Below are 60,948 nucleotides of genomic sequence, written 5' to 3'. Positions count from 1 at the left end.
TCTTTGTTTTGCCTTTATGGCCTGCAGCTTCTGCTGTTTTGGTTGATTATCTTTGTTCTCTGTCCAGTTTTTACAACCACCACACAGCTGTTTGTGCTACCTGCCCAACACCAAACAGCAGACAGAGAAGGTGAGGAACTAGCAGATGAACGTTGTGGAGCCATCGAGCCATTTTCCCCACAGGACAAAACAGAGCTTAAAAGGTGAATATAGGATGGTGAGAAACGTCACCTGAAATTAATGTTGCTTATGCAGCTGGATGTGCAACTATCTGCAAATGTTTGATAATATTATTGCGTTACAGCTTGTCGATTTGCTCCAAAGTGGCAAAAAAGAATAAATAATAATACAATACAACAACACCCATGTGATTGAAATCAGTATTTTAAATCAGTATTTTATGCCTTCCATCAATATGTCCTGCTAAAGTAACCATAAGAAAGACATGGAGTCTCTATGAGCAGCAGGGAGCTGTGCAGACTGTGGTGAGTGCTGCATTGAGTTTAGTGGCACCTCATCATGCGCTGTGAAAAACTCGCCACAGCTCCCAGGCTCTCAGTTGTAGGATACAGTGTGATGTAACAGGAAGTAGTGGGTTGCCTTCCAACGTCAACCTGACAGCCACTTCAGTTGCGCTCACTGAGCGCCGGAGATCCACTGTGTCTGCTGCTCTGCGACGAAGCCGAAGACAGAAGACGCTCCGGGGATTGCCTTGAGAGTTTATTCCCGCTCAGCCCTGCTTCGCTTTTGGATATAACTCTCCGGTAGGACGCCCTGAAAAAAAGGAGTGCAAATCGTGCTCCACGCTGCTGTGTTTTCTGAGTCATTTGAGTTGCAGTCACGTCGAACAGCGTTAATGCACAGCTGACAATGCGATTTCATCGTTATGTCTCCATCGGGGTCATTTAAACTGTATCTAGATGGATTACAGAGCAGAGGCATGTGCATTAAGAGAGTGTTGTTCAATCCAGAACAGTGCGAACAGCATCCATAGCCTGGTCCAGTTAATCTGCCTGTAAAATATGGATGTGATGTCGTGAAATGTCAGTGTTTGTGGGGTTTAGACTAGTGTGCCATCCAAGCGCATCAATTAGGTCCATCTGGCTCACCTTTATCTGCTTTATGTAGGTTTTATACATCACTGTGTGTTACATTTCATGCCGAGTAATGAGATGGTTGTGTGCGGTTTCAGTCAGTCGTGTATTCCAGTTTTGAGGTAATGCGTAAAAACGTTTTTAATGGAGCAACATTACGCAGTTTACTCTTAAAACGCACACTGCGAGTTATACAGTTCTCACATCGGCGTGCATGCGGGTGACTCAGTTATGGTTGACTACAGCCACGGTTTGCTCATGTGTACAGTGTAGCTACTAGACTGGGCATCCATGCCAACGATTAAAGAATCACCATTCAAGTATATGGAGGAATGCGATGCATGCAGGGTTTTCAGACTGATTGAACTGGAAAGCAACAGTGATTCTGCTCCATTCAGCACGGAGGCATTGATGTAAGCCATGGTCATGGTTGCTAAATCATCTGCATGGTTACATAAGCAGCAGATTTGGACATGCTGGATGTTTGTGGGCTGGACAGTGGAGGGAAGAGATGATGATGATGATGATGATGATGATGATGATGAATGATGGTGGTTGATGAGGATGATGATGTGTAGGAGGAGGAGGATATGATGACGGTGTTCACCATTGGCAGAGTTTACTGTGCTGAGAAAAGATGCACTGGAGTCATGATCAGGGAGGTGGCAGAGCAGAGGCAACTCCCAAGCTAAAGCCGATTGGTTAGTCACAGCCTAGTTTCATGACATGTGTAAACTCTTTTGTGTCAACACTTCAGATGTGATACAGTACTGCTGCATGCTGCACACTTCTCACGGTTGTGCAATGATGAAACCGAGCACTCCAAGATAACCTTATCATGCACCATGGATCAAATGTTTACATACACTTGTAAAGGGTTTTCATGGCATGGACATTTGGAGATATTAATAATGTGTGCAACTTTTTTACTGTGACTGCATGATTGGGGAAATGTACATTTTTGTCACTAAAAACCCAAATGTGCTTATTTTAAATGTGTTGTGGGTCTTCTGTCAATATAAAAAAATAGATGGATCAGTATAACACACGCGGAAACTTAGGATATTATAAATGCTTGTGGCACAGAAGAGGAAGTTCTAAAATTGCATTTAATTAATGAGATTGTCTCCCAACTTCCTGCCAGTGATTGTGATCTACTACTCTTAGTCTGTATAAATAGGGTTTGTTTGATCACACAAATACAAACCACAAATAAAATGATGGGAAAGTCCAAAGAGACCAGTACAGGGCCATCTTGACCTTAACAGACAAAAAAAAAGGTCAAGTTCTGGAAATTACAGTAAAAGCACTCAGTTAAGGAAAAATCATGGTTCTAGTTTAACCTTAAAACCTTTTAAAAGGCAGCAGATTAAAGCCCTTGAAAAGCTGATATAAAGTACTTTTTTGATAATATTAAATATTTATGACCAAATAAGCACTAAATGGGGGGAAAAACAGCTAGGAGTTATTTCCCCATTTTAAAAAAAATAAAATAAATAAATAAAAATCTAATAATCTCCTCCATCAGGACTGCGTGGGTGTGGTTTGACCAGATTTGATTCAGTGGATATATGAGGCAACGAGCTATATAAACAAGCAACCCATTGTCATCACATCGCATCAATTCAAATCTTCCTTAATTTAAATTGGTGCACAGACATGTGTGACATCACCTCCCACTTCAAATAATTGAAGAGAAAACTGAAACAAATCTGTCTAAGTAATTTGTGTTCATGTCTCCATTTCTCACACTGAAGCTGGTTGAGAAAACATGTTTTCAGGGTTTTTAAAACTCAGTCACGTCTACTTCTAGACTCCGTCACTAGTTGCATACAGCTCAACTAAAGTGATTTTCTTAAAAAAAAATAATAATAATAATTTTAAGATTCTTGAAGGGGTAAATTAATCCACTAAAAAATATTTTAGAAGACAGAAACAGAATTTTGTGTGGGAGAAATATGTTTTTGTCTGCTTTTCCAATCTGTTAATCATCACTCAACCCTTCAGATTTATTTGTGTATACTTGTGGAAGTCCTGCCCCCACATTAGGAACCACTGCCCTACAGCATTACTGTCCATATGCCCCATAAAAAATTGTAAATGATTTAATATGAATTGCTATTACGCATGATCATGATCTGTAAAGTTCCATGACACAACTACCAAAAACGTAAGCCTGGAAAAAATTAATTGAGATATCAGGACCATTTCCACTGCAAATGTGTCAAAGCTGTCAGTTGTCAGCACTGTCAATTGAGCCTGTGAGGCCTTTTCTTTTTTGCTCTGACATCTACAAATGACCAACATTAAATACATGAGCATGATTGTGCAGTGGGAATGTCACGCCACTCATCAGATTCAACCCCCGAACTATCATGCTGAGTGTTTACTGCCTGAGTCCAAAAACCAGCTATTAAATATGGGCGAGACAAAAGTCTTGGCAGCATAGCTTCCCAAACCCTTGCGATCTCCATGGTGTGGTGACTGTAATACTGAAGCGATGGCATTTACAAGCTGTGCCAGTGGAATCTCATTCACACTGTAGCTGAAGATTATACATCAGCTCTGCGGTGTATAAAGGTTGAATTAAGGATAATTTTCTTTTGCACTCAAAGGAACAATTGTTATTCTGTCTTTTAACTTAGAAGCTACTGTTATACCAACATATCTGTGGTGAAACTGTGTGACAATTTTCAGGCTGATTAATCCTCTTCTTTTGTGTGTATCTGTGAATCAATCTACATTATGTGTGTGCTCTTGCAAACTGTCTCCTCATCAGATGGGTGCAAAGGCCGCCCCATTCACAATCACTAGAGTGATGACAAGTCTAAGGAAACATAACCCTTTATAAATCATCCAGGCGCAGAGGTCTCCTGCAGCCTGCTTTTTATTGATTCCTCTTCTGTGTTCCTTATCCTCCTGTGGACACTACAGCCCTCACACACAGCATGTTTAATAAGGGATCTTCAAACACATTCAAGTTGAACCATTATTGTGTTACAGCTTGGATCAAATCAGCAACCCTTTTATACATTATATGTCTTTTTCTGTCTGCTTACCCCAGCCTTAAGTTATCATATTACAAGCACAATGTACATATGCATCAGTCTCACAGTTCTCCCCTGAGGTTCTGGATTCAGTTTCAGGGATGTGATAACCTTTTGAGGTAATTTTTCCCCTCATACATTATGGAGGGTAATTTTTTCCTAACCAGTTTAATTTCAGTGCTCAAGGTGCCTGACAAGACCTGTCACACATTGATGTCTTCTGAATGCAGCATCTGGGCAGCTTTGTCTGTACGCAGTGGTTGGCAGCGCAATGCTTTATGGAGGAGAGAGGACAGTGGAAAAGAGGCTGTTTCTAAGGGTGTTCCATGTTTGTGTGAGCTAAACAAACTGTCAGTGACACAGGCTTCCTGATTTACTGTGTGGGAGGGGGCCTCTGGCATACAAAATAGAGGAAATGGTCCCTGTGAAGCTCAGCGTGTCTGTCGTCCGAAGATGAACCTGTAGTACTCTATTTGACACTTGTTTTCAGGAACTGTAACCATTACTTTCCCATAACACAAAATGACCATATTGTATTTTTGTGGAATTTGATGAAACTTTGCATTTAAGAATTATTACAAAGGGTAGAAATTTCTGGTTTTAAAGCAACCTTTCCAGTCAGTATTCACCACTTTAGACCCCTCTTCCTCCCTGCATTTTCTGCTGCTATAAGCAAATGTCTTCAGCAGGCATTTCTGTTGGATCTCCAATTAGTTAAGTTACTCTACTGTGAAAATGTGACTGTTATTATTGTTCAAGTCAGGCTGCCGTAAGCTGTGCCAAAGACCTCTTTATATTATTGTAGTTAATTGGTTTCCAAGATTTAAAAAAACAAACTTCCAAATGACTTTGTTCCCCTTTAAGAAAGGAGTAGTTTTGTCCATATTCTTTATGGTGGTCATTATCACAACGTATAGTGTGACCTGAAGAAAACTCCATGTTGGACTGGCTTGAGGGTCTTTCTTTTGTTCTTTTTTTTTCATTAAAACAAAATCCTTGAATAGATGATTATTTTTTGCAGACTGATGAGCTTTCAACACATAATATCTAGTTTAATATGTTTAATTTCATCACACTCATTACACTGTAATATTATCTCGTAGGGAGACAGAGTAATTCAATTTTTTTACAAAATCCCAAATATTGCATGCTATGTACTCTGTTTCCATAGTAGCTCACTCATGTAAGCAGCTAATTGTTTTTGTTACACAAACTCACAGGATACAGAGCAACTTGAGCCTGTTAGTAATGACGTGAATAGCTCCCTTGGAGGTCAAGTGTAGGGCCTGCAGCAAGCACACGGAGGATACTCCTTGGCTTCCTTGGCTGTCTTAAAACAGCAGTGAATTTGACCAAGCTCCAGAGTTATTTTTGTAGTGGCAATACCAGTGGGGAATCTCTCATACCAGTCCTAGAAGACCCTGTATTCACTGAACACTACACTATATAGCGTATACTACACTATATAGTATGCGGCATATACAGTCACATATTTGTCTGATCAGTATCTGTGTGAAAGTATGTCATGTAGTTTACCTTGGGGAATTTGAGAATCCCTTTTACTAACATAGGATGTGAGTGCATTATGGCGCTTTGGGAAATGTCTAGATGGATTGATGGACATTTAACTTTGGGAAGATTAGTAAAGGATGCTTGACCTTCTTGCAGACAAATCTCAAAGGGAATCTTCCTGGGATTTATAATGTTTCCATGGCCAGGAGAAAAATAGCTGACAATTGAACTAAAGTATCCTCGATGAAACCCACAGATATGAACAACCATTTATTTAACACCCCCCCCAAAAAAAAAAAAAAAAAATCAGAGAGAATGTGTAAACACTCATTTGAACTCTCAGAGCAGTTTTCTGCCTGTAAATCCTCTTCCGGCTGTATGCCAGTGTAATGACTACTAATCACTGCAACAAACAGCCAGTAAACCTGTGAACACCCACAGCCTAGATACAAAAATATCCACCAGAAAGGGGGAAAAAAACTGTTAAGAAATTGTGTAAGCCATTGTGTAAAGCTGTCAACCTGTCTCTAGCCAGCGCACATAAAGAACCTGACAAAGAAAAACAAGTGACCTGTAAAAATGTGGCTCCATGTAGTGGAAAGAATTGGTGGAATTAGCCTCACTTTCCCACCAGACTCACTGTACTTTATGCCCCAGGTCAAGCAGTGAACACTCAGGTTTGGCTATTTTTAACACAGCTTAGAAGCCCTATAGTCACATCAAAACATTTATATTAACACCAAGGAGAACCACCAGCAGCTATGCAGGTGCAATGTACCATGGTGCCCGGTTTATTTTTAACCAGTGTATTTTTATCTAGGTATTTGTACTATTTTTTCATTTGCGTAGACGAGAGGCCCCTGGAATAAGATCTCTTTTCTTTGATACTTAGTACTCTTCGCCCCCTTTTAAAAGGTAACATAAGACAACCCCAGTGTTTGTTATGTTTTACTCATTTTTTTCATGTCACGCTTAAATAATGACAACATAATATTAAAAAAAATTAGATTTAAGATGCAGAAGGAAAATTTAAGCTACTGGTAGCATACCTTTTGTCAAACAGCAGCAGGCTCGGCATTGTTTAGTGTCTTCTTTTAATCAAATGGTTCGACGTCTTTGGAAAACACTTATTCGATTTCATGCCGAGAGTTAGATGAAAAGATTGGCACCGGTCTCGTGTTTGATGGGTAAAAATGTAGCTCGAGTCAGCAGCTAAGTTAGAGGTAATGAAATCTCCTCTTTCAACGTCTGAGGCTTTGTTCATATTTGTTTCTCAAAACAGATCTTGAAGACAAACTGTCCACGTTTGCAAGTGATCAGATTAGATTTGTGTGTCCAGACTCACTAACATATCTGCACGGCTTGTTGTGGTAATGACGAAAGTGTCAGTAACTACATACGCTGCAACGCTGGTGACGCGGCTTTCCAACGCAGAAGCAAGAGAAATAGAGATCCATCATCCCCCCAAAGTGCCAGCAGACAATTTTATATCCAAAAAAACACATTTGATCTGGCATACTGAACAAGGCCTAAAGCTCAGTAAGTGTAAACATGTAAAGTTGTAGTGTCCACAGGGTTTTTTACACTTTTTTATTTATCTGTTATCAGTTATGTTTTTTCACCCAGGGACTCCTGTTGGTTTGAGTTTTTGGATGATGGAACAATCCTAAGGGAACTGTACTCTCAGCAGTTGTTCACTTTTGGAAACATTGTTTTCGTGATGTTGAGCAGTCGATGTTACAATAACACTGCCTCTATCTCTAATTGGTGCCCACTGTTCCTCTTTGATAATGCCGCTGTGTTTGGCAGTTGTTCAGGTTCTGCTCTCCTTTCTACACGAGTTAGCTCTGGACTTTCGTGACTCATGTACCTGCTGTTGAGTTCAGACACTGATTATCTGACATTGATTGGGCCCTGTTATCAGCTTTCTAATGTTTTTAAAGCTCACTTTAAACTGTCAGTCCTTTTTTTTTAAACAATACGTATTATTCATCTCAGTGTGACTCACCTGAGTTACTGCCTTTCTTATGGATGCCTAAAAGTGCAGTTTAATGATAGTTGTTCATCTCATGTATATTGTAGAAATGTGAGATATACATGAAACATTACACTCTCGTTCATCTATAGAATGTCTACTGTGTTTTCCAGCTGTGTGTTCGTAACATTTTCAAAACACCTTTTCCTCCTACAGTGTTGCCCTAATTGCTACCAAACTTGGCAGGAACCCTTCATGGTCTAAAACTCTCATTGAAAATCGTTGCCCTCGGCGCCGCAGTGTGTTTTAGTGTCTTTTCACTCCTTGTTTTATTTTTCTGGCACTAAATTTGGCTTTCATCAACCTTGTTTCTAGCTAAAGCAGGCAACACTTTTCAGCAAAAAGAAACTCCAATGAACCCACAGTTAGCAAATAACTGGAGCACATGGCATGTTTAACAGCTAAGTAGATGGGAATTTGTCTCAGGAGTTAGTCAGAGATCAAAACAGCATCAAAGGGAAAATATTGGACTCAGATTCATCAGAAAAAATTAATGTCAGTTGTACCCCGTTTCTCTTTGATGTGGAAGCTGTTTGCGAACATGTTAATCTTAACAACACCTTAAGGTGATAATGTGTCAGTGTTATGTTTTCAACTTGTTTCACTGCCCTCAAGTGGACAAAAAAAATAAATGTTGTTTTAAATATTAGAGCCAAAGGCATTGACGCTGGTCTGAAGTCAGATGAATATACTGACTGTCACAATATTTTACGATTAATGTCCAAGCCATAAAAAAAAAGCTATAGCAGCGACAGTCAGACTCTTTTACCAGACAGAACAACCCCAGAGAGCTTTCATTATGCATGTAAATTATTATCTCTACAATAGCTGCTCATAGCTACTACTACAGTGTGGTTAAAGATAAGGAGATGGCAAAAAAATATGTTTAAACCTGCATTAACAGATTGTTTTGGCCACTTGGGGACAGCGGAAACAAGTTGTTAACACAACATGACATTATCATTCATTAATATTTAAGCTAACGTGTTGCACTTGTTTATAAACAGTTGCTTATGTATGCATCCAGCAGTCACGGAGCAACATTATTATTCATTTGGAGTCATGTTTCTGTCCACGTGGTGAGTCTATGTTCAATATTCAGAATCTCTTAGCCTGTTTTTGCTCTCTACAGAACTCCTAAGGGAAATATCTGGCTCGTTAGCTGCTAAATGCTTCACTATGTTCACCAGCTGGTCGCTAACTGTCTCTGTCTGGTGTTTGGTGCTGGGCAGGTAGTGTATCGCCGGGATTTTTAGAGCTTTTCTTCTAGAAACAGCTGCCCAAAGAAGTTGTAGCTGGACGGATGAACAACAGTCGCTATAAAGCTCCATAAACCTGAGGTGAGCTGTAGAATCAGGAGATAATGCTCTGTAGGTTCATCAATATGAATTACGGCTCTTATTTAAAGGATTGTTATAGTTATGGCAAGGCAACAGGAACGCTTGGCTTAGGTTACAGAAAGGCTACTGGTACTGTTAAACCAAGCAACCAATCAAGCCAACATTTCAATGTCCTCAATCGATCCAGCCTCCACACACTTACTGTCCACCTTGTTATAAAAAGAGCTCACACATTATGTTCTGCTTTGGCACTGAACTTTGAAATGGGATGTAAATCACGTACGACCAAATCTTTTAAGTTTGTAAATCCTCAGGATACTGGGCTTCATCATCTGCTCTTTGACCATACAGCCTCAAGCGGCCTGAATGACGATGGTGACTGACTGTGTCACTTTACATCTGACATCATCTACAGTAACAATATTCAGCACCAGTGTGTGTGTGTCACTTTTCTAATTTCCCCATGAGCTAGACTAGTATCAGAATACAGTCTTTTCTTCTTTTCAGCACCACAGTTATGAGTAGATCCATGTGCTTGCCTGGAGAACATTGGCATGCTGGCAATGAGGGCGTGAATGCGATGACATGAATACTCAGGCATCTGGGTTCTTGTCTGCAGTAAGACCACTGGACCACTGGAACCTCCCTCTTGCCATGTAAATGCACAAAATATTGCGTGCATCGGGTGAAGTAGGTTGATCGAGAGTTGAGGAGGTCTTTTCACGCAACAAAGACGACTCCTCCCTCACAGCTGTGTGGGATTCTTATTGTTTTCCGTGACATCTGGTGGTGCCCCTGGCAACTTGGAAACTCACATGAGGTCTGCTCCCATGTCCTGGGCTCTGTAACATCAGCGCTTGAGATGTTCAAGACTGATTCAGGCATTATTCCAGTAATATGCAAGCGATTAGCCAAATGTACAGCTGATCCCAGGGGGGGAATGTCCACTAGCTATATTTGGTCATGTTGATTGAGAGAGGAAACTCTCAGGGGGGTGAGATTATCCAAATGTGCAGCTGATCCCAGGGCAAATGTCCACTAGCTATATTGATTCAGTTATGTTGATTGAGAGATGAGGCCCTCAGAGAAAGTGTGTTACCATGCCCTTTTTGGAAAGCTTTTCCTCCTGTGCCATTCACATACCTGCCATCTCGTTAAGAAATGTTAGAATATCCTGCTTTGTAGACCCTCCGTCCAATCATCAGCTCTCATTGTGCCCACAAGATGACAGAAAACAGTGGGAGGCCAAGGTGGCTTGAAGCTGAGCCCATTCCTCCCTCCTTGTCCACATCAGAACTTTCAAAGAGATTTTTTACAGGTGGAGATGAGATGATGATATACAGGTGGATGTTTTGTATCAGGCTATTAGTACACATGCAAAATGATATGAGTAAAAAGATCATGGGAAGCCATGTTAACATTTTGCAGCCATTGGTGGAATCAAAGAGAGGCTATAAATAGTTTAAAATGATCTCATTTGCATTGTTGTGACTTTTAAAAGCAAATGTTTGTATGCACAGACAATTCAATCTGGATGCAGAGGATCATCTTGCTCATTAGTCTGGGCTGATGTACTTTGCTAACACCTGCACTCCTCAAGCTGTATCTCCACAAGCGTGTTTGATCTTAATGTAACCTAATCCTGCCTGATAAACACTGCGCCTTGAGCCATGTGTCGCACGTGGTGCGTGTAAAGAGAAACTGAGCTTGTCAACGTCTGAGGAAACAAGTCTGCAGTCTGTCTGTAGCCGACATCAGGCTGACAGTGAATTTCAAAAGCTAACACTTAGAAGAGCTTTCCACGAGCGTCGGCCGGCGGCCAAACAGACGACTACTCATTGAAGTCCAGCCGTCTTCTTTATTATATTGAGACTAATAAAATAGTTTTGAATAACAAGTTGCGATTAGCTACGCGTCTACATTTACGACCGCTTAACTCCACTTCAAAACAATGCGAGTATGATGATAGAGAAACGTGCCTGCCTGTCTGTCTATCCGTATCAGTCCCACCCCCACACGCTCTGATGAGTGTGTGTCAGAGAGAGGTTGTGTCCTGCCAAGTAGACTGCAGAGAGTAATCTCCAGTGTTTGGACAAATATTAGCAAAATAATGGATTGCTTTGAAAAGCACTTCTTGCACGATTGTGCATTAACTATTAAAAAAGGGTTAGGGTTAGGTTAAATATGCCACACATACGTTTATGGGTTTAATTAATTAATTAAAAACATGTTTTCATTGCGTTTTTTACATATGTTTTTTCACATGGTACGTTTTTTGTTATCCTGTCATTGAGTAATTTTCTCCTTATTTATGGAAGATAAAGATGACTAGAAGTTGATTCAGTAGATTCACAGGAGTTATTTTGGGCATAGGCTTACTTTATATATAATTGAATTTAAACTAATATGTAGGCTAGATAAGTCATCAGATTAAAATCACGTTTCCTCCATAACATACATATCCTTGTTTACTTTAGTTGAGCAAAAGTGCATTCATGTTTCCAGTAAAACAACAAATTAACTATCATTGTGGCATGTTTTGATAAGCCTTACAGCGAAGATGCTAACAAATAAATAATAAAGTCTGATGTTTCTTAATTGTAAAAGTTCTGATCAGTCAGGAATACAGACTGTGTGACAGTACTTCACTATGTTTACACGGGTAGGCAAACTCATTAAATTTGCAAGAATTAAGATCAGTGTGTGTGTAATGGGATAGTGTCATTAGAACGTGCCAGAGGCCACCAAATTTGGGCTTTTACAGCCATCCCCCTGGACCTGGACTGTTTTTTCCCCCACTGGCTGGCTTCTCAATATCCTTCTGGAAAGCCCTGCTTAGAGATCTTTATGATGAGATGCAGCACACACATGCAGATGATGTTGAAATCTCTTAGTGGGAGCGTATAGTGATACTGCTTACATCAGTACATTTTATTGAGTTTATCTTCTTCTTCTTCCATACATTTTGTTCAATATGTCACAGCTGTTTGTTGTTATGAAAGAGTGACATCCATCATCAACACATGCTTCAGCTGAACTTGTCAATAGTTTTATTCCATTGATCCATGAGCTGTAGCTTCAACCATTTGAACATGACAAAAAAACAAAAACAAAGACTTGTAATTATCTGTTTAGAATTTGAAATGTTCAGTGTATGAGTGCACATGCCGTGTCACGAACTCCAGTGAGATGGTGTTTGTCTGAGCCCATTGCATTCCCCTTTTTGCCCCATCAGTAAACTAGGCTATTGTTCTCTTTGCTACCGTTAAATGGATTAAACTAGTCAGCCATGTTGAACACATAACGTGGCATCACATCACTGAGAGATACTGTGAGGCAGCATTAGATATCTACACTGTGGATGGGAAATCATTTGCTGACTTAAACGTTTTTTACTCAAGTGAGGCAGAGGCATTGTGAAAGAATGAAGCATCAATTCTTTAACATAGCTTCGTATTAGGTGAAATGTGTTGAAATGAATCAGACACTGACCAAATACAGTAAACAGATGGTTTTAACGGATGCTCGTGACATGACTCTAGGGATGGAAATGTCCGTCTGTTGGTCAGTTGGTTGGTCGGATCATTTCACCACTTTTATGCAGACTGAAATAGGCTTGGTCGATTGGACTGACCACAGTGTTATACAAGTAGAATGGCCTCTTTAAGGGATAGTCCAGCATGTACATGGTTTGTGTAGCGATAGTGTAGCTGTGGTCAAGAGAGAAAGAGCGAGTGTGTGACATTTAGGCAGTATAGCTATGAACGTAGCAATGCAATGTATCAGCAATTGCCTGTTGTTGGGCTGACAGTGGTCAGTAGATACATTTTGAAAGCTGAATTTGTCATGACATTTTGTACAGCCGTTCCTCAGAGGATAAATCCTACTGACTACTGACTACTCTACCACTACCAGCAGGTTGATGTTTTATTTGTTTTGTGGGTGAAATGTCTTGAGAGCTATTAGTTGGATTGTGGTAGAATTTATTTAATTTTTCCTTATGTCTTACTGAAGGTATTTAGATATGAATTGAAGCTACAGTCCATTCTGGACATTGAGTATACTGTAAATGCTATATGGTATAATTATAAGCTTATGTAAATCTAACTGGGCTTGAAACTCAACCCTGCACCAAAGATTCCCTGACTCCCACAGTTTATTAAAATGATACAAGACTGCAGGTCATTTGAAATTCGACACAGAAAGCACAACTGGGCTTTTTCTCTCTTTGGCTGTTTTCTTTTCTCTTGTTTATAAAGCAAGCACAAGATATTTACCAGTGGCCAGCTGTGTGTTGGCCTTTCAAAGACTGATAACAGATTCAAGCAAACATTACAAAATGATAGTGCGGTATTTATGTTTGCATCAGAAAGCATACATTATCAATCGCCTTTAGTACTCTTGAGCCTTGAGTCTAATAATAAAACGCCTTTAATATTACATGGCTGGCACTAATGTGTTTCAGCTGGAAGCCTTCGTCAGGGGGGTTGACATAAAGTACAAACACAGAAGTAGCACAGGACATGACGCAAATGACTTGCAGGTGTAAGACACAAGCTACAGAAATCACACCAGAAATCAATGAAGAAACTGGTTTATTCCACCGAATATTTATTTTCTTGTTGCAGAACTAATGTTCTTTCAATAATCAGGTTATCTTTATTTGGCTCACATAGTAAATGTGCAGTCTTGGTGGCATTAGTAAGGACAACAACTGTCAACATAGTTAATAGTACATAGTTCACATATTGATTGTTAGTGCTTATGCTTGTAGGGACTTGATTAATTGTCATGGCTTCACCCTCCGCTCTTGTTAAACCTGTATCCTGCTATAGAATCAGGCAGTAATGATGTTAGAGGTCCTCACCAGCCTAATGGACATCCGAATGCCACTCAACAGAAACTCGGAGTGTGGGGCGCCAAACATCCTGTGAGGGCAGAAGGATGTTTACAGCACAGCACAACATCTCTGCAGACACAGTGGGAGTAGAAAAGTACAGGCTGAGCTCTGGCTCTGGGCGACAAGACAACAGATGTTATGTATAGGCTGTTTTCCAGGTATCTTTTCGCAATGCTGGCGGATGCAATAGGTGATCAGCTCTTGTGCAAAGTGCACATGACTAACCACTTCTGGGAAACACTGCAGATAATAGTGGACCACCCACAGTTTGCACTGGTTTGTAGTTTGATTAAATGATCATACAATAATCAATAATGAAGTGTAATGCCTCCATGAAGGTTGCTCTCTTAGCTTTGAGCTGCAATTAGCCAGGTTTAAACAATATGTATTATGTGTAAGATGTTTGAATTGCCAACTCTTTTTTATTCATCTTTTATTTCATTCTTCCACTTTAGGCTTTGTGTTCTTTATCCCATTGCTGCTGTTGCTACAGTACATTGCTGCCTCTATAGTAGGAAAAACTAATTATGGGGAACATTATGATTATTATGAGTTTGTGGTTATTGATTTATGAGGTTTTTCATGACTGCTGTCACTGTGCTGCAGTACTACTGATGAGTTATGATGAATATCGCATTAAATAAGACTAAATTGAGAACTCTCAGATTGTTCCACAGCCGTGTACACTAACAGAAACAGGTGTGAAGATAACAATTTTGTTTCCAGAAAGTATTTCTAACCTTATTTACTAAAATGTCACTGGTCAGGCTTGTCCTTTAGATTTTTTAATCACAAAAGTAATCCGGCTTGATTCCTATTTTTGCTACTTAATTTTTCACTTTCATCGGCAAAATGAACACCGTTTGTTACCCAGATTTTCATGGAAACCTGACCAGAGCTAAAATGCCAGTGAATCACGGACATTTTATCCACTTATCCTCATGTGCACGCATAAGTGATTGTTTGTAAACAGGAAACCTGTCTGTACTTAACCATCATCATCATTAAATTACCACGTGTCTTTTGTGGCTTGCCACTTGCCAGTGACACTACATATACAAAACATTTGTTTCCGTCATAAATAAGGTATTTATGGTAGAGAAACTAACAAAATATAATGCAAGGAATTCTCACCATGACAAATGGTTTATATTCAGATGAGAGTGGCCAGTTTTTTTTTTTTCATTATCACGTTGAGGATCATTTTTGTCAGTTTTTTCATATGATACAATGGCACCACTAACACAAGCTACATCAAAGAAAACAGGATGCAAAATGCACCACAAGTTTTAAGAAAACAAGCTGTGAGTTGCATTCAAAAAGCTATTGCGAAATGACTCTGTGACGCGTGTTCTAGGTTGCCATCCGACGAGATATGTCCTCTGTATCAGTCTGCTAATGTATGAAAAATAGCCCTTGCCAAGAAACAGCTGGGGAACTTGGCAACGCGGTGGGCCGTGTGTGCATCTGTGTATGTGTCTGTGTGCATTTTTGTGTGTTTGCATGCACGCATGGGTGACAGAGCAGCTGATCTTTTCCTGGCTGTTTCTAATTTGCACATCACCATAATGTTTTACAATCCCACTTTCAGTAAAGCCCTCCCCCTCCTCTTCTCTCCCCGGTGCGGTGCTTTTTTAATTCTGAGCAGACTTCAGGAGGCATGGGGCCAGTCCCTCTGGTGATTGAACTGCAGGGAGACTTGTAAGAATCAACTGGGTCAAATCCCTCAGTGATGTACTGACTAATAGCCCTCTGTTTTACCTCCTTGTTTATTTATCAGTGTGTCGTAAGACTGTAAGATTAGGTCTGTGAAAATGGGCTTTTTTCAGCAACTACACAATGAATATTCAACTTGCTTGTTGGCTAATAATTTATATAATCTGTAGCACTAAAAGTATGTTATTCAAATTTCAAAAAGTAATCTAATAATAGTCTATTTCCACTCACTATCTTGAATTATTTGAGTATTTAATTGCAATTTTTTTCAACTAGTATTGCAACTACAATATGAATGTTCTATAAACAACAGGCAATTGTGTTCGACATAGTTTAAAAATATGTTTTATTCCAAGCATAACCACAAATATGTGTTAACAGAATCTGATAAAATAACACAGGTTTATTGTTTTGGTCCTCCAAGGGTTTTTTTTACCCCTCAAATTCTAATTAAACTTGGTTACTTATTGTACTTGACATTACTCAATAATGTTGAGTAATGATATTCATGATGTTCAAATGTGGTATTATATTTGTTTATAGCAGCTACATTGTATTGATAATGACTGGTTAGCCATGTTTGGCAGTGTTTTTTTTATTGGATTGATAACATTTAATTGTGCTGATTAGCCTCACAGACTGCTCCACAGCTCTGAATCCTGCAGGTCCTGATGGATTTAAAATCAGTGTCAGTGCTCTTTGTGTACACTTGACAACAACTACCTACTTAATAGTAACGTCTGAAATTGACATGAAGCAATAATCTATATCATTACCTTGATTAACAACATATAAAGCCTACTTTTCAAACTTAAAATGCAGCATTTCTACTTCCACAAAAACATCTTTGATCAGTAAACTGTAAAAGAAACTGCAGTTCACCAGCCAAGAGTTCTAATTGTTTTACCAACTCACACATTCATTAGTAACAGCCAAGTATTTGCCAGCAGAAGCTTAAACTTTTTCAAACAGTTCTCTCTCTGCAGTTAAGAGATTGTTTTTGTTATGTAAGTGATAATTAAAACTGGGTTTTTTTCTTATCGCACTTTCGATATAAAAACAATTAATATTTTTTCTGCCCTATTCTATAAGCAGAATCATATTTTAAGCTGTCCCAAGCTGTTAAAAATTGACCCCGTTTCTTGTAAGCTGTAATTTATCAGTGTAAAGTCCTTTGTTTAAAATCTTTTTGATGTTAATGGTAAGAAGATAGTTTTGGGTTTATAGGCCCTGCATCTTGTGGATGCTCACTTCTTAAAGGCTTCTGTTTCACATGTTGTAGTGTTGGTGTAATTATTCCATCAAATTGAATTAGACTTCAGATGCTGTGAATATCAGTGATGATCTGTTCTTGTGGGGTTTGAAAGATTTTATTACATTTAGCTTCTGAATGAGCTGTAATCTAATCCTGCATGTAATGTGCCTACATGTCATCCTGGGTTCAGGCTCTCTGCTACACCCCCCCCCATTGAAAGCAATGCTGCCACCACAACGTGTTTTGTGTGAGGTATTGTAAAACGCTAACAACTTGCTCCTGGTTATCTTGGGTGTCATTATACAGAGAAACCCTTGATTTAGGCTGATATACATTTATGGAAAAAATAACAGACAAAAAAATAAAGGAAAACAAAAGAAGACATTTTAGTACAAGCTAGAGAGCAGCCAGACAAAAAGCCACAACATGGGCTTCAAAGACAAACCAAGAAAAAACACTAAATGCTTTACTTTAAGTGGCAGCCTCTGGAGTCTGAACAAAAGGAACTAGAGCACTCGCTGACCTGCTAACTTTGATAGTGAAACAAAAGCGGTACCGGAGTACCCAGGATTTAGTACACCCACTGTTTTTCAAAGCAGATTTGTACAACCTGAGGGATATGTTTCCATTTGAATTTCATCTCATCTGCTGTGCAGCAGCCATGACGTGGAATCCCAGTGGCCTGCAGCAATGTTTCAAACAGTTTTCCGTGATTCTGCTTTGATGAGATGCCAGCATCACCTTCAATAATTGTGCAAAGCAGACATGGCTCACAAAACACATATTGCAATAAGGGCACGGGATTTAAAGTCAGTTGTACTTACATTACTTTTATCAAGGAACCTGAACTTTCTCATGATCTAAGAGGGTTCCTTGGGCTGGACCCAACTGCTTATTTTGTCAGCTGTGGTGTTCTTTGATCACCAAGCCAAACTACTAACATTATGGGTACATTTAAGTCCGAATTGACCTACATGTACAGTCAGTGTTAGATTTTTGAGCCTGTTATAGTTACAGGTTGGGATTTCGACAGATCATATCTGGTTGAGTTAGACCCATATCCTGTCTACCCTGAACCATATGGTGTGTTGTGCTTAAAGGGGACATGTGCTTTTTGTGATTTTCTGTTATGTTTTACACAGTTTTGAGGTCAGATGCCTGCGTTAAATGAGGTCATAGGTACAAAACTTGAGGTTATTGTGATTTAAAAATAATCACGAAAGCCAGCCAGCTTACTCTGAACGCTTCATTTGCAATGTTACTTCTACTTCCCCCTTGTGAAGACATCAGATTGTTCGAGCATGCCCAGAAAGGTTGTTCACATTGTCCATTTAACAATAAGAAAAAAAAGTAAAATCCTACTACTACTGCTTGTTTACATAGCCTCCAGACCTGCCCAAAGTCCGAGATGCAGCACCTTGAAGCTGGCCAATCAGAATAGAAAAGAGCTCATGACGAGGGGGGCCTTATAGAGGCAGGAATTAAAAGGGCTTGCTTCACCTACATCATGCAAAGATATACCAATACAGCCTCAGACTATACATATTGATCTGGAAAAGTGCACATTACATGCCCTTAAAAGACACTAATTCATTGTTCACATTCTGATCCAGTTGCTTATTGATTATTGTGAACATGTTAGATCCTTTGCAGCTGTAAACGAGAACATTGACGTCACAGTTGTGAGTGCAAGAAAAAACCCTCCACTATAGAATGTATTATTTGGTAATCCAGACATTAATGCAGAGGCACACCTCAGATAAAGGTCATTTCACTCCTTCACCATGTTATCGCTTCCACCATGATTACAAATCACTAACCAATAAGGACTTGGTTGTCCTCATTGCTCTATCTGCCACTTTTTGTCCATCCTGGGTGTGTATTTCCACTGTAGTACAGTCTCATGTGATTTCAGGGGTTGCCTGGCAACATGACTTTAAAGTTAGTCTTCATGACAATCAGTGTGTTGTCCACTGCATTTACTCAGTCATTGAGTATGAGGTTATATCTGACTGTCATGATGGAAATAAAACCAAAAGGATCTCCACACTGTCAACTATTCACTCACCTGTACTCACTTTATTAAAGGATAGGTTCTTCAAATCTGTCTTAAAACAGCAGTCACACTGAAATATGTTTCATTTGTACAAGTGACTCTTTTCTGACTCCTTGCAAGTGAAAGGTTTTTAATCCTACACACTTGTCAATTAGACTGAACAAATAAATCTGTGAAATAAGTTTTTATGTAGACTGTTATATGAAGGTTTCAATAATCTTACAGTCTGTCCTCGGGTTAAGTGACTGTGACAGTAACAATTTCTCACACGATTGAAGCCACTAATACTTTCATCAATGTTATTTGTTCCATCTGAGAGAAATTATTTCACTTAATCGACACATAATTTATTCTCCATTCCAGATCTGCAGCTGGTAAGCCGTCATCCAGCTTTGAACATGGCCAAAAGGAAGATGGATAGCATCGGGCGGAACGGGATGGTGGCACTTATGCTGCTGTGTAATCTAACAAAGGTAGGACAGCTTGTGGAGACCAAAAGGCACACAAGCAAAAATTGAAAACACACAAATGCCGCAGTCTAACCACTCAGCTTTGACTTTTTTTGACCCACTTAGAATCATTCACTGTATGTCAGTTTCAGTTTTTGTTGGACAGCTTGAAAAGGCTGTTTTAGGTTGGTATTAGATCTGTTAAAAAAAGAACTAAAAACATTTGGTTGGCAATATTTCTTCATAGATGTCATGTTTTCCATTGAACGCAAATAGGTTTTTATGGAAATCTGTTCATGTTCGACTCCCTTTCCTGCCATTATGAATAGCATATGGTGACTATTCTGTTTTAATCCCTATAGAGTCAGAATACACAGACTAAATTGGGTACAGACAAAAACTTGCATGTTTTTTTTTTTCTCAAGTGAAGCTAAGGATTGCTCCAGGAAACACAGCCTGTCAACCTGTAAAACAAATATTACAAGAGTAAGATGTAAAACATGAAAAAAATAAGGTGGGAAAAAAGGAAACATTTCCATATAAGGCTGCAATAAGACTTTCTCATAGGCAAGTCATCTGGAATTCAGATTTTAGGGTTGTCTTAGGTTACTTGTTTTTAAATAGAAATGACACCACAATTACACATTTCCAAACCTTTATTAAACATAAGCATCTAATGTGAAGCAATAATGCTCATGTCCAATGTGGCCTCTGTGCGATATTGTCCAGAACTCCCGTTCGCTAATCGGCCTTGGCTTAAAAAAAACAAAGAGCTGAATATATTTACCATGTGTCTTTTCTCTCCTTCTCTGCAGATGTTTGTGAAGGCAAGCCTAGAGGTCAATGAAACCCAGCAGCAGCATCCCACCAACGTCTACCATGACATCGGACTCACCAGGAACAAGATAGTTACAGCACAGTTTGAGTGCTATCAAAAGATAATGAAGGACAATACCAACAACAAACAAGGTAGTTTTTTAGTCGCACATTTCTGAACTTCAAAGTAATCTAGGTCGAATGGCAGAAAGCAAACACTAGCTTTAGATCTTAAGCTAATTATGGGCTTAGTGGTAATTTAATGATGCATATGTTGTCCAAATAGCATAGATATTTATAGCATTGTTACAGTGATACTTAATGTGTCTTCATGGAAACTTCCTACTGATTAAATCATAAGATCATTGTAAATTTTAAGTAATTACATTTTCTCTGTGGTTTCAGAGCCCATGTGTAATCGCACGTGGGATGGCTGGCTGTGTTGGGACGACACCAAGGCAGGTGTCTCCTCAGACCAGCACTGCCCAGACTACTTCCAGGATTTTGATCCTTCAGGTGAGATCCACGACTTACAGCAGATATAAAAATGCATTTACACCAGTCATTTTTTACAGGGGTTCTCCATGAGAAGTATAGGTCAAGCACTGCACATGCAATTATTGAACTGACCGCAATGTGAAAATTGGTCCCTGTATCTTTGAGAGTCTCCAACCTTTATTTGGATTCTGGTCAAGAGTCAACAATGACATTTACATTGAAATACAGCAAAGTCTTTGCTTGACCCTTTTCTACAGTAAATCGAACTGTAGTGCAGTCTGTTAAGAATCGAGCATAATGAAAAGCATGGCTGTGAAACATAAGACGTCATGGTTATGAGGAAGTGCTGACAGGAGCATTTCTATGCACTGTATTTATGAATGTTGTTTGAAGCGTCATAAACTGGCTCTGATGCAGGTTTCTCAGGCTTTTATGAGCATTCATTTAATTGTATTCCCATGTGTTTCCATGTGTGCAGGGATGTTTACCCATCAGTTTGTTTATTACATTAAATATGTTTTAATTTCTAGAAGACTCTGAGCTGAAACTTAAGAACAGCACATCCCTCAACAGGATGTTCAGATGTTTAATTAGATTCAGCCCCTCTACTCACTGCTTACAGTAGTGTCATGCATATTGATGTGTTTGTTTAATGGAGTTTTGTAACATAACTGAACTTTATTGGGCTCCAGGTAATAACCATCCGGTCGACTTTTTAAAAGTCTTGGTGTGTGTCAAAGGGGAACCTTTTCTTGACTTTAAGATTAAATGGACTTTCAGATTTGATCTTTTACCTATATAGCTCCTAGTTTTCCAGTGGACTTGCTGTAAATGACACGGTAAATACCAAAACACATCCTGCAAGATTCACCCTACAGGATAATCCTTATAAATCAGTGTTCCAAAGCAACCAGTGTACATATGTAGTGTGTTGACTTTTTTCATATCATTTTCACCTGCAGAGATGGTTACGAAGATTTGCACTGACACTGGTCATTGGTTCCAGCATCCTGAGAGCAACAGAACATGGACCAACTACACCCGCTGCAATGAACACACCAATGAAGGCAGAGTGGTAGGACACTTTCTTGCAGTATATTTGCAGTGATAGTAAAATATCACTATTGTGCATATTACATGCTTCATTTTTTGTTGCTCATACTGTTATTTTGTATATATAGTATGTTTAACCATGTCAAGTTTGTCCTGAGTGTGGCACGATAGAAGAGGCAGTGGAGTCAGGGTTAGGGTCAGAGGATGAAATCAGATCAAAATGGCTTGTCCTCCAGGGAGCGTGCTCAGGCAATTTACCCACATTTAGTAGACCTATGTCATGTGTGTGTACATTTTGGCCTTACGATGGTGCTAACAGAGAGGTCAAGAGGTCACAGCAAACTTCATCATTTGGGGAATAATTATCCAAAACAGGTGGAAGTTTGTCCATTATAGTGTGCTGTACCTTTAAATGGATCTATTGATGGAGAAGTGCTTATCAGTGAGACAGTGCTGAAAAGGCTAAGTGGTCCCCAAAATCATTACACAACCCTCTCTGGGGACCAAGAATAAACAATCCCAAACCATTGCTCACACATTTCCTATTCAGAGCAACTATTTAACATTTAATCAAGTTAAAATAAAATAAATTCATGATGTACTGTAGGAGGGAAGGATACATGTTCTGTTTGACAGTGTTTTTTATTGAAACATTAAGCTGTACCCTGATAACAGATTGTTCACAATATGCATGTTCAGTTGGAGATCCAGATAATCTAATTTGTTTCTTTTGTTTCCTTCCAGACTGCAATGAATCTCTTCTACTTAGCCCTCATCGGACATGGACTGTCATTGACCTCCCTCTTCATCTCTCTCGGAATATTCTTCCATTTCAAGTGTGTCCACTCAAATCATTTGAGCATGCTTTATAAACAGATGTTCGTCAGTCCATTCATGAATTAATCGACCCTGATGTAATCTATACTTTCTCTTCCCGCAGGAGTTTAAGTTGCCAAAGGATCACTCTTCATAAAAACCTCTTCTTCTCTTTTGTCCTGAACTCTGTGATCACCATTATTTGGTTGACAGCAGTGGCAAACAACCAGGAACTGGTGCAGAGGAATCCAGTGAGTTTATTTATTGTTTTTTACAATAATAACAGTCATTCCTTTTTACATTTATAGAATAGATTTCTCTACAGGTCCAATTTCAGTTATTCCCTTTCTTTTCCTAAATTCAGTCCTTAAACATAAATGAGACTAAAAGCTGCTCTAACAGCTGCACTCCTGGGGACGGGGGATTTAATTAATTTTTCAACACTATAATAGCTACATCGCTTTATTCATTGCGCAGAAATGTGAGAATACTGCACAAGAAAAATAACAGAAGCGGAGTAAAATATGCCACCATTCCCATTTATTATTCATGTTTTTTCTTCCTCAGACAAGCTGTAAAGTGTCCCAGTTCATTCATCTCTACCTGTTTGGCTGCAATTATTTCTGGATGTTGTGCGAGGGAATATATCTGCACACTCTCATCGTGGTGGCTGTGTTTGCTGAGAAGCAGCACCTGATGTGGTACTATCTTCTCGGCTGGGGTACGTGAGGAATAATCCCTGTCAACACAGCATCAATAAAACACAGTCGCATGTGTGTGTGTGTGTGTGTAGGGATTTAAACTGTGATACCTTACAGCTTAAGCTACAAGTGTAACTAATTAACTGTTGTTTTTGAAGGTTTCCCTCTTATTCCTGCTACCATACACGCCGTTGCTCGAAGTTACTACTACAATGACAAGTAAGCACTGAATTGAAAGGCACACAACAACTATAATAAATAATAAAAGTACATAAATACAATGCAGAATATTTGGCTTGTGTAATATTCTGTAAATATCCAAAATATTGTTATAAATGATCAGCATCTCACACATTTTTTAACAAAGCGTTCAACCTAATGAATTCCTCAGGAAACCTATTGATTTGTATCTTGGGTCATGTAATGCATTAATACTGTAGTAAACGTTTCTCTGTTGTTCTCCCCTGTACTTTAGCTGTTGGATTAGCTCCAAAACATCGCTACTCTACATCATCCACGGTCCCATCTGTGCTGCTCTCTTGGTAAGAGGCTTCAGTTGTTTTTCCCTGACACCAATCAATTACAGCAAAGTGAATCACATTTCTGTCCATGTTTCTATTTGTGGACTGATTTTATTGCGCAACGAGCAACAATAAGCTGCCTTTGTGGGGGGCCCTGCAGCAGGACACAGTTTCATAGCATGCATAATTATGTTTGTCTTGTGAAATCAATGCATCTGCCCCTCTAAAGATCCACCCACTGGTCCCCAGGCCCTTGTTGCATTGTAGGAATTCACCTAATCAGCACACAGAAAACTGGTGCCTTCAAGACTCTCCAAGGACTAAATGTTCTGCCTCAAACAACCTTTACTATGATTTGTTAAGTTTTCAGGACCCAAAAAAAGTCCTCGGTGTTGTTTCTCATAATGGAGTCTTTGTTTAAATCTTACTCATAGTGTAGGGAAGAAATTATAAGGCAATTAACTTCTTTGTTTTCCTCCAACACTCTCTGGGTCTGTCACATTTAATAAATTTAACTGAAATGTTTGAACAGAGCATGTGGCTGAAACATTTACAGTGTTTATAGGGAATGTCATAAATATGATTTCCTGATTGCACCCATAATGAAAAACCTTACTAATAATGCCTTTGTATGGTTTTTACTGCCTGCCTGAGGTTTATTTCTGCAGTGAGCTCATTGGCACATATTTTTAAGGTTTGAATAAGGCAGATTTACACAGAGTAATTATAGTGAAATAAGTCTTTAATCAAATAATACACAAAATTATTTACAGATTTTCTTTCTGTGCTTTTCCCGCTCAGGTCAACTTGTTCTTTTTACTCAACATCGTGCGAGTGCTTATCACCAAACTGAAGGTGACCCACCAAGCAGAGTCGAGTCTCTATATGAAGGCAGTGAGAGCCACCCTCATCCTGGTGCCTCTTCTAGGAATTCAGTATGTCCTGCTTCCCTACAAGCCGGAGGGACGGGTTTCCTCTGAAATATACGACTACATCATGCACATACTAATGCATTACCAGGTGAGACATGTGGTCTGCATGTGGTAGAATTTGTGTTTTAAACTGTAGAGTTGATGGTCAATGTGAAAATTGTACATTGACAGCTTTAGGTCATACCATTCTGTCTAAATGCATTCCTGAAATATATATTTTAGAAAGGTATTCAAGGTCTACTGTCTGTTGCATGCACTACACTATCCCCGAGCACTGTTTGTGAAGTCTCGTTGTCCTTGCAATATGCATATCATTTTAAAAGAAACTCAATTACATGTAAGTTGCTCTGTCCTCAAATGCCAGTGAGCCCATTTACTGAACATGACAAATTCTGACATGAACTCTAACCGGGGCACAGACCTCATTATTGTTCTTAACTTTCCGTAAAAGCCAAGCATTCCCATCAGCCTTTGAGAAACCTTTGTTTATGTTATAACTATGGGAAGAACAGCAGGAAGGAAAGCATGAGTTATCTAAGCTGAAAGGGGCTGAAATCGGTCGGCTGTTTGCTAGGTGTTATCTGATCATCCTGAGCTGTCCCGGCTTGGGCAGTGCAAGGTGACCACCTCTTGAGCAACAGGCTCTAATCAGCTCACAAAACAGTTTGAACTCTGTGGTTCAGCACCTCAGGATGTCTGCTGCAGATAATTGATTGTTGATGCTTAGGACTAATTAGGAAGGTGTGTCTCATCCTTCTTTTTCATGTGTTTCAATTTATGTGAATTTCAGGGTTTGCTGGTGGCCACCATCTTCTGCTTTTTCAACGGAGAAGTAGGATACTCTTTTTTTTAAAGTTTTTATATAGATCTGCATGCACACACACGCAAACACACACATCGACACACACACACACACACACACACACTCATCCATACTTACCCTTTGAGATCAGGTATAGACAAGGCTCGTGGCAGGGTTAGTCCTCCCGGGATTTGCTGGAGACTAAAGGTTATTTACATTTGGCAAGTAGCCATGGACCGTGCACTGATTACTATAAATTATTCAGGTGATTGATCTGTATACAAAGCAGCCTGAACTGAGTGTTTTATAAGAGCCACTTAATAACTCCTTTAAGCTTTTCTAGCTTGAAGTGGAGACATACTGCTATTGTCTGCAATGGATCTTTTTATAATGATCTCAAGTTCATTACACTTACAGAAGACAGTTAATGTAATGTTGTGTCTATACAATGGAATATAATTTATATTTATTCATTTAGAGCTTTGATCTAAATCTGTGTGTTGAGTAGCCAAAGTTAGCATAAAAATAGAAGCATTGGAAACATCTGGCCTGCATCTGTCAAAAATGTTAAAATGATGCCTACCGGCACTTCTAAAGCTCATCCTACTTACACAAAGTGTGTGTATATCTAAAGTGTGATATATCTTATTCCTCTGTACTCTGTGACCTTCATTTTTTCCTTAAAAAACTTTTTTTCAGCGATCCAAACCATTGCACCAGGGTGCTAGATATCCTTGGTACTAGATTGATGTTACTGCATCCATACTGTGACAACATGACACTGGCAAGCTGCTGACAGTCACTTTACTTGTTGTTTGCAGAGAAATGGTTGCAGCACATAACTCCCTCTAAAAGCCAAAATATATATATTTTTTTACTTTTCTGTTCCTGTTGGAAATAAACAAACGTGATGTATGATGTTAATTATTGAGCTTTAGAGGTGTTGGGAGGCTTTTTTTTGTCTTAGAACTGTTAGAACTAGCTATTTCTCCCTCTTTTCAGTCATTATGCTAAATTAAATTAACCACATCCTGACTTCAGCTCCATAGTTAGTACACAGACATGAAAATGGTATCATTTATATCAGGTATCATGTAATTTAATAATGATATAATAATACAATAAAGCTTTTTTGTAATCAATTTTCCTATAAATTGTGATATAGTACCAGCTAATGCTTCGTGAGCAGTCCCATAAATATCTGAAATGTGGTTTCTTTGCTCAGGTCCAAGCGGTTCTGAGGAGGCACTGGAACCAGTATAATATCCAGTACGGCAGCAGCGTTGGGACCCACTCAGACGCCATGCGCTCCGCCTCCTACACAGCTACCTCCATCACTGAGGTACAGGGCTGCTACAGCATCGACAGCCACTCAGAACACATGAATGGCAAAGGCTGCCACGACGCAGATGCCTCTATCTTCAAATCAGACAACCCCTTCGCCTGAGGACAGCACTCTTTCCAAGCTCTGTCCAGCCCCCACACCCCCCTTACCCCAACCCCCCTTTTCCAAACTGCAGCATGTTTGGAGCTCCGTGGCAACCAGGACACCAGGGACTGAGAACTCATCCCCTCTTATAGATACGATGTGGGAAGCAAAACTTAAGGAAAAGGATTGTTTACCCACCCGAAGGAAACTGACACCTCTCTGTCACACGACATAGGCCCTTTAACAGTACTGTGAGGTGAGCTCGATACAACTATTCCTGCGCTGTTTCTTCTACAATTTAAAAACTGAACTGCTTCACGCGGACTGAGATGCATTCTGATAATCACAATATTGTTGCGATCTCTCTGCCTGGCAAAATTGTTTTTAAATGGATGAATATTAACTGTTTGACTGTCCTTCTGGGATCATGTCGTGCACAAAAAGCCTTTGGTTACACTGTAAATTCTTTTGACAATGGTTAGTGCCAAACCAAGAAATCCTTGCCTGCCTCATTTATCATTATTATTATTATGATTATTATTATGATTATTATTATTATTTCTTCATTACATGGCGGAGATAGGAAATAGGCGCATTTATAATATATTAAAACTATGTTATATCTTTCAAATATTAAACTTAATTTATCTGAACATATTATTGTTGATAAAATGAACATTAGATAAATACCATACAGTATTTATTAAAGTTGACATGCTACATTTATTTTTTTTCAACGTTAGCTAATTAATTACTTTATTACTCATTGCCAGCTTCACATAAACTTTCAAAGCATTTATTGTTTGTTTCAGTATGTGTCTTTGTGTGCAGTTAGTTCTACCATTAGCCCACAGGCTACTTTTTTTTTTTTTTTTTTTTACATGATTTCAATGTTTGAGTGTTTGAGTTTGAATGTTTAAGTGACAACAAAATAATCTTATCACCGAGTAGCCATCATGAAATCACATGTTCCCTGATATCTGCTCATTACACTTGAATGTAAGTTTAAAAACCTGGTCCTGCTCAATATGAATACATCACATTCCCATTCACTGCTGTCTTTAGCCTTACTCCTCTCTAATGATTTAAATATAATCCATACACCCATTCCCAGGTGTTCAGACCATCAGCACTGCATTAAAAAGACCCTCAGGGCTGCGTTTGTGGGGACATGTTGCTATAGATTGATGGCCAGTTTTAGTGATACGACTTTCAGCTTTAAAGGATAGCGTCAAGTTTTATCAACATGCTACCGTATATGTACGGTTGGTCGTTGCCATCATTCGTTCTGTTCATACTGGCCATGAAGCCCTTCCCTTGTAGAGTGTGATGCTAATTTGAAGCTAATTACAGCTTCAGCATTTCTGAGTCATCCAAGTCCAGCTTGTAACTTCATGCTAGCACTTAAAATAAACCTGTTTGCTTGTAGTTATTTTTCCACTGTTTTGTCCAGGTGGCAAACAAACCGACATGCAGCTCACACAACTCAGCAAAGAAACACAGTCCAGGGAGACAAATAAAAGGAATTTTGTGCAACAAAGACGCTAACATTAGTAGGTGCCAACCCATTCGGAGAACTCAGAATGCGTCGTAAGCTTCAGCTAAAATTAAGGAGCACTTTTGCACTGAACGACACATTATGTTACGTTAGCGTTAGCGTTAAGAGATAGCTTCACATTTCTAAAGGAGAGGGAGAATTATAACAGCAACCAATAACTCTCTTAACATACATGGCATGTGAGTATTGTATTAAGATAAAATGTGAACCTATTCTTCACAGTTATTAGACACCAAAACACCATAAACATCAGGGATTTATAATACTGTGAGGACACATTTCACAACTTTGAAATTAGTTAAAAATGAAAACATATTAAAATGTATGTATATAGCCTAAAAAATCACAATAAAACAGGAGAACATTTAAACACAGTGGCCTCTTAAGAATAACAACCGCATGCCTCCATCACCACATTTCTGTGTTGTCAGATGGCAGGAAAAGGTTGAGGCAGATTTAACCTTTTTTTTTTTTCTTTCCAGATGATTCTGCATTTTTTTCCCCCTCCGCAACAACAACAAATGTAGTCAGGGCTGCCCTTTTTCATACAGTGCCAATGTCAGTCTGAACACAACCTTATTCAGAAGTACATGAGATAACAATTTTCCCATCTCATAATAAACTGTGCAAAAAATACAGAAAAATAACATAATTTGTAAAGCATTTAGAGGCTTTATCCAGACCTTATCAATAATAATTGCACTTTTTTAAAGTGATGCTGTCAATTCAACGACCCAAGTCCTTTTCGTCATTTTCAAACATTTTTACCACATTGGTCCATAATGCTGGGAACATTACTCACTTTCAGCCGATGTAAATATTTTTTGTAAATCTAGCATTTCTGAAAAGAGGACTAGTTGAACGTCTGAGTGTGTGAGTGAGTGCATGATTTATATATACAGTATTTATGAGTACCTTATACTCAGAGGCATTCAACCATGAAGCGACCGTCTTATGTGACAGTGTGTGGGAAGTTGATAAAGAAGTTGTTTGTTCTAGTTCTGTGTTTTTAGAAAGGGAGGGCTGGGAAATTGGGCTGCAGTTACTAACTAGAGCTTTCAACAAGCTAGGTGATCTGTCTGCCTGTGTTATTTGCCATTGTGCTTGTTAGTTTCTGTCACCTTTCTATTTTGCCTGTGTTTTAGAAGTGAAGAAAGAAAAGTACCATCATCTGTGTAAGTTACTCATGCCATATCAATCATCGGACAGACATTAATATGTTTTCTCTAACCTTCCAAAGCGAGTGCATGTTTCTTTTACTATTTTAAAGAAGAGTATGAAAAACAAAAGTGTACATTATGTGTCACATTTTTCCCTGTGTGTCTTCATATACAGTAATTATGTGTATGAAGTGGTTAACATATGTGTGCAGATTTTTAGATACGTGGTCCAAAATTACCACGTTCCAACAAAAAAGTAAAACATTTATTTTCGGTGTAGGAGTCACTTCTTACACTACTGATTATTTATTTTTCGTTATAACTTCTGAATGTCTCCATTTATCTTCAATACAAATCTGGTAACCGTAGTGACAAGCACTTAATTTAAACACAACAGGGAAAGTGACATATATTTTAAGAAACTATGTAAAGATAATCTTTGGCTGCCAGTGTTTGAGTGAAAGGGTTCGTTTCAGACAAAGGGATATATTCACTGTTATTCTAAGCAACAGGTACCATATGAGATCACATGTCAGATGAGCATGACGGTTTTTCCATTTAACCATAAACTATACAGCCTACATTCATGGCTGTCAGAGTACTTCTTTTTACAGCGAGTGATTTATGTACAATGACACCACTATGAAGTCTTCATAAATCAAGTCATTTACTGTGTAGTGATGCATCATAATCATTTATTAAGATAATTTAATCACATGTGGTAAAGCCAGAGGCGTTTGGCAAGTGTAGTAACTCCTGTGTACCATTTAAGTTGTGTATTTATGTGTGAGTTATTTTCATATGACTCTCCAATGGGTTTGTGAAGTCCCCAGTGACACTTTGGTATCATTGTTGTAAAGTAGTATGACAAAGCATTGAGGACGATGTCTGTAGTTTTTTTGTTTTTTTTTGTTTATACTGTACTGTATTTAACTTTGATAGTCTTGACACATTGACTCCACACTGCTGTTTGAATGTAACTGGTTGTGTTTTATTCTCTGGATGTGAAAAACATATATATTTACGTACAATGTCTCTTTTTTTTTATTATGATTATTATTATTATTATTATTATTTCACTGAATTAGAAAATGTTGCTATTGTGTGTGTATCTGCATACTAATACAGTATAGCACAGCACAAGCCCTCAGCTGTGGTTGTTTTTATTTTTATATTCCAGTTATGGTTTTATTTTTTTAAATTTATTTGTGTTTGGTCTCTGTGAAAAAAAAAATCTTACATTAGTGGCATCAATGTGCACAACTGCTTTATTACACTTTTAGTATTAAAGCAACAGGAACAGCACAATTTAAAATTTCACTTGATTTCAAAATGTTATTTCCAGTGCTGATTAACTTATTAACGGGCTTATGCCTCCTCAGTCTTCAACCACACAAGTAGAGCTGCAACAATTAGTCAATTAATTGACAAAAAATAAAACAAATCTTCAAATATTTTGATAAACAATGAAGCCATTTAAGTCATTTTTCAGGCAAGAATACTAAATGTTTGACTTTTCTTGCCTCTGAAATGGGAGAATTGGCTGCTTTTCCTTTTGGCTGACTGACGTTATTGGTAAATTAAGTAATTTGGGTTTGGGACTGTTGCTCTGACAAAACCAAGACATTTGATGACATTATTTTCTAATGTTTTATGGACTTAACATGTTATAAATCAATCAAGGAAAAAATGGAAAGGATTAATCCGTAATGAAAAATAAAGTAAATCATGTTTTATATGGTTTATATTTCTCACACCTGTAAGTGTACAGATAAAGTCAAGCCAAATCTTTAAAAGCACTATGTAACTGATTTGACACCTCTGTGGCTCCATGGTGGGCCGTTAATGAGAAACATCTGCTCTAAACATTGGCAAAGAGCTCCAACAGTAATTCTCCAAAAGAACACAACTTTCTTTTCAGGCTTTTATTCAAGGCCACAAAAAGCTTTTATTGTAAACAGTTTGAGAAAAGTCACATCATTGTTAATAAAATGCTGTCTAATCTAAGAACAGGGGGTTATGAATCATACCAAATTAATACTACATTACAATCCAACCCCACTTGTCAGCAGCCTGCATTTATGTGGATAATGATCAGCTGATTAAACTGCTACATTTAGGTAATTTAACATTTAGTGTACTGTACATAACTCCTTAAAGAGTTTCAAAACGTCCGAACAAACATTTTACTACAGAGGTTGATGTCAAAGTCTTTATATTAATGTAATATTCCATGTGCTTTTAAGCCAGCAGAAGGATGGAGCACTTAAGAAACATCAATCAATACAATAATACTGTAGTAAATCATATACTGCTCTGAAATTATTAATTATCTATAGATTTGAAATGAGAGTGGCCCTGATGGAATATTTACCAGTGAAATATTATTCATGAGATTATGAAATGCACTGATGTAGAAGTACCCGACCATGCACCCATAGCGGAGTTTGTCACTGTGTTCATAACCAACACAATCCATCAAAGAGCTCCATGAAGCTCTGCTTTAGCACATGTGTTTTAAAGTAAAAACTGGGGGAGGGGGGGAACAAAGAAATCCACCAGTACAGAGACAGCCGAGCTCCAATTTAATGTTGTCTCCCTCTCAAAGGCTGTGTTTGTACTGTTATTACACCGGCTGCTCTCTTGAGTTCAATAGTTCATTAACAACTCTAACTATTGTCTGTACTATAACACAAAGCTAAAGACATATTTCCACTGCCAGCACCCTCTGTATCTCACTTTGTCCAATTATAACTCCCTGCACCTCTCGTTTACTACCGCTCCACTGCCTCCAACCAGTCTGAGCTGACATACGGAATTTCTTATGACCCCTACCTAGTTTTTCAGCATGTGGCAATGACGGGGCGGTTAGATCTAAGTTACAACATGTCACCTTAGACAAAGTTTTAAAAAATGTAAGATTTTCACTCAGTGATGAAAATGGTTGAGGCATACATTTCCTTTAGTTCTATGTGAACAGGCATTTCATGTCTTTTCTCCTGCTGCTGGTGGCTTGTCTCCCTCTTGCATGACCTGAATAAGTAAAGGCCGCACACCACTAGCTGGTAAATAGTGAGGAGAGGCTGCTGCAGGGCGCTGTCGCTTGCACTTAGCCTCAAAAGCAGTGATACATTTGTACGGTGCACAACATGCAACGTGGGGGCTATTCCATTGTTCTCACATTTACACTTTTTGACTGGGGTGAAATTGTATTTTTTTCCAAGGAGAGACATACAGTAAATACAGTTTGGATGTGGATACAAGCTGAATAAATTATTGGCATACATACAAATAAAAACATAAAACACACTGTGCTACTTCAGGCGGTTTTTGGCCATGTACTTCAAAGGCATTTCAGTTATTTTAACTCTCAAGGTGTTTTTCAGCCAGAACAAAATGCAAATTTGTTCTGTTTATTCACCCCAAAAAGCTCATATTCAATCTGTACAGATGTTAGCTGTACAGATGGAACATCTTTACAGTTATTAAAATTGAATTTATCCATGTATTCCACAATATTAACTGTCAAACAAAAATGTTTCTCCACCTTTTGGCTGATTTTTGACGCCTCAGGGCGGCCAAAGACTGGCTCTCAAATATGTTATTACTGCTGTGCTGAGCTTCATCTCTGTTACATTTGAAACTTGTTTTATTTGGTCCTCCATCAATGAATCAGGGGAGACTCAGCCAAGATAAGTGGATTTCCACGACCTGTTTTCTTCACTGCCAGTGGGCCAAGTGTGAAGCATTTCTTAAATCCAGAACCCCTCGAGACAGGCTTTTAATTCATAATCCAGTCCTGATTTTACAGTCTTTATATCTCCCACAGTACTAGACACTTCCACCTGCATGGACGCTTATCGGCTTAAACCGAACTCTGCTGAAATCATCAATGAGTCAAGCAGATGCAGACTGAGAAATGAATGCAGCGACTGGCTCGAGGAGTTGGAATTCCATTTCAGATAAAGAAAAGATCATATTTTTGCAACTGCCAGTATCTCAATGCAGTGCAGCACCACTCTGCAGTGCCTGGTTACAGTATTACTGCAACAGCTTCCTTTGAGGTAGAAAACCCCCCTCCCCCCTTACTCAGGAATTCAAATGTTTAATTCATTTCAACACAACAATGTAGTCTTAACCCAAACTGCACCACACCAAAAAATCTCCCCAGGACGAGAAGGCGCCAACGCGGGTGCGTGTAGCTATCTAATCACCCCCATCCTGCACCCCTCCATGACAGAAGAGGAAATGGGGACGAAGGAAGGTCTCCAGAGTAATGAAAAGATTTACCCTGCCTCGTACTGATAGCTGCTGTTGTGTATATCTAGGAGAAGAGCCAACTTTACTGGAAATACACTGAGCATGATTGTTTACCTTGTGGGAAATTACCATCTACAGGTCAGACAAGCAGGCTTTTAAAAAATGTAGCCTGAGCTCAGGGCAGAAATGTGTCAGGAAATGAAGTTTAATTGTTACTCCATTTCTTTTTATCAGTTATCTTGTCATACGAATGTTTCAGTGGCTATTGTGTCAATGTCAAACTTGCCTTTTTCCATGTTGATAGGCACAAATTAAGAGTTATTTTGAGATTCATTACTTTCCAAAAATGAGCAGAACCACTCCTACATTGATCTTAAATTCAGTTTATTGTGTTTTTCTACATCATGATGTAGCAAATTAAACACAATTAATGGAAAAAATATGAAATACAAATTTTCGATCCATCCACTCCAGTACACCGAAACGCTGTTCATCATTTTTTGCTCCCATGTTTTGGTTTGGATTCAGTATTACGTCTTTCTTTCCATCTCTTTCTCCATTTGGCTCCATCGCTCTGTTGCTTCCTTTTAGCGTTATTCTTATCATCCATTCCATCTATCTTTCCATCCATGTGTTTGTCAGCTAATCCAGATTTTTTGAATCACTATCTCAGGTCAGGGTCACAGTGAAGACAGACCACTAAAGCAGACCAAACATTCTTTTCCCCAGCAGCTTCCTCTATCTCTGTCTGTGGGATAAGCTGCTTTTCATATATTTTTTTAAATCTACGTCTGACATGGTTCATTAATCATGTTTGAAAAGCAAAAAAAGGCATGCATATTCACATCAGTTACTATACTATGTCCTACTTTAATTACTTAATGCTGAATTTGGTAAATGGACACATGACACAAACATATCACTTTACAACTCAACACTTTTTTTTTTGTAACTTCACCATCTTGAGCTGTCTGGTCTGATGGTGTAAATTTATGTTGTAACTCAGGGGAATCTTTTCCTTTGTGCTGGGAAATGGGTATTATCCTCTGTTTAATGGCCGTTCTGGGACATCTTCAGACTTAACGAAGCGTCAAGTGTTTGTCAGCCTGAGTCAGAGGTTCAGCTGTGTTTTAGGCTGGGGCTTTTATCATTACCATGTTACCATGCAAACATGTTTTTCTTGCTTATACATTTCAAAAAATCTAACTCTGTTAGATGTTTGTTTTTGCATTTTAGCCTTGCTAGTAATGGGCCTCAAGGGATGTAAACATTGAATGGTTGTTTTTTAAATATACATTCTATTTCTATTAGATGGATTTCCATGACATTTGGTAGAGACATAAATCCTCCCCAGAGGATGGACCCTAATGACTCTGGTGAACCCTTGACTTTCCTTCTAGCACTCCCATGCTGATTTTTTTTTTTTTTTTTTTTTTTTGGTGCAGATTACAATGACTCAACTCCATATCTGTCTCTAACTATTGGATGGATTCCCAACAGGATGTATTGTAATAGCTTGGTGATGCCCTGACTTACTGGTCACAATTTTAGTCAGGTACTTTGGTATTCATTTTTAATTTCTCTTAGATATTTTGGATTAGTAGGACATAATAAGTATGATAACTAAGGATTTGCACAGGAAGTCGTTTTTGGGAAAAAATGATGTCCTCATATGGGGACAATGGGTTTATTTAACACATAACACAATTAATTCCCCAATGTATTAAAAACTATTTATTTCAATGCCTGAAACAACATTTTAAACAACATTTGCACCCTTTTTGTTTAACCTTTTGTAACTGTCTGAATTGTCCTTGCTCCATAATGTCCTATTTGTCTATCTGAACAATTTGTCACACATATTGGCCTGTATGAAATGCTGCAAAACAGTTATGTTCAGATTCCAAGCACAGGAACACATTACATGTTGAAGTTAATAAAACTGTTCATTCTTCATTGCCATGCTGACCTTAGCCTTAACCACCACCTGGTTGCTTGTGTGGTGGCACCATTGTTTCAAAGTGATGTAAGTGTTTCTGTTAGGGCAGCCCAGTTTACTACAGTTCACTGTCACTGTCTGCCTATGAGATCCTATAATCTCTACTGATATCCATGGATCAACATCACTACATGTACATTTTATGACCTTATGTACAAAAATCTCAACTATAAATATAAGCTGCGAGTCGACCTCTACTGAAAATGCTAGGTTTTGCTCACGGCAATGTTTGCTTTGGATTAACTTGTGTGGTTGTGCTCATTTGAGTAACAACAATAAAACTATAAGAGTATCATGTTTATCCCACTGTTTTCAATTTAAAGATTTATTCCACAGTTGCTTTGAAGAAGATGCTATCAGGGTCATTTGAGTTATTACTTGAGCAACATAATGTACTCGGAAATTGAGTCTGACTTTGTGTGACCTCCCTGCGCTCTTTCTCTCCTCTCTGTCTATCTCTCCATCTTTCTCTGAACCCTCGCAAACTTTTCTTTATTGCACATCGCTTCCCAGCAGGGGCCTCCGTAGGATCACAGCTTGGACAGGTGCAGATATTTGAGAGTCTTGCGGTTGCTTCTCTCTCTCTCTGTCGTGTGTGGGGCGAGTGTGGTCACCAAGCGTTCCCCATTCCTTAGGAAACACCCAGGGGGCTTTGCACTGCCTCACCATATCATATCCTGTAAGCCAGTGGGAGTTTTTTCCCAAGGAGACTTAATACAGCAAATCAGGATCATTAAAAAACGAACAAGAGTAAATTAAGGACATAGAGAACATTACAGGAAAAATTATCTTTCATTTAAAAAAAGATAAAAATGTGGCTGAGCAGACTTCCAGAGCGACGGCGGTGGAATGGAATAAACCGTGCTCCCACATGTCCAGAGCGTGCTGCTGGCTAGAGGGGAGGTCAGATAATGTGACCCTGTCGGTGGAGGAGACCAGTAAGGGAAGAAGAGGACATGTTACTGAGAACTGTGTCTTTGGTGAGAAGTAACTTGAACTGAATTCTTCTGTCAGAGGTGGGGTGGATGAGAGAGAGAGAGAGAGCAGAGGTAGGTGAGCAAACAAGCAGCAGAGTGTTTATTATTTTTTAGGATTTTGGAAGGTTGTGACAAAGAGGATAGTGTTGCAGTTGTTGTGATTTAAATTGATAAATGCATCACAACCTGGGTGGGCTGAGGTGTGAAAAGGCTATTATCCAATATATAACACAGTGTCAGTAAAACCATAAGCCCACTGTCACTCGAGGAGCCTGTTGCTTTACAATATTAACAGAAACACTACACTTTGACAGCGCTGTTTACCCAAGTGCAAAAAGCTGAGATGCTCTGGTACTTGATCACTGACTGATCTGCTGTTAAACTTGCTGATTACAATGCAATATTCCAGGAATGCAAACAAAGTTTCTTTTTTATGCAAGCTGATATATCAGTTTGTCACTCCACTGAATGAGTGATTTGTATTTTTATTTTATGTGTCCACAAAAATACAAGGTGGAAGATCACATCTCAACATATCCTCCAAAATGATCCTTTTTTGTGTTTAAGGAAAGTCTCTGTCAGCAGCTGGCATCTTTATGGGTCAATCTATGAAACTGTGTTATGTCTATGGGTCTATATCCAGCTTGAAAAGCTTCCAGGAAGCAGCTAATGGACATCAGCCAGAAAGCTGTTGGGGAGTGTGATGACAGGTGTACCGTAACAGTGGCACGGACTCGGCATAAAGTGAGAATAGAGGGATGAGCTGTGACAGAGCTTTTGGATGTGTAATAAGAGCTATGTGTGTCTTTCTACGAGTATGTGTGTATGTGTTTGTGTGCGTGTTTAGGTGTGTGTGTGTGTGTGTGTGTGTGTGTGTGTGTGTGTGTGTGTTCCAGCATGTTCTTTTTGTATTATTGAATCTTGTATGTCTGTGCACTGCAACACACTATTCATAATACATTTAAATAAAAAAAATCCTTCCTTAAATTCAGTCCTAAAAAGTGAATATAGTGCCATTTTGCAGCCTTTGCATGTTGTGCATTTGTGTCCATGGCAACAAACATACAGTCACTACGTGATATAACAGTCATACTTCCTGTGCCCTTGGATTTGACACCAGAGGTCTGGGGATTTAACTCTCTGCTAAATCTGTCTCCTGGAACCCAGAAGGCATCAGCAGTGATGGTAATAATGTTAACACTAGTTTCAATTATGGGAGGATTAGTTATTCTCCAAAACAGCTTTGTTTTTGTGTCTCGTGTGAGACTATCAACTTAGTACTTTTTAATTAATTGTATTTACTTGTGTCGATAAATGCAAATAATGTAGTTCAAAAGCAGAAAGTAGGCTTAGTGAGTCATGGATTGTTCTTTTACTGTTACAATCAAATTTTTTTAGGGGTGGGAATCACCAGAGGCTCCACGATATGATATTTTAACAATACTTGTGGTGTCACAATACAATATTATTGCGAATTTAAATATATTGCGATATGCTGCGATATATTGCAATTCATTATCTGTTTTTCACCTGCAAATTATCCATCCAAAGGAAAAAAAAACTTTCATTCGCGATTCTTACAATAAAAGATCGAAACTTGGTGTCTGTGTATTGATACAATATTACCTTGCAAAATATGCGATACTATGCTGTTTCGATTTTGCCCCCCAATCCTAATGTTTATGTACTGCTACTCTTACAATTGCATATATTCATGTTTCCCAGTGGATGAGTTCTGAGTACTGCACATGAGCAATTGACTTTTTTATTGATCAGCACGAAGAGGTCAACGTTTTCATTTGTCAAGCAAAATATATCAATCTGCTTGATAAATTAGCACAGACTAAAGGGTTAAATGTCTAAGCAACTATTGGATGGACAGTTTATAGTACCACTCAAAAGCTTGGACGAACTTTTTTGGAAACACCTTTCCATTCACATGAAGTGTGTCCAAATTCTTTGACTGTAACTATACATTCATGACCCCTTCAGGATCAATTATGTCACCTGATCACATTCCCACCATACTCAGCTGTATTTTGTGTGTTATATAGCAGGTATGTTGACACTGGGTTAGCAATTAGCTCAAAGCATCAATATGCTCATTAAGTAGGGCCTCAGCAGGGTTAATGTTGTGAATATGATTGTTTCTTTACAATGGAGGTGAAGGCAAAAGCTATTTCTCCGGTGATTATTGTTTATCTTATACTTTTTGTTCATTATATGGATGTTTTCTTTCAGGAACCAAACAATAAATGTGATAGTCTGGTTTAATGGGTTGTTTGACAGTTTGTTCCTCTTGCTTCCCAAAGACAAAGTAAGGTTTCCTCAAGTTAAATATGTCATTCAACAAGGAATGTGCAGGAATGTTGAACAATTTACCAGAGTCCTCTCAGTTAAGTACATAAAAGGAGAAGAAGTGGCTTGTTTTTGGAGCCGACTAGTCAGGACGTCTGCTAACAAGACAAACTGCAGAGTCTAGCTTTGCTATCACACAAGGAAATGTCTGCCCAGGTTGCCCACTACTGAGAGGGCCATAAGCACTAAAGACCCTTCCTGCAATTGTGAGAAATCCCTGCCTTTAAGTATACATATTTTGTTTGCTTGTAGTCATAAAGGTAGTTATGTTTCTCTATCCAAATGTAACACATACCAGTGTCCGGTAGTAATTTGAAAAAGAAAAAAACATATTAGGGAAAACCAAACATAAGTCCTAAAGTACTTGTAAGAGTCACCTAGAATACATAATCATTTTCTAAATTGCTATTATCACATTAAATATGTTCTAACTTTATTTAAGTTCAATTAGTACATTTATGTACAGCTCATGTAAATTATATGTTGAGTATTATAGGTGGACTTTGTTAAGGTTATGTATATACTTTCTATTACTCTTTCCTTAATTGCTGGAAGGCAGAAACATACATTTTTGGGATTTGTGATAATTGATAGTGCAAAAGGGCAAACAAAGGAGAAAAAAAAGCCTGCAAACCAGTTCTGACTGAACCAAGCTTCTGGCTGTATATACCATGTGTACATGTTAATCTTTAGGAATATTATGGATGAGAAAAAAACAGTTGTGATTTTGTGATATTCAAATTAATCCTCATTCAGCATTTCCCCTGCCTACAGTGGACATGTGAGTCCACACACTTTTTACAAAAAATAGTTTTAATTCAGTGTAACACAAATAAAAAGATTATGTAGCATAGGAACTTGGTAAATGGTAAAATGGCCCCTATAGCACAGATGTTCCCATTTTAAACAGGTTTTACACAATTTTACAATACTTGTAATTAAAAATACTCAATATACACTGTATAATGGAAAGCCATGTGTGCAATTTTTAAAAAGGATTTTTGTAAATAGTGTGATAGAGTTCCTGTAGAAGAGGTGATTTCTCCATAGACAACTGGTGGGTATAAATATGTTGTACAGTGTGTTATATCAAATTGGAAATCCTGATCTTTACATTAAGTTACCTTGTTAGCTCATAATTATAGTATTGTATGTCTGTAAAGCCAATATATTTCTTTTTTAGCTTCTATATCTCCATTAGCTATATCTGTAAGTCAACAATACAACAAAGTATCAGAATCTGCGGTTGCCTCTTCAGCCTGGAAGACTCAATTCACCACGTCAACGTATAGCAGTTAGTCAATATGTATAATAGCTATAACAAAAATGAAATACATAACAGTTTAATATAGTTGTTGACATTTATGATTCTGGACTAACCTGCTGTCTGTGCTGCACAGACTTCATGTAAACACCACACACCGCTGAGTCATATGGCAAACATAATAGGAGGAGATGGCCCTCGGTAAATTATGAGCTGATCAGTAATAGCAAGATCAATGTGTCGCACCAAGCTTGTTGTGAAGCTCAATTATTCATATGAGTCATGCCTACAAGAGCAGGGATAAAAGCATGCATCCTGATAAAGCTCCCTCTTCTTCCACTCCAATTAGCTAGAAGACAAGATACACAGCTGCAGAATGTAGGGCTCATGGGACACACGTATATAATTAGTATAAATCAGTGCTATATGCTATATACAATTTACTCATAATTACAAAGAATAATGAGAACACTGAACCTCTACTCAAGACCTTTCTGAGATATATTTTATCACTCAGTTGATTTCGAGACTAGTGGAGAGTGAAATAACAAATGAACAAATTCAGTGTTTCTACACTCAACAAGTCCTCCAAATTAAATGACAAAACACGTCACTGTCCTTATGAAGTCTGATGTTGTGTTGACACATCCATCAACCCCAACCTCCTGCTTACGTGGACTTTGTCACGCCACTTTTCCTCTCGTTATAATTAGAATGACTGCTAGAGAGATCATTCCAATGCAAACATATGTTGTTTTGAGGCACTTGAAACTAATTATTCTGAAAGGAGAGTCTCTGTACACTTTGTCAGTAATATCACTGATCAGATTTCTTTCATTTGAATGACTAGCTGTCTATAATGGTTGCATAGTATACTATATAGACATAGTTGTTCCAAAACACACAAACACTAAAGGGATATGAGGAGAACTTGTCACAAAGCGCTGCAACAATGGGTGTAGATAGACGGGGATGTCATTGCCTTCAGAGATTCCTCATCTGACTCCAAATAAGATATCTGAGATGTAAAAAGGAGTTAACAGTAGCAGTACACTGCAGAAAAGAATAAGCAGTGTAAGGGTGAACGTAAGCAGAAGTCCAGTTACAGCAGCAGTGCCATTAGAGGTCAACTGACCACGCAGCACACTGTGTGCAGCAGCCAGTGTTGCAAGAACCAGTGTAAGAACAGGTTATTTAAATACACTGTTGTGTCATGATAATGTGACGGGTGTGTGTGCAGCAATAAGCTGTATGAGCACACAATGCTCATAATGTACAGTGTTAATATTGTATAGAGGTTCCCTTTCTAGTAAATGATCACATAGATTTTCCTGTACATGTTTCAGACAATGTACCACATGCTTTGGTTGCAAACACTTGGTAGCTAATCAAGTAAAAGTAAGTAAGTTCATAAAAGCAATGAAGCTTTTTGGCTTGTGACCTTCGGTGAGGTGTGAGCACTTAAACCAGACAGTGATGTTTTCTTCCCAGACTGTTTCATTTTTTTTAGGCTTTTCAGTCCCTGACAAAGTAAAACTCTACATGAGAGAAAAATAAATCAAATTGAGAAAAGCCAGAGAAAAGGTGGAGCAGTAGCAGTAATGTTTAGTTTTCCTCTTTTCTAGTTTATTATCTCACAGCCCCCTCAGATTTATCTTGCAACCGCCCAACCCCCGGATTGGGAAACAGGAAGAGAAACAGATTTAACCAAATGTAACTGCATGCTTTCAGTTGAAAATACATTACAATACCCAGAAACAACATAAACCTTAATAATCCTTTTTTTAAATAGAAAAAAAGGGTGTTTATTCCTCTCGTACTGATCTCAATGTTTTATTGTGTTAAAAACTATGGTTTACAAGTAATATTTATGATTGTACCAACTGGGTTGCGTTGTTTTTTTCCTTTTCTTGTCCCAAATAAAACAAATCTTCCTTTTGTTTAATCTCTTGCTCATTCCAAGAAAAGTCACTTCTATAAACACAGGATGGACTGTTTATGAAATCTTATGTCCTTCTTGTGCCCTTTTCTCATAATTGAATGCAATTAAGGAAATGATATTGAATTATTGTTGACTTCAGTGTGGGAGTGTGGCCCGACTTTGCATCAGAGGACAGACTGAAAAAACAATTAAGTTTATCTTTGCGTTAACAGACAAGCAGTAGTCTTGGGCTGACTCACTTTGGTGATTATGCAATGATTACAAGCACACACTTACCATCTGTGACTGTTTGCAACATGAGATAGTTTCTTCTAAATTTGCAAGTGATAATAAACAGGATGTTGACACCATTTGTGAACCTTAAAGGTGTCTGAGAAATGAACGAGTGACATATTAAAGAAAAATCCAAAATAAACTGTCTTTATCTTGAAATTGATTCTACACATCTCTGAGATAGATAGAAAGATATTCCCTCATTTGGTGTTTAGATGATGGTGGTTGAGAGCGCTGTCTAGCATGTCGGTGTTGGGTTGAGACCTGGTGACTGTGACCCGGATTGTATCAGGTAAAGTGTGAGAGAAGAATGTACATAAATGGCTTTCACCTGCCATCAGATGATTTTCCCTAGCCCTTTGGTATTCTTGTTTAATAAGCTATGAAGCTTTTACATGATAGGTCCAAGAAATATTTGTTTAAGTGTTATATAGAAAAGTATAGGTGAAGTTAGTAAATTGACAAAAACATAACATAAAACAGGGAACCTATTTATGTTAGTTAGCAACCTAGACAACTAAATATAACCTACCAAACACCTGTTTTCATATCTGAAGTGCTTTACAGTGCTGTATTTACCTTATAAAGCACTGTGTTAATGTTGACTGCCAAAGTAGCTTCCATCCGAAGTGGTCCTCCCCTCTCTGGATCTCTCATTTAAACATCTTGTTTACGTCAGAAGGACACAGGATTACATTAGACATTTGTCTGCAGTGCAAACTTTTGGAGTTTATGAACGTGCAGGTTTAGGTCTCTAATTAAATGTAATAATGTAGACATGATTGGTTATGGGTGGAAGAGTTAACAGTTAAATGAAGTCATTGAGAAAATAAACCTGCCACAGTCTGCATAATGAGTGTGTTTGACTTTCTTTGAACTGATATCAAGTTAGTTTAAATCATCAAGAGATCAAATAATAAATTTGATAAATACAATCAAATAAGATTTTTCATGGATAAAAGTTAATTCTTGACCTTGGAATTAGTAGTTTAAGAAAACAAGCTCCATTGAAGGTCCACAGCTTTCAACCATATCGCATTGCCCGCAGTGGATGGGGTTTCTTCGGTTGTCATGGAGATGGTTCTGGTAACATACAAACTCGGTACTGTAGATGTAGATGTTGATCAGATCCAGTGCTATAACTCTGGGATGATAGCAATGAAAAAACTAAGCTGGAATTGTTGCACTGAATGGATGCTTCATATTTTTGGACTGCTCAGCCTCAGTGTTAAACTCCACTATAGATGATCTCAAAAATAGATGTGTACTGTAGTGTTCATAGAAATAAACTCTGTATCTGACGCAGAGTTCTTGTCTTTGTTGGTTCCAGCACTGCAGCATGAATGACTCATCATAACAATGACTAACATGACCTGTGAGCCCACTTCAAGTGACAGTCAACTCACGGAAAATAGAATTTGCTCTCACGTTGTTGCAGTATGGAAAAAAGGCAACACAGCCCACCCACGACTTCAAGTACTTGACACACAGGTTTTTGATAGGTTTCAGGAATAGTCCAGCCACCCCCATTCAACACTGGTGCACCTTGAATGCCCATGTGCATAAAAGAGAGTCTCAACATTTAATTTTGGTCTTTTTAATCAATATACCATATTTGGTTAATATGAAATGATGTCCCTAATTTATTTCAGTGTTTTGTATCAGTTGATATCCAAATCAAACAACCACGTAGGTAATTTGATCATTCACTCAGGAACTACGAATAAGAGCGTTTTCTAATCAGATGCTTCTATCAGCAGTAATCAGAATTCATCATTTGTCAAATCGTTGTTAAAAATAATGATTTTTGATGATGAGAAATGAAATGATTACTTGAAACAGGGTGTCGGTCAAAGTGTACTTCCTTTAAATTAGGAAATCTTTGTCATCATGGTAACAGTAACCATCATAACAATCGTAATTACAGTTTTTTATAAACTGTCCCACTTGGAAAAAGGAAGTGAACAGTGCAGCAAAGTTCACCAAGTTCACTTTTTACAAGTTGCAAACTGGAAAGAACTTTGACACCGTCATCTGACATCTCTGGGTCATAATTACTACGGCCACTAGATGGCGTTTGTCACTCAAACGTAACTATAGGTTGTTATTGACATTATGACATTGTGTCGTTTCTCTTGCGAAGACATGCTCATTTCTATGGCCGACACCCAACAGCAGTGTTATCTAATCAAAATAAAATAAAAGTTGTCTTCAGGAAAATAAGTCTCATTATTGAATGTTTGTCAAAGAAATTGCCACCTGGACAAGTGATGATTGGTTAGCAAGCTACAATGTACTATGGTCATATTGTATCAATAAGTGAGTGGGAAAAATGATCCACTAGAGGAGTAAGCATGAACTTCAATGCCCAGGGGCCTCTTGAGTTTTCAAAGATTGTTCCATGCTTTGTATAAATAAATATAAATGAGTTATTGATCAGTGAGGTTCCTGCCGTGATAAACAGAAGCATGTGTTTTCTGCATTCAAATATATTTGCATACATTTGCAATGAATCATTACCTTAGTCATAATCACTCTCCAACAGTTACAAAGTGCTTTGTAAACAATAGAAAATTAGTGAAGTTGTAAAAGCAAAAACAATGTTAGAATCATAAAAGCCAAAACTAAATTCTAAAAGTAAAGTCATTTAAAAGTCTATAAAACTGAACAGTAAAAAAATAACAGATTAAGCCAGAACGAGCTCATCATGCAAGTTGTTTGAAAGTTGACAAACCCTAATGGCAAAGGCCAGATCATTTGTTTTTAATCTACAGCCAGAAAAACAGCTAATAAAAAACTGCCGGAGGACCTGAGGCATGCTCATATGGAGTTTAACCAGCTGCCTCATCACATTACACTTTTGTAGAAAAGGAAGTGCTCTCTCTGCAGAGCCGGTCTGGCCGCAGGGCATCGGTGTATTAAGTGGCTGCTTCGTGCCACTCAGCCAGCAGAGGGCCAAAAACAGATTATAAAATCTGAACTCTGATGAGCTGTGTTAAAATTTTGTAATAATTGAACTGGTAAAATCATGCAGTATCATATATTTTGGGGCTCTATAGCATTCTCTGTTTTAATAGTATTTTTTTATATTTTACTGGGAAGCAACCTCTTGCAGTTGTTGCAAAAAATAAATGTCAGTTTCAAAGGTGAAAGTAACATCACTTTGTTAAAAACTTCAGAAAACCCCTCTTTTGAGCAAACCAATGCTTTCCCTAACCTTAATTGTGTCCAAGGTCTTACTCTGGTATTTAAATGTGCTTTATTTATCTCAACCATAGACTGTTTATAAAATGGACGTAACATCCGTGACGTCACCCATTTGTTTGTGGACTGTTGCTTGGAAGCGAATAGTTTCAGATCTGAGCAGGGCCATCTTGAAAATGTTCGGTGCATGCCGGATTATACTTATATGGGCATCAGGAGGAGCAAGAGGCGCCTTCCTGAACCTGTGAACCAATCAACCTGTCAATCACAACGTAGCCACGCCCTAATGCATACCCTACTTTATCGTCAAATATAAAATCAGGGACGGAAGTCCTTTTGACACCAAAACGGTTGCCCCCTGGTGGCCTTTTGATAGAATGCAGTTTTAAATTACTTAAGTGTTGGCCTCATTTCAGAGGACCAGAACTCCCCACCTGATCTCAACCCTATCTTAAGAATGTATTTTTTCCCACTTGGGGGCAGTGGAAACACTAAGAAATCATCACATTTTGAGTTGATATGGTGAATGTTTTAGCAAACGGTTGCTTATTTCCACATCCAGTACACAAGGGTTCACCAGCTAGTGATGGAAATATGACATTTATTTTTGTTGTATATATTCAATTCAATGAACATTACTGTGTCCTCATCGGTCTGCACAGATCAGAAGTTTTCTGCCATTTTTTGTCTCTTGTGTTTCCGTAGCACTTTGTTGCATTTTCAATCAGTCAATCAATACACCATCTTTCCCACCTCAACCATGCCTTACAACATTTATTTGCAGTATGTCAATGTTAAATGTGCTAATAGAAAAATGATGGATGGAAACATACATACTTGCTAAAATGTGCAAGGCTATACATCCCCCCTCATCCCATTCTGATATCAGCGGTGTGCAGCACGTTCATCTTAACCGAGTTTAGATGAGCGTGCATTGTCTCATATAAAAGACAATGAGCCTATTCATGCCTCGTTTTCTTTTACAAACAATTGCCATGATAAGATTTACAATAACTTTCATTGTGTTTGTCACAATCTGTTTCCTGTCTCTGTGTGCGGATACTGTGACAATCCTTATCTGACAGCTTCAGTAAATATGTTACATTTGAATGTGCTCCATGTGGTCGACTGAATGTTGGAGATGTTTCGACGTATTCTAGTGATTTTAAATGGTTCTGCATGAGCACATCATCAAAGTGTTACAATTGAATGTATTTTTTATTTAATGTTATGTCATGTGTATGTTTATATTACATTTGCATCATATCTTACTATATTGATTCCATTCTTATGCAGTATAAACATATTCAAAGCATGATATTAAAGTTCTGAACAATAAAACTACAAAAACTGTAAGCTGTAGAGTCTCTTTAACGATCCCCTCTGAACACGTATTAAGACATATAAAAATACTTTGCTAAGAACAATAACTTATGTCTGGTGTGCTTTCCCCCCAACAAAGTATAATTACCATAAAATACTTAAAATGAATCTATGAACATGCAAATGTTCACAGTCCAAGCTTCACAGTCCAAGTCCATTCTCAATGTTTGTGTACTGGAGGCTTCAAGCTTCCACATCACATTTGTGTAAATTGCACATTGGACCTTGAAACTAGTTGTGATGTCACAAATCCTGTTTGTAATGATTTTAATGAGCACAGTAAAAATTTCCACTTCCAGCAGATGAATGTGAAAACAGCCTTCTAGTGTCAAACAATTCTGCACAGTGAAGCTCAAACATGCAACTGTAAGAACAAGAAGAAAAACTTTTTTTTTTTGAGTGGAGGATTACTTTACTCATCTCTTCAGTAAATCATTTTTATATCCACCTGCTACAATGCCTATTGTTTCTGTACTATGTCACTCTGGATGTATTGAAAGTTTAAGTAATGCTATTTGATCTTCACTTAGCAGTGCAGGTAAAAGCAACAAAATAAAAAATGTAAAGGATAACCATGTTTCTGAATGACATCCTTTTAGGTCCAAGGACTGTCTCGATGGATGGCCTCTGCTACTCATCTCTGCCTCACACTGCAGAACTTACTTATGAATGTACTTTATGAACCAAATAAGGGATTATTTTGACCTTGTCCTTTTTTCAAGCTTGCCTTTTTAAAACTCTTTTTTTTTACCACTACAGAATTAATTTGCCTCTGTCTTAGAGCAAGAAGATTTTCTCATAAAATAATCCCCCTGCTTGTGTCCTTTCAAGGGTGAAAACCTGGAGGAAATCATAGAATTGTGAACTGGATGGCTCTAAAATAGTGATGAGGGTCTGAGCATGAAATGGAAAATATGAACAGGGTTGCAACACAGCCGCTCTTGAAAGACAAATACACTTTGGCTGTGAAGTGTAGGTGTGGCGCGTGAAGATGAGAACGTACTGTCTCCTCAAAGCTCTTTGAACAGCGGGCAGAAAGGATGAGTTGGAGCTAAGACAAACTGAAAGACACTGACACAGAGAGAAGTTAACAATATACTAAAATCTGTGTGAGAACTAAAACATATTTCTTAACCAGCTAGTTGTATCGTACAGTTTATAAGTGTTGTGAAATGCATTAGGTTTTTCACTATGTGAGCTAAGATAGTGATAGGCTTTGAGTGACACAACAAACTCCTACTATGACTGTCTACACTTCAAAGCACTTACAGTATGCATTCGACATGCCAGTACACTGTCTGGTCCACACAGATCCCTTCTCCACTAACCCCCTCTCATTCAACTTTGAAACAAAATGTCCTGATATCTTCCAATCTACCAGTTTCTAGGGCTTTGCGCAACATCTACCCCCAGAGCTTAACCGCATCCCAAAGTGCTCATAGAGTGGTAATAGAGTGTCATGTGAAACAAGATACAGTGAACCAACCCAACCTCTAAAACAAACTCACAGCAACTGTTGAAAGGAAATGGGAGTTGGTGGTGGTATTAAACAGAATTAGAAGCCTAAGTGGCGTGCCTGCACTGGGGATGGCCCTTGGAAACTTTCTGCATGTGCTGAAAAAGAAAGCACCCATGCCCTTGATTTGGACCTGGACTGGAAATTCATTGATCTTCTGTTTTAGAAGCCAGTGTTGTTTAACAGCAATAACAGTGGAAAAACATATTTTTATTCTGGGGTTTGTTGGGAAATCTTTGCATGATTTGTGGTTAAAAATAACCTGATTTATCTTCATAGATGCAGTCAATCACTGAAATGTTTCCTTTGTTGTGAATAAAAGCAGTAACTTTGCAGGGACATGCATGTGAAAGGGTTACGTCCATCTGACAAAAGATGCTTTCAAGTGGAGCGAGAAAACCAATCATAAACATGACATGTGGGTGGCATTCTGCGAGTTGGGTGGTGATTGGTTTTGGCTCATTTGTTTTCAACACGGCAGCTGCTTCACAAATGTTCTTATATTACAGCTAAACAGTACAGTAAAATATGTTCAGTTCAACCTCTGCCTGAAACTGGCCATTTTAGAGCATCCTGATGCCAAGCTTACCTGAATGCATTAATATTTTGTGGATGTAGTAAAATCCAGTAGCATTGAATTTAAATGAATAAATTGCTGCTCCAACTACAATACATAATTTTGTTTAAATCTGATTTTTATCAAACTTCTGATAACTTATTATGTACACACAGTCATGGCTTATTGCCAAAGTGGATGGGTCTGAATGCACATAAGGCGGAAAGGATAGCTCCCTTCGTACTATAACCGGTTGATAGGATACTGATTGAGCTTTGTTTTATTGAGAATGTATTTTACCATTAACGATTTTATTCTACAGACATCCAGGAGTTAAACTAAGCAGTGCTTTAAAAATATAACTACAGACATGTGCTGAGAAGTAAAACAGAGTTCATTTGACTCTGCGAGCAGCTCCGCTCTGTTGGACCTCTCTTCTTTTAGTTTCCATGAGTTTCATTCCAGTGTTCATACCGTATGGACATACATAAACCATGTCTAATGTTGTATAATATTCAATCATCATAGATAAAAAGCTCTTCAAATTCTCACGTATTCTTTTATTTTAAGAAAAGTAGGTCAATTTTCCAGCCAATGAGTGGGATGAAAGTTATACAGATGTGGGGAATTAATTTGTGCCAGAGCTGTAATATGCACCAAAATTATCTGTGCATATGAACCTGCCAGAAGAGGGTGAGAAAGTGTTCTGACAGGGTGATGATATTACCATTTTATGTTCATCTTTGTTGTGCAGGAATTCCCACTTCACAAGACATGAAGTGACTTCCTGTGGGAGAGGTATTGCATAACACACAGTTACTGTTTCCAGACCATCCTGACCTGCTCTCAGCTGTGCAGTCTTTGTCTGCACTCACCGGCCAACTTTAAACATCACTGCTTTTCCCTTTAAGCCGTGAGTCTATAATTCACAGCTCTGCAATTAATGAGTCACCAGTTTAAATATGGGGTCAACAAAGTTAATCGCTTGTCACATTTCTAATTTCACGTGTCACAGTTTTAATTATTTCTCATTTGCAAAGAAGGATAGAAATATACGATGTATGGACAGTTTAAAGGGCAGTAGCTTAATGCCAGATGATTTCATGGATTCTCCAGGCCTATAATTACCACACATTAAGCATAAATACATCTGCCATGTGGTGTGCTATATGCCACATAATGGATTATTAAAAATCAATTGAGAGTTAAACATATTGTGGATTAATGTTTATCAAACACAATCAAAATTCAAAAACATATGGGACAAATGTCTGTATTTGTATTTACTGCATCTATCTATCCATCCACTAATCTGCCAGTAGATTAATCTACAACAGATAACTTAATATTGGTTGTTTTCAGAGCTAATATTTGGATTTCCTTCAACTGTTACTGTGACTTCATTGAGTATTACTATTTTCTCATAGTGACTGAATGAAAAGTATTGAAACTACAAACTTGTGTTTGTCTCCTGAGTAATGAGCACTTGTTGTGCAATAGGCTGTATTTGACGCAGTTTACACCCAATTATACTAAACCATCCTCAACCTAAAATATTACCTTTAATAATTTAAAATGTCAACTTTTCAATTTTTTCTTTGTTGCACCTGAGAAGGCTTTAATTCCCTAGCTTTTGGGCTGGCCTGCACATTCTGTGACCTCCACAGATGTCTGCACTTGGCTCATCTCAGTTCTTGTAGAGCAGTGAACTCTCAGTGCCCTGAGAGTGAGATTTATGACACATGTCAAAACTGCATCATGAGCAGCTCCAACATTTCTTACAGCTGTTATTGTTTTGTTGAGCCATCACGACTAATTTCACATGGCCGTGTCCAATAATGAATTGATTCTTTCGGTCAAGACATGTTTCAGCACGTTGTTGTGACGCAATTTACATTACATCTTGAATGACAATATTTTAAATCATAATTGATGATGCATAAAGAAAATTTGTTTTAACAAACAAACAACAGCATGCACAATATAAGAATAGCAATAATTTGAGTGAATGAATTGAGCAGGATACACATTAATATGCAGTACTAAAAGTTCCTGCAAAAGTCAGATTTATTAAGAATAAGTTGTTCGCATGATGAAAAGGAACTGGCATGCGTACACAAACTGCAATTGTAATAATAACTATAAAGGCAGTTTTGTTCAGGCATAACATGAGGAAATGAAACGTCCGTAATGACTGCATTTATCATGCATAATGCTGCCGCCCCCATTTGTCCATCTGCATTTGTCTAAAGGCTAAATTGGTTCTGATATCATTATGTTTTCCTGACACAAGCTGTCAAAAATAGAAAGCAATTTTCCTAAAGGCAAAGTGTTCCATTGATTTAGGAAATATCTCAGAGGAAATCACTGTCGCTCATATTATCAACATCCCTGTGCTCTGTTGTCAATGTCCGCAATGTCTTTACAAAGCTAACTTCCTCAAACAAATGCTGGACACCAACAGGTGCATCCACTGTCAGTCAAAACACAGATGTTAATGGGAATACGTGGAACAGAAAACTCAAGTCCTAAAATATAATCTTTCAGTCCCGAAATGAAACTCTAAACATAGCCAGGCAGATACTGTGGCCATGTTAGGCTGGTTTAATTTAGGAAAAATGTTTCCACTGCTCTGCTGTGCATACTAGGCTGAAAGCCAATCATATCCGGTATGAGTTCTGATTTCTTTATGCTAAAGAGCAGAAAAATGGGATATCCCCTAAAGACGGCATAATTTCAGTCTACTGCAGGCTGAAACTGTAACCCCTTAATTTATTGAGCAACTTCACACCTGTTTGCATGAGTTTGACCTCTGGACAATTGGTTTTTGTTTGCTCAAATCAGCCAAAATACCAACTGTACATCAGCTGTAAGCAAGCTACGGCTAGACCGACCCGACCGTGTCAGTAGGAGTGTTTCTGTCTTTGTGTTCAGTTCAGCCTCTGACTGAACTCAGAAGTCACCAGAGACTCTGGTTCTGTCTTTTATTTCTCCCCAGCCTCTCTTCTTTCTTCCTCCTGTCACTGTGCATTTATGAATCAGATTCATAAAGCCCAGAGATACACACAAAGCATTCACTCAAACTGAAACCTTTTCAACCTGCACAGATGTGCATTTGCATTAATTGGAGCCATGCAGGTGAATTTGCATCTATCACATCTTTGCATTGACTTTGTATTTAATCGTGCATCTAAAATTCACTTTGTGTTTCGTCTGCACACACAGTTCGTTACTACTTGCTGTTTGTGATGAATGACAGTTGAGGAGCTAATAGCTAACGTGCCAGTCAGAAACTATTGTTAGTCAGTCACAATAGCTCTCAGAGTTACATAGCTTAAAGAACCTGTTTGTAGGATTTAGTGGCCTCTAGCGGTGAGGTTGAAGATGGCAACCAACTGAAAACCAACTGGGTGTTGGAATTTGAGCTGTCTTTTCCTAGAGATAGAAAACTGGCCAACTTTATATCATTTAGCTTAAAATTCAGAGAGCACATTAAGGGAAGGACATTCAATCCCAATGATGTAGAGAAACAAAAATAAGGCATAAAGACCCCAAAACCTTTTAAAATTAAATTGGCCCTCCTAATTCTTTCTAACCCATAAACATTTAATCATTCTTATCCTTGAAGACAGGGCAGAAGGTGCTGTGAGCGCTCAGAATGATGCTTGTATTATGGATGATCTATCCCCAACCAGCCAAAGGGGAAAACAAGACAAAACAATAGAAATAGAAGTATGAAAGTGGGAGTTCTTCCTGTTCTTCTTTTGCCCCTTCCTTGAGTGAGAGAGTGTTTGAGAGACAGACTCTGGGTGTGTCTGTTTATTAAAGGCTTTGGTGGGAGGGCTTGAAGACCCTCACTGTCCTTTTGAGAACACAGGAAACTGAGAGAAAAAGAAGGAAATGGTCTCACATTTTTGTGGGGATGCTAACAAGACACTGTCGGCTCAGACTTAGATTCAGCATGTTTTCCACTTTGAAGGTGGGTAGAAAAAATGGCATTGTTGATGTTGCAGACCACATCTGTCAGGAGACTGAATGAAGAGAAGGAGTCAATAGAGGAAGGAAGTCTTAATGGTGCCCGCTGTCTGCTGACTGACTCACAAAGCAAGAGATACTTTGTCAAACAGGGTGGAGAACAGGCTTCCAGGATTTTATTCATTTATTTATTTATTTATTTTTCTGTAATTACATTGAGTAATCAAATTTGCCCAGTGATTGACCATATCATCATTCTGCCAATTTTTACCAGTGGGATTAAATTACAAAACAATCTTATCATTTCAGTCAAATTACACATTTAGATAAGTGGTATTTTCAAAGGGCATTGTGTTATTGTGTATCATCCATATTTTCTGACTTGAAGACATTATTGCCACGTAATGAAGATCAAGTGAATAGTGTAACTTAATACTCCAACTCCAATTGGTTCAAACAAAAAATGTTAGGGTCCTTCCTCTGCCTTGTATTCTACATTTAGGGGTGTTGCCCTTATTCTCTTTTCTTGCTGAGAGATAAATGGGAAGAGCAATACACTCCAGAATGATCAAATCTGCTCACTAGCATCTCTAAAACTCACAAAACCAGGAACTGTTAACTATCTAACACATAACCTGCCTAACATCAACATGTTTTTGTTTTTTTTCATAAATAAGATTAACAACAACATTTCAATGTGTTAACTTTGGAGGTCGTAGATGGATTCATTATCAGGCAGTCATTTCCACCTTTGTGCTATGCTAAGCTAAACAGTTGCAGCTGCTTGTACAAACATGAGGGTGGCATTTATCTTCTCCTCTAACTCTCAGCAGCAAGCAAATAAGCATATTTCCTTTAAGCTCAGTACACATATCTGAATCTACACAATCAAATGGTAAATATTTCCAGACATTTCGTGCGTGATAGTCATTTAAAGTTTGAACATTTGTAAAATTGCTTACAGTACATGCAAAAACTTGTGTGCCTGCGAATGTCTGACATATAGCTTAATCCCACTACAGTACAAAATAGTTCCCATCTTTCAAGGATTTGATCTCTCACCAGACAATTTGCCCTTCAACTCTCGCTCTACAGTAAAGGGACAGCCTGGAAACCAAGCTCCGTGTAATGAGATCCAGATGTTGCCACAGAAATTTCTCACGGTAGAGAATACATATATGTGCATCTCAAGGAGAAGAGACCTACACCATATGAGGATATACCCATAACGGATATCCTTGTGGGTAAAACATGACAAAATACTTGCTGTGAAGAAGATGATGGATTTTTTAAAATTGTATTTTAAGTGTTAAGGTTAGTGAAAATAGAGAAACGGTTTCATACTGTGTCAAACAGTGATAGCCCAGCTGCAAAATATCAAGTCTGAGTGTCAAATTCTAAATATGCAATTCTTCTGAACCATTTTCTAAAAATAAAATTCAGATAAACATTATGCAAGTAAATGTCAGCACCTGAAAACTGGACAGCTGAAAGCACAGCTCGTGGACTTGGCCTCGGAGCAAAGTTACCAGGACAACTGATGACCTGCTCACATATGTTAGTTGAACCTTTGTAATGCCTCTTCCTGTTAGGCCTTTGGGTTGGGGAGGGTGGAGGAACATATTACATGCTGCATGCTCTGAGTGGCCTGCACAATATTAAGAGCAAAAGGGTACTTCACAGAATTCAAGAAGGGTTATGAACTGCTTTCAAGAGAGGATATGTGCATATTGCACAACGATTATAAACATTCAAAGCATGTTTACAATTTCACATATGGACAAAAAAACTAAACTCTCTCAGTGAATGATTTATATATCATGAGAAATTCTGATGAAAGTACAGAAATCATATCGACAAAAGAAATCCTAACAAACCAAACCAGTGATTCTGTCATTCACTGAAGGGATTCATTTATTGGTCAGTCCAGCTTTGAGAGTTGCTAATGAATATTGTTGCACTGATGTCATTCCATTGTAAAATTAAGCATTGGTGTATTTTCAGTTAGGACTCCTGTACATATTTACAGTTTGGATTTTTGAAGTGAAATAAGTGCGATGGCAAATATATTTCTTAGCAAAGTCAAAACAGACTAAATGCTTTGGGTTATCACCAAACTTCCAAGTTATTGTGTGATTGCTGCACCTGAACCATATCAATTTCTCCTTACGCCATGTCAATTTGTGTTCTGTGTTTCAGGGATCTCTGCTGGCTCTGTGGTTAAGCCCTGTTCTTGGTCAGTTTCCCTGTTAGATTACAAGGTCATGAGTCTGATAACAGTTCAGGGCAGTGCTCCTGGCAACACATGTCTGACTCACACTTTAAGCAATAGCACTTACAGTTTTTGTTGTTTCTGCCTCAAAGCAGAAACAGAACGCTTCAATTGACTCCAATTTTTATTTTGGCTTCCAAACTCTTTTGTGAAAGCACAACTGTGAGGATGATAATATGTGACTTCTCAGTCGTGTTTAACTAGATCAATAGAAACTAAACATGCACAGAAAGTTCTTCTAATACTCCTGACTGACACATTCTAGCAACAGTCTATAGTTTGTGAGTTTGTATGTATTCTTTGGGAAGTTCCTCAGCAGGGCTCTCTGTAAATTTTCCATTTCTACCAAACAGTAAAAGCATTTGCAGTCAAATACACACAGAAACTCATGGCTGATCCCAATCAGAGCTTCAGGCCTTAATTACTGTGCAAGTCTGTCAATGAAAACTTGATCATACTGATGTTTCTACTCAAAGAATAGGTAAGGCTACATCTTCAATCCTGCCTGCAGGCAACTCTTCCAAAATTGCATTTGTTAGTCTGCAAGTTCTTTTTTCACATCCCGTACGTTTTTTGGACCTTTTCAACTGCTGCATAGCCTACTTCGTTCCAGAAACTGTCAAACTATGCAGCTCATTTAGCAGATGTATGCTATTACTTTTTTAAATTCTAGCATATTCCAGTGATTTTCATGACACTCATTTTTAAACATGAGAATTGACACACATCAGCCACAACATTAAAACCACTGACAGGTGAAGTGAATAACATCTCGTTACAATGGTACCTGTCAAGTGGTGGGATATATTATGCAGCAAGTGAACAGTCAGTTGTTGAAGTTGATGTACTGGAAGCAGAAAAAATGGGTAAGTGTAAGGATCTGAGCGACTTTGACAACAGCCAGATGTGATATCCATATGATTTGCACATTTGCATATTAAAGACTTGAGAAAAGGATTTTAATGTGTGGGTCAAAGGTCAGACTGTCTCCTTAAACTATTGTGGAGACATTGACGCTTCTACACTGCCAAGCTGGTAGCTCACAGTCTGAAAAATGCTTTAAACCTGCATTATTTCTAATGGCCAGCAGGGGGAAACTTGACTAGTTGCAAAAATGAATCAGATTGTATGGAAGTTTGTGAGAAAATGATGTTACTTCTCACTTGATGTATTACCTCAGTAAACAGTTTCCTCATGTGTTTAGGGTTTCAATCGCTAGTTTCAAGTCTTCTTCAATACAGTATGATGTTCATTTGTTAAATTATTGTCCCACTTAGAATAAAATAGATGATGAAGCAGGCTATGCTTTAGTGTGTGGCAACCTTGTGATTGACCCTGTATGGAGGGTGTTCAGTTTTGTGGGTTTTTTTACATTTTATTTTAATGGTTTTGAGCCTTAGCATTATCACAGCTAACCACACTATGAATACACTGTATTAACCAAGCTAGCAGATAGCGGTAGGGTCAACTCCATCCTTTTATCCAAATATCGTCACTTCTGTCTCCAAAAAAGATGGAGACATGATATGAATGCTGCAGCAGAGATTTTACAGTGAACTAAAAAAAGGTGAAATGTTTGTATGGAGTCTGGTGAGAGTTCTTAAAGGATTAGTGAGGCTGCAGATGAAAATAAACAGAATCAAAAGTGAATTTGTGTGTAAATCAGTAAAACATACCAACAGTCTGCAGGCTGAGGGACAGCTGGATGGATGGATAGAAGTTTGACAAACTGTGGGTGTAATCTGATCAACCATGATACCTTTTGTACTTTTGAAACAATGTAAGTGAGAGCTTTTACAGCAGCTCTCCGATCTCATCAGTGCATGACATCATCAGGCACAGGGAAGAGTAGAGGTATTTTTAGACCAGACAAAAAATGTAAACATATCTCACTCCCACATTTTTAACTCTCCAAAGACATATCATACCTCAAAATGTTGCCACAAGCCTCCCACCTTTCAAAATGTAAACACATTTCCCATAGGAAATGACCGTATCGCTTACTGTTCTTGAGATCTAAACCTTAATTATAGGGAACACACTGTATAGCTCTCATTGACTGCAGTACAAACTGTTTTTTACAGATAAACTGTATCCTTATCCACTGATAACCCTGCTGCTATTAATGATGTAAAAATCTCTGTGCTACAAGCTTTAGTCTGAGGCAGATCAATTTCTCTTCAACAAAACCGGCTCAGTGGTTTAATCACTGCTCTCATGGTCAGCATCACTATGAGATTACAAGGTTGTGGGTTTTATCCAAGCTCCTGGCAACCTTGCTCTTTTTAAGGAAATGTAGACACAGCTGGTTGCAGTCAGCTGATTGAGACCTGTCTCTCTCTCTCTCTCTCTCTCTCTCTCTCTCTCTCTCTCTCTCTCTCTCTCTCTCTCTCTCTCTCTCTCTCTCTCTCTCTCTCTCTCTCTCTCTCTCTCTCTCTCTCTCTCTCTCTCTCTCTCTCTCTCTCTCTCTCTCTCTCTCTCTCTCTCTCTCTCTCTCTCTCTCTCTCTCTCTCACACACACACACAAACACACACTATAACTGTATTTGTGAGGTTGTGACATGATGAAAAAACTTTTTTTTCACTTTTCACTTATTCTCATCCAATATAACACCACCACATTCTCAAAAATGACCAGGTATCTGAGTCAACACACAAACAACTGAAGTAGAAATATCTTCCTTCACTGCATCTGTCTACTAGTTCAAAAAAGAGTTGTTTATTATACAGATGATATTGATGATTAGGTATTATAAAAGGTTGTTGGTGCTTGGACTCCAGAGTGAGATTTTGAATCAAAGGACTGAGCAGGAGCAAGGTAGATCCCCCCTTAAGTCAAAACACTGGTGGTGGTGGCTGATGACCTCTGCTGAGACTGATCAGGCTGATGAGGTTGATAAAGTGATGCTGACTACACGGTAATGGGGAGGTGGTGGGTCGTGCAAAACAACATCAAGAAAGCACTAAGGCAGAGAGAGCGAAAACATATTTAGAAGGACAGCTGCAATGTGATAGGCTGACAATGAAGGTGTGTCACCCTGCTATTGGTTAGATGTGAACAGGTGATGTGAACAGCTGTCGTCTTAATTGATGCCTGAGAAATTACAGCAAGAGAATGAGAAATAAAGCTATAGATGTGAGCATGTAAAAAGATAGAGTAATCTTCCTGACTGAATGTTGGCTAAACCTCATTCCTGCAATCTTCTGCACCAAATGCATGAACTAGTTATTTTTAAGTGTTTCTAGGCTTTTCTTTTTGTAGATTTTAACTTCTTTTCTCTCCGTTTTTCAGCTGCATTGTTTACTTTTGTTATTCATGTAAGCTGAGTCGCTAACACTCCACTTCTTGCTCAGTCAGTATGTGTTAAAACTTTGTTTAAAGATGTTTCCACAGACCAGGACCCTGCCAGGTAACTGAATGCATTTAGTTGGGGAGTGGTGCAGACGTTAGGGAGATCATAACAGTTACTACAGTTACCCGTGCAGCTCACTCAACTAAGCCAAGGTACAGCTCAGATTTGTCTCTTTCTGTATGTGTGTTTTTTGTTTGTTTTTTGCTTTTTCGTGCATCTCAGTGCTTCAGCCCAAATTGTGTTGCAGCCCGCTGAGACATGTCCCCGTACTCCTGATAGCCGCTCCACCCTTGAATGTACAAGAGTTCCAAGTTGGAACCAAAGTCTCTTAACTCCATAAACTTGACGTAAATTGCTTGCTTTTATCTGGTGAACCTGTGAGATTTGATCATAAGCGTAATTGACTACACGAAATCGCAAAGGCTTTCTATTCCACTCATGTTCTTCACTCAGTTTCTTCACAGTTATATATTATTATTTTAAAGGCAGTCTGTACATGACAATATGACAAAGTGGTTCTTATATGAGGCTCCAATGTCTTACACATTTCTTCCTGGCTTGATCCATGACATTTGACTTTTTGCATTACAATCACTGGAGATGCAATCAGTGTTAGACACACTACTCCATTCAACAAAAAACACACAATTATTGTGCACACTTCAGTGCCAACAGCAGTAACGTTGCATAAAAAGTTATTATGGGCAAGATGTGTCTCCATTACACAATATTTAGCACTTAAAGGCAGTTTAGGAAAAGCTGTGTTATACGGATTTCAGTGACACATTGTTCCATATATTTTAGGATATATGCAATGTCGTATTGGGTATTTTTCTGCTGATGACTCCTGCAGGGGGGGGGGGGGGGGGGAATGATCTATACTTTGAGAAGAGAGAGAAACATTAGTGTGTTTTGATGGATCATTGCCATCATTAGGGACATGGAGCGTAACAAACTACCTTGCTGCTTTCTATTCACCAGAGAAGAATCTAGTTAGAAAGGTCTCTAGTGGCCCACAACTCCACTGCCAGCAGAACATAATTTGCAGTCCGGTGGTCTTTACACCTGCATGTCCAACACCTACATTTAACTATACCTCCCACACACCACCAGACCACCAGCAAACCCCACAGGAAGAGCTGAAATGAAATTTGCTTGCCACTCTGAGCAAGCTCAAAAACTGATATTTTTCATAAGCAAAACTTCATAAGAGAGGTTGTTAATACAGATTATCATAAGAAATAGGGCTTAAAGTAAGTGTCCACTAAGAAACGGTGTCATCTGTCTTCTGATGTTCCAAATCATGGGTAAGATGTTTCAATTTTCTGGCAATTTCCCAAAGGTTCAATCTGGACGATACCTCATTTAGTGCAATTGCAAATGTTTCACTGTTAGTGTAGTTAACATTTAATGTGATCTTGTCACACACAGTGAATTGCATAATGTTGATTAGATTTACATAATTTGTAATGCATATTCAAAGTGTCCAAAGTGGTTGTCAACAAAGACACAAACACACACTGCATATATTGATGACTAGTTTACAGCTTAAGTCTGTACAGCTGTTATAATGGCTGCCTGGAGTGTATAAATGAACTGAAAATGTACAGTGTACATTCAGTCTGAACATACAGTGAATTTGTTAACAATCAGTACAATGTTAACATACTGACTTCTGAATATAAATCACTTTAAATTCAAAGGCAAGGTGTATTATTTTAATGGGAAGTTAAGTTTTTGAGAGACAAAAATTGCTAAAATTACAATCAACTCCTGTATTATTGATGTGGAAAAGTTGTTGAGTATGTATCTGCTGCACAAAAATGGCTGGGTTTTTCCAAAAATATTAACAGTAACTGAAATTTGTATTTTTAATGACAAATGTCCCAAGTGAGCCATTTATTAAAAGCTTCAAATCTACAAATG

At 38.3% G+C, this 60,948-nt stretch overlaps 1 protein-coding gene across 1 annotated transcript; it reads left to right on the top strand.

Moving 5' to 3' along the window:
* The first annotated feature begins 625 nt into the window (after positions 1-625).
* Positions 626-28,770, top strand: calcrla (calcitonin receptor-like a). The gene is made up of 13 exons (XM_062431499.1): positions 626-764; positions 19,319-19,428; positions 20,220-20,373; positions 20,626-20,736; positions 21,681-21,793; positions 22,516-22,607; positions 22,712-22,838; positions 23,155-23,308; positions 23,447-23,507; positions 23,764-23,830; positions 24,611-24,829; positions 25,532-25,573; positions 26,769-28,770. The coding sequence occupies exons 2-13, from the start codon at positions 19,354-19,356 to the stop codon at positions 26,988-26,990; spliced, it is 1,437 nt and encodes a 478-aa protein (XP_062287483.1). The 5' UTR covers positions 626-764; positions 19,319-19,353; the 3' UTR covers positions 26,991-28,770.
* The last annotated feature ends 32,178 nt before the right edge of the window (positions 28,771-60,948 follow it).

This window comes from Scomber scombrus, chromosome 13, assembly GCF_963691925.1.
Source record: "Scomber scombrus chromosome 13, fScoSco1.1, whole genome shotgun sequence".
NCBI lineage: Eukaryota > Metazoa > Chordata > Actinopteri > Scombriformes > Scombridae > Scomber > Scomber scombrus.
The sequence above is the reverse complement of the archived record's forward strand: the minus strand, read 5'-3'. Positions and strand labels throughout refer to the sequence as shown.

Coding starts and splice junctions, on each gene's coding strand:
- calcrla (XM_062431499.1), top strand. CDS start 19,354: ATGGCCAAAAGGAAGATGGATAGCATCGGGCGGAACGGGATGGTGGCA. Junction 20,374..20,625: donor CAATACCAACAACAAACAAG/GTAGTTTTTTAG, acceptor CTGTGGTTTCAG/AGCCCATGTGTAATCGCACG. Junction 25,574..26,768: donor TCTGCTTTTTCAACGGAGAA/GTAGGATACTCT, acceptor TTCTTTGCTCAG/GTCCAAGCGGTTCTGAGGAG.